General features: G+C 37.0%; 2 protein-coding genes and 1 long non-coding RNA gene across 5 annotated transcripts in view; 2 read left to right on the top strand and 1 right to left on the bottom strand.

The window, feature by feature from the left end:
- The first annotated feature begins 1,991 nt into the window (after positions 1 to 1,991).
- Positions 1,992 to 44,459, top strand: LOC127441582 (matrix metalloproteinase-16-like). Of its 2 annotated transcripts, none has more exons than XM_051699163.1 (10): positions 1,992 to 2,366; positions 22,970 to 23,118; positions 25,294 to 25,413; positions 29,572 to 29,876; positions 35,103 to 35,264; positions 35,643 to 35,860; positions 37,853 to 37,991; positions 40,903 to 41,053; positions 41,172 to 41,287; positions 42,016 to 44,459. In XM_051699163.1, the coding sequence occupies exons 1-10, from the start codon at positions 2,247 to 2,249 to the stop codon at positions 42,378 to 42,380; spliced, it is 1,845 nt and encodes a 614-aa protein (XP_051555123.1). In that variant the 5' UTR covers positions 1,992 to 2,246; the 3' UTR covers positions 42,381 to 44,459. The 2 variants fall into 2 exon arrangements, with proteins under 2 accessions (XP_051555123.1, XP_051555122.1); XM_051699162.1 differs by having other exon boundaries at positions 29,572 to 29,891.
- Positions 8,116 to 26,629, bottom strand: LOC127441583 (uncharacterized). The gene is made up of 3 exons (XR_007897336.1): positions 26,574 to 26,629; positions 25,276 to 25,376; positions 8,116 to 9,012 (listed from the first exon to the last, which is right to left on the bottom strand). It is a non-coding gene; the product is annotated as an uncharacterized LOC127441583 (long non-coding RNA).
- A 12,242-nt stretch (positions 44,460 to 56,701) lies between the features above and the next one.
- Positions 56,702 to 60,948, top strand: part of pter (phosphotriesterase related) — a 7,869-nt gene continuing 3,622 nt past the window's right edge. The window contains exons 1-3 of one of the 2 annotated variants that reach the window (XM_051698351.1): positions 56,702 to 56,743; positions 58,327 to 58,762; positions 59,059 to 59,324. In XM_051698351.1, coding sequence (XP_051554311.1) covers positions 58,331 to 58,762; positions 59,059 to 59,324 — 698 coding nt within the window. In that variant the 5' untranslated portion in view covers positions 56,702 to 56,743; positions 58,327 to 58,330. Of the gene's footprint in view, positions 56,744 to 57,068; positions 57,960 to 58,326; positions 58,763 to 59,058; positions 59,325 to 60,948 lie in introns of those variants that run through there. The other variant, XM_051698350.1, reaches the window with a different exon arrangement.

Raw genomic sequence — 60,948 nt, 5'->3', positions numbered from 1 at the left:
GTTGCATTATGATGTGTATCTGGTCTAATACTTCATTGTGTGTGCGCACATATTTGCATTGCTTTAACCCCTCTTTGTAAGTCCCGCTTTCTCGCACACCAATTGGTCGATTATAAGAGGCTTGCAGCAACTATTGGCCAAATTCTTGCCTGTCAATCTCTCCACGAACGCGCAAAGCGCTGTTGTGTTCGGCATCAAACAGCTGCTTGACAGTAGCAGCAAATGACAGCTGAGTGGAAACTATGCCCAAACGAAAGTGCAAATTTACAGAAGATTTGCGCAATAAATTCCCATGCTTTCGTCCAGGTCGAGATCCGTGGGAAGCAGAATGTATGAAATGTAAAGCTCGCACTTATGTGTCAGTTGCTAATAAAGGTGCAAGTGATTTAAAAGCACACATTAGCTAGGGTCAGCAAAAGGTGAAATTTCATCAGGTAAATTAACGGACTACTTTTTGCGACCAGGTAACATTTTTATCACATCGCTTCATTTTCCATGGCCATTCAAATTAATAATAAATGAAGGTACACTCATGGCATCAAATATTTTATTTTAGTACATGGACATTCAAAAGAATGTTGGAAATTTTGGTGGGGTGGAATAATAGGGTTCAAAACAGTGTTACTATGAATGCAAACTATAATACAGTGAAAAAGACACTCTATTAGCATAACATAAATATATATATAAATAAATAAATAATTTCCAACATTCTTTTGAATGTCCATGTACTAAAATAAAATATTTGATGCCATGAGTGTACCTTCATTTATTATTACTATTATTTTGAATGGCCATGGAAAATGAAGCAATGTGATAACAAATTTACCTGGTCGCAAAAAGTAGTCCGTTAATTTACCTGATGAACTTTCACCTTTTGTTGACCCTTTAAGTCCTTTTTTACTATAAATTCTCCTCCCTGCCTAGTAGGTGGCAATATGCACGAATAATGCAAATTGCCAGAAACAATTACAGTAAATTTATTTATAGATTTATAGTAAAAAAAAGAAGAAAAAAAAAGACTTAAATATTGATCTGTTTCTCACCCACACCTATCATATCTTCTGAAGATATGGATTAAACCACTGGAGTCATATGGATTACTTTTATGCTGCCTTTATGTGCTTTTTGGACCTTTAAAGTTCTGGTCACCATTCACTTGCATTGTATGGAGATATACTTCTAAATATCTTCATTTGTGTTCTGCAGATGAAAGAAAGTCATCCACATCTGGGATGGCATGAGGGTGAATAAATGATGAGAGAATTTTCATTTTTGGGTGAACTATCAAAAGAATATTTTTCTCTTATATATACTGTGTGTTCTCTCATCTCTTTCTCTCTCTCTCTCTCTCTCTCTCTCTCTCTCTCTCTGTCTCTGTCTCTCTTCACAATATGATTGTCTTTCTTAAAGACTGAATAGAACTGTTTAAATTCCTCATTTTGAACTTTCCTCATTTTGAACATTTCCTTATAGTGAACTACCCCCATCTTGTGGTTGGCATGAAAATATGGGCTATCCAACCCCGGAGATGATCGTTTAATTCACACAGATCTATGAGTACTATTGTTTTCATACTGTTTAACATAATATTGGTGATTCAAAGACAAATACAAAGGAATTGATCTAATACAACACCATGCTACGAAGATCAAAACTATTTACTATTTTACATCTTCATGCAGCTGTCCACAAAAGCCTTAAATACATGTTGTTATTGTGGTGTTATCAAACATAAGGATGCTTGAGTCTAACTGACAGCTGGAAATATTGATGCTGACGCCTGTTTGCCAAAGGTTACTCTCCGTGTGAGCCGTATTTTGTGTCCCGCCTCCCGAAGACCCATTTTTACACCTTCATTGATCTCAGATTGACATGTGCAGAATGAAGAATGAAGACAGAATGAATGGTGCCACTGCCCACTAGTCAACAAGCATCATTGCTTAGAGTCAGCGCGCATGCGCTGTGCGTACGCTCTGGATGCTGCTCAATATAGAAAAGCAAGCTGCACGTTCGCCAAGGTAACGCTTCAAAGCATGTCTCGAAAAATGTCTCGAAATAGTACATCGGATGTGCGAGATGAAATGTGGAATGCCAGACAACCTCTAACAAATTGTGCGGACGCCGATGCTTCTCCGCGCTCCGAGCGTTTCATCTTCGGTCCAGAATGGCACTTGCTTAACTGACATACGAGGATTGAGAAATAAACAGTCCCGACGAAGGGAATATAAACCGAATCGACAAATATGAACGCTACTTTACTTAAAAAACGAAAGCTGGACTGTATGTATGCGCTGTTGTTATGGCTCCATACGGCGGTGTGGATGTGGTGTTCAGCGGCCGAAGAGCATCATTTCAGCGTTGAGGTAAGACTGGCCCAGCAGCAGCATCAGCATCTTCTGCATCAACACAATAACGCACGCAGGCATTGACATGTCGAGTATAAACATCCTGCTTTTAACTGAGACCTATGATAACATCATAAATCATAAATAAAACTGGACAGCACTTGCGCACTTGCATATTGAAACGCTTGTTGGATCTCCACCATGTGCTGTCCCAGTGTGTGCTGTGGTATGTGCAGCTATTCTATTCTATTCCAAATACTGTGTATTAGATAGATAGATAGATAGATAGATGTCTCTCTGTCTGTTTTTCTGTGTATCTGTATATCTATACATACATCATAGATATAGTAAATACATACATACATACATACATTCTGTACTTACTAACTTACATACACACTGTATTGATCCATTGTGGAGAAATTGGGGTGCATTAGCAACCAGACAATAACACTGTACAGTCCCCAGTATGTACCACACATATTATAATAAATAAAAGACATTAAAAATTAACACTTTTTTAAAAAAAATTACACAATTTACACAACATGCACAGTATAATACAATAAATACACTGAAAAAACTGAGCAAGTAAACATTAAAGACAAGAGTAACCATTATATGACAATTAATTTACACTATATGCAGAGTGAACACAAAATTTTCTATTGCACATGTATCTATTGCCTAGCTAATTCTGTTCTATTCTATTCTATTCTATTCTACACTGAAAAAATGTCAACCTAAAAATGTGCTTAATGTACAGCTTAATTAACTGGTTTGATTCAAATAAACAATATTATTTAACATGTCTCAATCAACTTGACTACATTAGGTTACACCGTCAAATTTAATTTTAAGGGTCAGTTCAAGCAGAAATAGCTCCAATTACATAACAATTGCAGGTGGCCACTTTTAACAGTCCTTTTTTATAATCCTGTGAACTGAGGAGACAGGAATTCTATTCTATTTTATTCTTCAATCCAATGTGTGGACAGAGATAGCATCTGTAGTGATATATATATATATACTTCATACCTAATAGCACACTGTTACACATTTTAACAGTGTATTCAAATGTGCAGATCTTAAGACCTATGCAGATCCTAACCGTGCGCATTCACAGACCTCAGGCGTGAGTGGGAAAGAGATAAACAATCGGAGCGATTGCTACTTCCTCCGGTCCAAACCCAATCGCTCGTCTCTGCTCTCAGAGATGACAATCACATGCCTCTTCCTGGCCATGCCACAATCAGTGGGGAGATAAGGGAAGCAAGACCTTGATTCCAACCGGGGTGCTTGTCAACAGACCCTTGTGATAATGTGAAGCACATAAAGGGTTTTGTCTGTTATGTAAGTTGCTCAGCAACTCTTTCTCCCAAACTCCTTGAGGCCAGAATGGGCTCGAATGTGATGTTCGGTGTTGTTGGCAGCGCTGGTTGACACTGAGAGAATGTGTCACCAGCACAGTTCTGTTTGGCTGGGAGGTGAGAGTTATAGAGGACATTGAGGCAGTGGATCAACCCATGGTGGACATAGCATTGTCGTTGGCATTGTATAGATGCTTGGATGAAGCGTATTGATGGAGCTGTATTCTAACCCTAGTTGTCAAAAAAATAATAACAATTTCAGTGGGATGTAGTCTCAGAATGGACCATCAACAGTCCATTCAGCGACCGCCTGATGTACACAAAACTGGACAATACTTTCTCAATCTGGCAAGCTCTAATCTTATTTGTGGCTTTGCGCAATTTCTGGGGGTTAAGGCACACAGGTTTATTTTTAGTCCATCTGGATACAAATTTGTGTGGTAACAGATTGATACAATGAGAAATTCCAATCACTGGATTTGGCAAAATTAGTGAGTTCAGTGGCACCAAATTTTTTGTCTTTTTAGTAGTAGGTCAACTAGATATCCACGAGCAGAATTTTACATTCTGCTTTGTTTTATGTTTTATGTCTGTGAAATAATTTTTATCACTTGTGGATGGACAGAAATTCTGATCACAATGTCGATGATTTTTTTTTCTTACCAATTTATTACGTGTTTTCTATTCCAAACTGATCTCACTGTGATTTCTGCAACAGTTGGTTGAAATTTCTGCTGCTGAAATGGGTCTGTGCTTACAAAAAATTAGAACCACTGCTCCCTAGTGGCCAAAGCTGGAAATGTTATTAAACAAATAGGCTCATGTGAACTCCAGTTTCTGGGTGAAGTGTCCACAGAGTGGCACCAAAAGTGAGCTGTATTTATAGTTGTAAATGATGTTATACAGTCAACAGGAAAGCATATTTTATTAACTGTACCCTCTACCCCAATCCCCAACCCTAGCCGTCAGTGGAGTAAACATGTTAGAGCGAAAATGCAACCTCTGAATCACACTCAGCATTGTTTATGTGAATGCTGTTACTTCCTGGTTCCCACGGGACCAGAGCCCTTGTCTCTGAGGTTGCTCGGAGTAGCACAAGATGGAAAGGTGGCAACTTTGGAATTGATGCAAAAATGTCCACCTGAGATGCCGCTTGTCATGTAATTCAACAGAATGTGGTTGATTTTAGGATACATGAACTTCGGAAGCGATACTTCAATTTCTTGTGTGATCATGTTGTCTATACATCTGTTCACGGAGACTGCCACACTATTTAAGTTCATTATTTTCGTGCTAGTCTACTACTGTTGTTGATCTATTTGTTCGCTTTACATGTCAGTCAGATGGGTCTGTGTGAGTAAGCAGTTCTTGGTTAAAATAAGCTGCATTGTGGACCAAACCTTTTGCCATTCAGTCAAGGCTCTGGCTAAGCGAAACTAAGTGGGATGTAACCATCAGAATGCTAACTGTGCGGTCTTCACAATAGATTTTCTTGATGATTAGCCTCTCTCTTTCTCTCTCTTCTCCTCAGTTCACTGCCACCCATGTAGCTCCTGTGTGGTTTTTGCTTGCTGGCAGGGCTGCAGTTGTTGGCAGCAGTTCTGAGTTGAGTGCACAGGTCAGTGGTCTTTAGGGAATGAAGAGATTGTGTGTGAATATATGTGTATGTGTGTGTGTATGTGTGAGATGAGTAATGACTGCTCTGAGGGTGGACCTCTGATCCTGCACTAGGAATAGACCAGAGAGCACATGGTTCAAGGATTCAGCGGTGAAAGCAAGATTGGGCCCCCAGGGCTTTCATTATGCATGTCTTTCTCATGCAGGTGCAAATGTGCTAAGGCGGTAATGACATTTCATGTAGCTCTGGCTCTATATGGGATTAATGGAGAGTCAGGGTTTGTTGCTATGTGCTATTGACTGCTGTGCTACTGTAAACAGTCATATATCTTATTAATGTTTCAGTAAAGAGGATGTGACTATATACAGTAGCTTTAGCTAACTGTAAATGATAGACACGGCACATTAGCGCAGACCGTAGATCATAATTTAAATGGTGCTTTAAATGCATCTGAATCTGTCATGATATCATAAAGGGTGGAGGGCTGTGCTAGAATTATTAGTGGTACTTGCTAACCATTTGCACTAAGGACATTAGCGAAATCTCAAATTGTCCAGGTTGTTGAGTTGTGCTATTACTTTTCTATATCATCAGACTTGTGATTAGGGATGTTAATGATTAATAAAAAATCGATTAATTGTCATTAATTATTTGATTGATAAAGCTTATTGATCATTGATTAATTAATTTCAGGACAAATGCATTCAATAATCATGACAGCAGACATTGAAAAGGCTGTCTATACAGTCACTTGCCACTAGACGGCGCTTGCGGGCTGCATGTCATTATCTGCTTTACAGAAGAAGAAACCCACAGATTCACAGATCAGAGATGAAGTGGGCTCAATGTAAACAATGTTGGAGCGTTTCTTTATAAATGAACATTAATGTTTTCTGCACACACAGTGATAGAAGTTAAGTCAAGTCACTTTTATTTGTATAGTGCTTTTCACAACACACATCGTTTCAAAGCAGCTGTACAGAAAATCATGCTTTAACAGAAAATGAAACTGTAATATCTATAAAGACTTAGACTGTAAATTGTGTATATAAATAATTAAATAATAATTGTATTTCGAACCCCAGTGAGCAAGCCGAAGGCAACTGTGGCAAGGAACACAAAACTCCATAAGATTTTGGTGTGATAAGTCTCTAGCTCTTTTAGGAAGGAAGAAGCGGGAGCCAGATACACAATACAACGTAAGTCCTTTATTTTCGATACTTTTCAGTATAAATACACAGGTTCGTGTGTCACTCTCTCTCTCCCCTTCAGCTGTTTGGACTGCCCTTTTATCACCCTCCAGCTCTCACTGCAACACAAAACAGCTGTTAGAGGTGATTTCCCACAGGTGTCAATTCTTACCTTTCTTCCTCTCCCAACCTCCCAACCAGTGCAGCTTTCACCTGCGTGAACGCCTGCTGAAACGGCTCTGTACACTGGACCAGATCTGGTGCCCCCTTTTTAGTAAGATCAGTCAGCGGGCTGGTGATGGTTGAATAATTAGACACAAACATACGATAATAGCCAGCCAGCCAACCCCAGGAACTGTCTCACCTCCTTTTTGGTCTTAGGTCTAGGGCAGGCTGCAATCACTGCGGTTTTATCAATTTGGGGCCGCACCTACCTGTGACCCAAGTGGAAGCCCAGATACTGTACTTCCACCTGTCAAATTGCGCACTTCTTTGGGTTTTCCCCACCTCTCTCAACAACCTCAGGACTGCCCTCAGAAACTGCAGGTGCCGCTGCCAGTCATTACTGTAAATAATGATGTTGTTGAGATAGGCAGCGGTGTAAGCAGCGTGCGGTCTGAGGATTCGGTCCATGAGCCACTGAAACGTAGCCGGGGCCCAGAAAAAACTGAACTGAAGCATCACGAATTGGTGTATTCCAAACTGTGTGGAAAATGCCATCTTTTCACGGGACATGGGAGTTAAGGGGATCTGCCTATATCCCTTCGCACTGTCGCTCTTCAGGACCAAAACTACCGGGCTGGCCCAGTCACTGTGGGATTCTTCCATTACCCCCATATCCAGCATGGCCTTTAATTCTTCCCGAACCACTTTTTTTTTGTGCTTGGGTAATCTTTAGGGATGACTACATACCACTACCCCTGGGCTCGTCTCGACATGGTGCTCAATAAATTCGTACAACCGGGAAGAGGCGAGAACACGTCGGAGAATTCTCCTTGCAACCTTGCAACCTCCTTGATTTGGGATAGTGAGAGATGGTCTCCACAAGTGACCGCGGTGACTCGATCGGTGACTTCTAAGTTCACCTCCGGTCCGAGCTCCTCCCTCTCCGGAACTGCCATCGCCAAAGTCATGGGGACCACCTCTCTCCACAGTTTTAGGAGGTTGAGGTGGTAAATCTGATGTGCTCTGCCTCTATCCATTCGTTTCACCTCATAATCGATTTCCCCAACTCGCCATGTGACCTCAAAGGGTCCTTGCCTTATTTAGAGCCCGATGTGGGGAGCAATACAAGGACTTTATCTCCCGGTGTAAATTCCGTTGTCGAGTACCCCTATTATACAGTCGGCTTTGACGTTCTTGAGCCTGGAGCAAATTCTCCTGTGTTAATTACCCCAGTGTGTGGAGTTTTGCTCTCAAGTCAAGAGCGTATTGAATTTTGGTTTTGCTATCCCTCCCCACCAGCGGTTTGGACTGCCCTTTTCTTCCTCCCCCAGCCTCGCTCTCCACAGAGGTCGCTTGGCCACATCACCACAGTTGGTTAATGGAGAAAAATAACCTTGAGAGAAACCAGGCTCACTGTTGGGGCCAGTTCCCCTCTGGCTAGTATTAAAGTACAACATGACAACAAGCACTGATGATCTCCTTGTTTCATTCCAACCTACAATTATTTCAGCGATCGCCGGGAAAGCACGAAGACCCATTCAGATGATATCTCACAGTCGCCAGAGAAGCTGTAGCCTATGTTATGTACTGTGTTAATGCAGCGTGTTATGATTTGACTTCATTTCTAATAAAGAAATAAGTCCAAAGGTCCAGAATATACCAGGAACCACAAAGTGAAGTTTTAATGAACTCAAGTAGGTATAAAAGTTATATATCTTAATTATCTTAAGATAGAAGTTATTTTAACAGTAATTCATTAACAGTAATTAAATCATTCACAAATTCATACTAATCATAGCCTAAATGTATTAAAATACACTGAACGAAGAATATTTTAAGAGGAAAATGCCAGTGCTTGCATTTCTTAAGTGTATTAATCTAAATTATATTTAAACAGTAGGCTATATACACATATTATTTGTAGTCCTCCACGTACGTTTTACGATATTAACATTAATGATTAATCAATTAATTGATCATTCATTTCCATGACGATTGATTATGAAAATGTCTGAAAATTGATTGTCTATGTATTAAATTCTAAGAGTGTAATCCATCATTTGACCAAGGTGATGCAGGCAGAGATCAGTGAGGTGCATCGCAGTTCAACTGGCAGGTCATTTTGGTGAGGTCCATCCTAAATCCAAGGTTCAGGCAGTATCCCATGTCTTACGGTTGGAGTTGGCATTAGATCATCCTCTGTGAAGTCCATCGTCGTAGACTGTAGTGTATCTGGCTGGCACAGGCTGCAGTTAGTCGTCATCACTGTCGGACACCAAGCAGGAATGGAGCTTGATCTGGCAGGCTCTGTGATATGAATCCTGAAGTTGAGACAGAGAAACAAATATAGTAATATTAGCGTAGATGGAATTCAATTTATTGCTAGTTTAGTTATAAAATAGTGTTTCCGTTCCGACAGACCTAACTAATGCAGCATAACTATGAGTTGATGGATAAATTAGGTGTATGCCTGGCTGAATAGATGCGTCTTTAATCTAGACTTAAACTGAGAGAGTGTGTCTGACTCCCAAACAGTGCTAGGGAGACTATTCCATAGTTTAGGAGCCAAACAGGAAAATTAATCTACCTCCTTTTCTGGATTTTGAAATTCTAGGTACTATTAACAGGCCACAATTTTGCGATTGTAATGAACGTGATGGAATGTAGTGTAATAGAAGGTCACTTAAGTACTGTCGAGCTAGACCATTCAAAGCTTTGTACGTAGTTATCATAATTTTAAAATCAATATGAAATTTAACAGGTAGCCAATGTAGCGATGATAAAATGGGGCTAATGTGATCATTTTTCTTGGTTCTAGTCAGCACTCTAGCTGCTGCATTTTGAACCAATTGAAGTTTATTTATTGAACTTGCAGGACATCCTCCCAGTAATGCGTTACAGTAATCTAGTCTTGAGGTCATGAATGCATGAATTAGTACATCAGCAACAGAGAGCATGTGTCGTAACTTAGCAATATTTCTGAGATGAAAGAATGATGTTCTACAAACATTGGAAATTTGATTTTCAAAGGACAGATTTGTTTAAAATATAACACCTAAATTCTTTGCTGTAGAAGACAATGTTACAGTACATCCATCAAGAGTCAAATTATAGCGGCTTATTTTTTGAGGTTTTTGGTCCAATAACTAGTACCTCTGTTTTGTCGGAATTGAGTAGAAGGACATTTCTGGCCATCCAATCTTTGATTTCAATTATACACTTTGCTAATTTGGAGATTTGTGAAATTTCGTTGAGTTTCGAAGAAATATAAAGTTGGGTATCGTTGGCATAACAGTGAAAACTTATTTCATGATTCCTGATAATGTTTCCTAGGGCAAGCATATATAAGTAGAAAAGCAGAGGCCCTAAATCTGATCCCTGTGGCACTCCATACTTTAGTTTGATCTGAAAATTCCACGTTTACACAGACAAAGTGGTAGCGGTCTAATAAATAGGACCTAAACCAAGCTAATGCCTTTCCACAAATGCCAACATAATTCTCAAGCCTGTCCATGAGAATGTTGTGATCTATTTTGTCGAAGGCAGCACTAAGATCTAAAAGCACTAGAAGACAAATGCAGCTGTGATCAGATGATAAGAGCAATTCAGTTGTAACTCTGATAAGTGCAGTCTTTGTACTGTGGTCTAAATCCTGACTGAAATTCTTCATATGTACTGTACCATTTCTCTGTAGAAATGAACATAGTTTTACATTTATGCATTTGGCAGACACTTTTATCCAAAGCAACTTACAGTGCCCTTATTACAGGGACAATCCCCCTGGAGCAACCTGGAGTTAAGTGTCTTGCTCAAGGACACAATGGTGGTGGCTGTGGGGATTGAACCAACAACCTTCTGCTTACCAGTTCAGCACTTTAGTCCACTACACCACCACCACATCAAGCCGTGGCTTCTTAATAAGCAGTTTGATAACTGCCAGCTTAAAGTTTCTTGAGACATGCCCTAAGGAGAGCAAGGAGTTAATCATATTAAGAAGAGGTTCTGAGATCAACAACAATTACTTTTATTCCTTTCCACACAAATCAAGAGTAAAACACAGTTTCATTCTCAGTTCATAAACACATTTGACCCTGTTCTTCACATAATGCTAACTTAAAATGTCAAAACACTATTACCATAGCACATGACTAGCAAGGGGATACATTTTAACGTTACATTACACAACCAACTACATTTATTAGCTTGTTTGAGCAATCATATTGCATGGTAGCTCAAATGGTATAGTGCTGAACTTGCGATGGACAGGACCGGATGTACAAATCCAGAAGAACATACGAGTCCACACGTGAGACAAATGTGTCATAGAAGCACGTAAAGTAAAAATTAATAATGTTGTAACATTAAGAGATTAAAGTCGTAATAGTTTGAGAATAAAGTCGTAGCATTATGATATTAGATTTTGTATGAGAATAAAGTCAAAATTATTAGAATAAAGTCATAGCCTTTTGAGATTATATTCATATTGTTTTGAGAATAAAGTAAAAATTATTAGAATAAAGTCATAGCATTGTGAGAATAAAGTCAAAATATTAGATAAATAAAATCTCAATATTAGGCTAAACATAGCATCATCATCACAATGATAGAATGGACGCCGAGCCAGTAGCTTCGTCAATGCAAGAGATGGATGTGGAGGATGTAGTTAAATCATACTGTAGGATAGGATTTAGCAATAAAGAAATCCTTGGTCTTTTGGCACATCAGCACAGAGTTATTAGTATCCGGACACTGTAGTGGTTATGTAGGAAATGTAATTTATTCAGGAGAAAGAACCAGACAGATTCGAGCAGTCCCGATATCTTGATATGGACTTATATAATTCACAGCAGTTCCAATTATTTTTCGATTCACTTGAGTGCGAGCCTGTATCTCGTGCCTCCCTTGACAGGCGCCCACATGTTGAAAACTCCTGTACTAATGCACACCTCATTCATGAACAGAGAGCTCACAAAAACTTCCCACAAATTCAGCTTGGTTGTATAGCCAAGTTATCTCCCTGGTTAGTGGTGTTGTATGTAAAGACCCAGATGCTCCACTTTGCTGTTGTCCACCACATCACTTTGATGTTACTAACCTTTTGATTTATTCTCAAAATATTACAACTTTAATCTCATAATGCTTCGACTTTCTTCTCGTAAGTTTTGCTTTATTCTCAAAATATTATGATAAATCACAATTGCAAATTTAAATAGTTAAATTACTTTGATTTTATTGTTAGTTTCTGCACAATGAACAATGAGCTGACAAGTTGTAATTCTTGCTTTGATCCTCCGCAATTTAAATTAAAACATGTTTGATTTGTTTATTGTGCGCCTGACGTTTGCTCATATAAAGTTCTGAACCGGTGTCAGTGTTGCGCTTAATATAATTATTATTTGACAGACAGGGTGGTCATTTTTTAAGTCATGGAAGGAAGGACTCTTCTTAGTTTTATTTTATAATATGGCCTGTGGGCTAAGCACCAGATGACACTGAAGCCTAGTGATGCCCCTTGTTTAATATCGGTTTGCTAAGTATTTTTTGGTGCGTTGGTGCCACCAACACACTGGATTTTGTAGCTGCAGTGGCTCAGGACACGTGAATAAAAGCACTTTTCTCATTGGTCAGTCAGTTTTCTTCACAGTCCAAAGGAAAAAAAAAAAATAGGACTACTTTCCATAAAAAATAAATAAAATAAAAAATAAAAAACTTTTGGTGAGAATAGTGCCATATAGGAATCCGTTGTTCCTATTCAAAGACTCATTCGCAACAGTCGTTTGCATCGAAAATTCAGGCTTGGTGTGAATAGGCCTTTAGACGACACGTAATGTCATTTTGGAAAAATGTTGCCACGGTCACATAATTTTCATGAGATCAGGCTGGATTTTTTTCATGCAGGATGATAAAATGGGCAAAAATTCCACACTTACACTGAAGAAGGACCTGAGCCATATCTATGGAACAGAATTTCATAGAAACTTGGGGGTGGGCTCCATAAGCTACAATCACCCAGAACACCCTAGCAACACTAGTGCTAAAAACACCCAAAACCGCTTAGCAATTACATTGCAGCACTCTGCAACCACCTACAACCACACCCTAGCATCACAGGGGCAAGTTTTACACAAGAAAGCACCAAAAATCTAGTTGTTTGTTGTAAGTAAAGATGGCAAATAAATCAATTTTCTTATTGGCCTGAAACCTGTTTATGCAAAGCTCGCAGTGCAAACCACACACACACACATATGCTCACAGCTGATTAAAGGAATAAAAAGTGGATAATGAGGGTTGTTTTGCTCAGCATTGAGTGACAGACAGAAAAAAGGAGTAGCCTATACTTGAGAGAGAAGTACACTGAAAAAAATAATTTCCTTCAGCATTTTTGTATCTGTATTTTTGTCTTGTTTTCCAGTTAAAAAACTAAACATCCTTAAAACAATGAGATGCACATTTAGGATTAGTTTGCAGGGAAATAAGTGTTAAACTCATTACCCTTTTGGCAGTTTATTCTTGTTTTAACCATAAACTTCGCTAAATTTTGTTAGACTTATGCTTAATGCCAAGTGGGTAAGAAAAAAATAATGTAATTATATATTCTCTGAAAAATAAGTCTTCAAAAAAATCTTCTGAAGTTTTGCTTCTCAAGTAAATGTATCTTATTTTAAGGATGTTTAGATATTTTTACTGGAAAACAAGACAAATATACTGACTGAGAAAATGTTTGCAGTTTGGAGGGATTAGCTGGTATGTTTCTGGACTTATAGCTGGCTGGGTTGGTGTGCTGGCAGCTGGTTAGTGGGTAGTACCAGTAGAACTACTCTGAGGCTTTGTGATTGGTTAGTTTTGGCACTGACCCTTAGCCAACATCATGATCTCTTTACTCCTCTCAGAATGGATGGGTTGCTCTCAGAGCACAATATGGCAGCTTATTTACACAAAGAATTGTTTGCCTGGAAACAGCAGCACATTTTTTGGATACAATTGCATTTCAACAAAATGACTCCTGTAATTGACTTCATTGATTGGCTTTTGCTGCAAGATGCAAATGAGAGAGAGAAAGAGGGAGAGAAAGTGTGAATGACCAAGAGAGATGCTTTAGCAGAAAGAGAAGAGAGATGTTCCCTAAAGCAAGAATCTGAAGTTGTACAGTACCTTGAGCATCGCATATCATAGGGGTGGGCGTTATGAACAAGAACTTGTATCATAATATCTGGAATTTTATATCACGTAACGGTTTATGTCATGATGATATAGCTAGAATTGCAACAAAAACATCTATTAAAAGGTTTATATTTTAAACAACCATGCGGCAATGACATAATGACAAAAATGAAATACTTTTTTCAAATGAACAGAACTATCTGTCCACATTTTCTCTTTTTATTTGAAACTTGATTGACCAAGAACCAGAATTTTTATTTTTAGTCATAATAAATGAAGTATGGCATCAGTGCGAAAACAGCTTCACATTATGTAACACTTGTAAGACTCAAAACAGTAAAACTAATATTATAAAACAAATAGTTCAGACTCTATATTCTGGTTGGATGAGCTACATTCAAAACTGTTGAAAAATAGTATACACACACTTGTGACTGCACAGAAGTTGAATTCTATAATTCGGCTAGTTGCTCTGCAATTGCCAAAAAACTAAACTCTGCTTAAAACGACAGTTCACCCAAAAAGGAAAATTCTCTCATCATTTACTCACCCTCATGCCATACCAGATGTGTATGACTTTCTTTCTTCAGCAGAACACAAATGAAAATTTTTAGAAAAATATCTCAGCTCTGTAGGTCCATACAATGCAAGTGAATGGTGATCAGACCTTTGTAGCTCCAAAAATTACATAAAGGAAACATAAAAGTAATCCAAATTACTCCAGTGTTTAAACATATATCTTCCGAAGCAATATAATAGGTGTGGGTGAGAAACAGAACAATATTTAAGTCCTATTTTACCCTTGATCTCCACTTTAACTTTCACTTTCAGATGTGAAAGTGAAACTAAACAGGCACCACATGTGACTTTCAGATGTAAAAGTGAAAGTGAAAATTTGGAGTAAAAAAGGACATACATTTTGATTTATTTCTGATCCACACCAATTATATCGCTTTTTAAGATATGGCTTTAACCACTGGAGTCTTTATAGATTATTTCTATGTTTCCTTGATGTGATTTTTGCAGCTACAAAGGTCTGATCTCCATTCACTTGCATTGTTTGGACCTACAGAGCAGAGATATTCTTCTAAAAATCTTCGTTTGTGTTCTGCAGATGAAAGAAAGTCCTACACATCTGGGATGGCATGAGGGTGAGTAAATGATGAGAGAATTTTCGTCTTGGGGTGAACTATTCCTTTAATCTAATCTAACACCCTTATAGTAACAAGTTATTGCTAATCTTGATTTGTTTGGGACATGCCCTGCTCTGTATTTTCACATGTAGAAAATTCACATACTGTGCACAGTATACTGTACTGTACAAAGCATTTACACTTGGTCTTTTCATGATCAGCTAGCTAGATCAGTAAAAACGCAGGAAGAGACAAAGTGTAAATACCCCCTTTAAATACGTCCATTTACTTTTAGAATATGTCTCTCTAAGTACCCAGTCTCATCTCTCTTTGAAACTGCAGCCTCTTGTCCGATGTAAGACTCTATTTCAAGACATCATGTATTTATGATGGATTTTTCAGTGGGTGCACTCATGGGTCTCCAGAAGATACAGTGTTGTGCCTCCATCATCCTGAAGGATGTTTTTCATCATCATCTCATCATGCCCTTTTTCTGTCTGTCGCTGCCTTCTGCTATAAATGTGGTAGCAGTTTCTGTATAATAATATTCATATTGTCATATGGCAGAGCGAGATTGTGACAGGATGCACACCACCACCTAATGACTAAGCATTTTGAACATCAAGAAATCTGAAAACAAAAAGCCTGTTTTGTGCAGATCCTGATGAAACCCCTTGTTTTAAAGTTCTGCTTGGACATTTATTATAGAGCTGTGTGTTATCAGTTCATTCCCAGTGTTTTGCCTCTTGTCTCTCAGCTGGTATTATTCACTTCTGTCAAATTCTGACAAACATAAATAATTCAAATCCTTGGCTTTCAAACTGTATTTATTTAGAAAGCTGTATTAATAACCATTGACATACCTTGGAGATATCAGTCGGGCTCATTTGGATGAAATTTGGACAGTTTAAAGGAGAAAGGTATTAATGGACCCTCGAGTAGCACTGTTGGGTGATTTAGCCAAATTTAGCCCATTAGGTGAGGTTGATTTTGAAAGTACGAAAACTGCTATATTATGTACAAATGCAGGCTAGATATATTTATTTACAATTGGAGAATGAACCACAATGGTGGATAAGCTTTTATCTGTCACCCAGAAAGAATGTATAATGTAAGATGACAACCAGAGAAATACAGCGTGATATGAATGCCAATCTAAAAGGTGAAGTGTGTAATTTCTACGGCATTTGCATCACCAGATGGAATGGCAAAAAAAAAAAAAACGATTGTTTTCAAGCAGGTTTCATACACACTTCTCACTTCTTTCATTGGTCAAGAAAATACATAGCCTGCCCCAAACTCATGGTCATTGGTTACTTTGTCAGGCTGGTCAGGGTGCTCAAACAAACAGAAATATTTCAAAGCCCCAGTGTTTACACTTTTCGGGTAAATCTACCTACAAATGGGTTTTGCTAGTTGTCTCTGCAAACTAAGCTGGGATAGGAATATTTTTAACATTGAAAAATGTTACTTTTAAATTATCTTTTATTCTGTGTGCATGCCATGTTTAGAATAATACATTAGGTTTATTGTACATTTCTCAAAGGCCTATTTTTTTTTTCTATCCTATAACTATTTTTTTTACACCATAACTGTAATTGGTTAACATTTTTAACCAAACAGCTGTCATGTTAGATCATAGGCTAATTCACGTCATGAAATACGTGCAACTTTTCAGTGCATTTTTTTCTCTCGTATATTTAGCTTACCTAAATTATTTTCAACAATGTCCTGACTGTTTTAATATGTTAAGTAACTTTTACTTGGTGATTTCCGTTTCAAACAGGCCATTAGGGTTGCTATTGGTCCTGCACTATTCATTAAATTATTTTCAAAAAATATGCCTGTACTGGCTAATGTTGATTCATTAAATGCATTTCATGTTCTATATTTAATGTAGCCTACAATGGTGATAATGCAAGGCAAGTACGTCACAGATAAACACCCCCTTTTTTAGTGGAATTTAGCGTCGGATTTGGCTGTTTGAAGTATTTTAAATGGGTCACATAAACACACAATGTTTTTTGACTGTTTTCTGAGGGTTTCTTACTTTTTAGACTAGTTGACTCCAAAATTTCAGTTTAAACAACAGTGAAATTAGTCATTCTGCACATCCCAATTTATTCAACAATCACTTGCTTGATCTGCACGAAATAGGTGTCTTTTTAAAGCTTAGACTCTTATCTTTACAATGAATATAGCTGATCTGACCAATTTCAAATTGCTGATAAATTAGAACTGCTCCATTTTCAGAATTTGCTAATTTTGTGATCACAACAATCATATTTAGAACTGGTAAAAAGATCAAAAAGATCACATAGCCATGTGTTATATATCTTTGGAAAGGTCTTGATTATAGAATACAAGGAGCAAATTTGTTTAACTCCAAGATCAGACTGCAGTGAGTGTTAGCAGAGATTATTTAGCGAGATGCGCCACTTCTATTAAAAAGGTCAAAGGATAAAGAAAGTAAGTCCTGCCTTACAGTTACAAGAGCCAATCACCTTTTAGATACAGACATCACCTGTCAATCAACTCTAGAACACGCATAAATCAAGTTTTTTAGCGTAATATGAGGTAAAGAATCACAATTTATGATACCAGTATTGTCAGAATATATTGCTGATTTGAAATATGTTCTTTGATCGTTATCTTGACCAACCGTATTTGAGATTTTGGTCTTTCTCCATTCAAGTAGATAGGCACTGCACTGGCATGACTGGAAATAACCTCCCGAGAGCGTTCCAAAGATGGCCGACAGTGGACTGACTTGCTAGCAAGACTTTTGTATTAGTGTGTGAAATTCACATGTATAATAAACAGATAAAACAGATAAAAATGTCATCACATTTTGGTTTATTACTTCATGAAAAATGAACACGATATAGACAATGACATAGCACAACTTACAGCAGACGTGTCTGAATCAGACAAGCCCACACTCAATGTAAAATGATGTGTAGCTGCTGAGATATTCCTAAAAGAGTGCCATGACAAGCTATGGTGGCTAATCGCTAATGGCATCTCTATATCAACAGTTTCTGTGGTATCCATGCTTGCATTCATATTTTTTTAGTTATTATAATATAATATAAAAATCTACTTTTGCCAGCTCAGAATTGTTCCCAATCAATATTTTCATATTTCAAAGGGTTTTATATAAAATGAATACATGCAATTAACCCAACTTATTTATTTTTTTCTTAAAGGTATGAGCATTTATTTTCTGTTTGCCCTTTAGAAGGTAAATCTTTCAAAACTGCCTTCTCTCTTCTGTTGTTTTTTTTCTCTCTCTTTTTGTTCTTTTTTGCTGTGTATATCTTTATGGGTAAAGGTTAGAGCTTTCTTGTATGATACATAAATAAACTTGGGGGGAAAATATTAACAATTGAAATCATTGGCTTTCAAACTAAATTATATTACATATTATAGACATATCTTGGAAAGATCAGTTGTCTCATTTGGATGAAATTCCATTGGTTTGAAATATTGGAACACTTTTGGACCACAGAGAACAATCATGTTTGCTAGATGCATAATTTTTCACCTAGTTAAGCCTGGTTTTCATTACATGGCTGTATTTACACATAAACGTGTGTGTGAGAGCATCTGTGTGTTTACCATCAAAGCAATCCTGGTTTTATTTAACACACGTTGAGTATATTTATGTGGCAGGATTTGTTCTTTCATTCACATCTTCAGTGTGCATCAATTTGGCTCAGCTCTGCATTTATAGCTTCACAAGGTAGTGATTACGACACCCGGAGGATGACAAAGTTGCTTCTATCTATGACTTATCACCATGGTTACACCCTGCCATACCAAACCCCTGCGGCTCTATAGCACATCTGTGTTTTCTCAATATAAATTAGTAATCAGCCCTTGTGTTTGTTAGAGATGCAGGATCTGATTAGTGCTGGAGAATCAATTTGGCACTCGACTGTTGTTGCGTTCTTACAAGAAAAACATGGACATACAATATAACTCACAGCCCTTTTACACTAGGAATGTATTAAATGTTTTCATATGAGATTTTAAAAATTTACATACAGTATAATTTATGTATTGATATACAGGGTTCCCATGCCACGGTCATGAAGAACCTGGAAATATCAGGGAATTTTAGAATTGTTTTCCAGAAAAGTCATATAAATTTCCTTAAGGAATATGTATTTTTCTACCTAAACTCTCCTCCAAAATATGAATCTGCTGACAGTGTTGGGGAGTAACGGAATACATGTAACGGGACTATGTATTTAAAATACAACATATAAATAACTGTATTCCACTACAGTTACAATTTAAATCATTGGTAATTAGAATACAGTTACATTCAAAAAGTATTTTGATTACTGAAGAGATTGCTTTGCATTTTATTGTCATTTGTTTCATTTAATATTTAGTCCTTTCAGATGGAAAACATTTATACATATAAATGATGCGATCCAAAGTGCATTTGAACAGTGGTGAAACACTTTCTTATGATGTGTTACATTCATACGAGCAGACAGAGAAGTAAGTTTGAAGTAAGTTTGGAGCAGAAGAAATAGAAATAAACCTTGTGTAAATTGACAGCTTTATGCTAAACTAAAATGCTATTTCTAGCTATTTTACATGCACATGTTTCCAGGCACGATCATATTTTTTTTTAGCAAGAAAATTCACGTTGGGGGCCTGGGTAGCTCAGCGAGCATTGACGCTGACTACCACCCCTGGAGTCACGAGCTCGAATCCAGAGCGTGCTGAGTGACTTCAGCCAGGACTCCTAAGCAACTAAATTGGCCCAGTTGCTAGGGAGGGTAGAGTCACATGGGATAATCACCTCGTGGTCGCGATTAGTGGTTCTCGCTCTCAATGGGGTGCGTGGTAAGTTGTGCGTGGATCGCGGAGAGTAGCATGAGCCTCCACATGCTGTGAGTCTCCGCGGTGTCATGCACAACGAGCCACGTGATAAGATGCATGGATTGAGAAGCAGAGGTAACTGAGACTTGTCCTCTGCCACCTGGATTGAGGTTAGTAACCGCGCCACCACGAGGACCTACTAAGTAGTGGAAATTGGCCATTCCATATTGGGAGAAAAGGGGATAAAAAAAATAAATTCATGTTGGATCATAATTTCTTCTTTTCTAGTAAGACCTTTAATATTAGGGCAAAAATCGTATTCTTGATAATAATTTTTGAATTGTTTTCCTGTAAAAATATATAAAAATCCTTAAAACAAGATCAATTTAATTTCTTGTTTTAGAAACAACACTGCATAAGATATTTAGGTTTTTCAGAAAATGTATTTTTAACATGTGTATTTTGTCTTACTGTACTGGCAGAGTTTTTATAGTCAAAACAAGTGAAAAAATCTACCAGTGCTGAAGAAGTAATCCAAAGTATTTGGAATATGTTACTGACCTTGAGTAATCTAACGGAATACATTACAAGTGACATTTTACAGCATGTATTCTGTAATCTGTAGTGGAATACATTTCAATAGTTACCCTCCCAACCCTGTCTGCTGAATATTACTCTTTAGAGTCACAATGATATCCGATTTGTGAGCAAATTGATCTTTTGAGTTTTTTCTTTTCAGTGAGTCAAACTTGTTCACAAACAGACTGATCTAACAGTGAAATCTGAAACATTAGGTCAGGGGTCAGCAACCTTTTTGACATGGAGTGCCATTTTTTATTTTCCTGGTCAATGGCTGTGTCACAGAGCATCTTAAGTGCTTTAATGAAAGAAAACCTGTCCTTTTGTACAAAATGTGTTAACACAGTTAATGTCACAAATTTGCTTATTTGATTACTGATAATGAAATAGTGTGGAATCTTAAATATTTATTATATTATGTCATTGCAATCATGTAATCACTAGCATGCAAGCAACAGCAAGAGAGAAGCAGGCTATTTTATTTATATGCAGTTTTTCACACCTGACCTGCATTCCAACCTACATCATGATATAATCCTTCCTCATGATCACGCAGCGTGTTTTCATCAGCTGAATGGGAGACTAAACACCTTTAAAGTGTGACGAGACTCGAGCTGCATGTGCAAGCCATTCACACATCACAAGCCAATCAACTATTTAGCCCTTTTCAGTTAATTGCACCTGCAAAATCCTAAAACTTTATTTCTTTTAAAGGTTTAATTTATATTTTGAATAGACTTGAACGATGTTGGTTTATGTTTTCTCTTTTAATCATTTAATGTCATTTTGAGTGTGACCATGGTTTAAGGAGGGTGTACCTGTATGCTGGGTTCGAAATCTCAAGGATTAATAGTGGTGTTTTCCTTATTTCCTTATTATTAATTAAAAGAACAGTTAATCAAACCTATTTATTTAAATAGATGTTTAATATCAAGCTTTAGTAGTGTACTGTACACCTTACCCTGACATAAGTTCAAATGAGACTATGAATCCGACGAACCAGTAATTGTTAATATTATTTATTTACGTAGGCTATTGAAAAATAGAATTTTCTATTCTGGGGGGGTCCTTGATAAAAACACAGTATGCCCACCTCTTCAGTCACTACTACACCTCTGAGTCTCCCATTCAGCTCATGAAAACACACTGCATGATCATGAGGAAGGATTACATCAAGATGTAGATTTAAATGCAGGTGTGGAATTTATATAAATAAAATAGTCTACTCCTCTTTCGCTGTTGCTGGCCATAGTTTGCCGACCCCTGCACTAGGTTGACTTTTCTTTAGCTAAAATCAGTCTGTGTTTACCAAAATCAAAACACTGCCCCCAGTGGCCAAAGTGGTAAATGTCGGGCATATTGGCACGTGTGAGCTCCATTTACTGGGTGAAATTACCATGGAGGGGCACCAAAAGTGAGTTGTGAAGCGAGATGTTTTCAGCTGTACAGACTGTAGTACAGTGAAGAGGAATGTATATTTTATAAACCAACCCCAAACTTACTTGTACTTCTCACTGATTATGCAAACGCCATTACTTCCTGGTTTCAATGTGGTATCTGAACCCTGGTCTCCCACATTGCTGACGCAACACACTTCCAGTCACACCACAGGGAAAGGTAAACATGTTGGAGCCGATGCAAAAATGTCTGATAGGACATGCCGCTTGTCTGTGAGTCAGCATAGTGTGGCCGATCCTAGGGTAGGAGAACTGTCAGAAACAACATGCTGACTTTCCGTGTGATCGTGACACAGACGAATGATTAATTAACGAATCAGTCGGAATCAAAATGATTTTTAATCCAAAACAAAATCTTTATCCAGTAATCACAAACAACTGGAAAGATCATGGAAAATCTTGAACATTCGTAATTTAAAAAGAGTGGGAACCCTGAATATATCATATATGTATTCATATTTATACACATGTATGTTGATTTATTAATTTAAGTTGAGTTAAAGCACTAAAACGTTTAGTTTGCCTTTTGTTTATGGTATGTTCCAAAGCGTATTTGACCTCAAGTACATTATCTTAAAAGCTCTTTCCAGTGTAAAGTTGTTTGGAACTAAATGGTCTTGACATACACCATCCCTTTAGACTACCACTCTTGAAATCACCTACATACACAAGTATTGCCTCAACAAAGAGAGCTCATAAAATGCTCCTTTGCTCCCACTGTTGTGTTAGCACTCTCTTGCTGTGCTTCTCTGTATTTTCTATCTATATCCTGAGGCTAGCTGTGCTGCTGTAACATCTCCTGAGAACAGAAGGTCAGAGCAATACATGTTAAAATTGCTGATCAAATCTGGCTACTATTTGACTTAAGTTGCTGTATAAACAGTATATATATGTATGTGTGTGTGTGTAAATATTTAAAGGGCAGATTTCACAGAGAGTTGAAACCTTGGTCATAAATTGAACACTTTCTTTCTAGCCTTTAACTCTGAGGGCACATTTAGTTTCTTATTGCTTGTTTTGCCATTCAGACTACACTCAAATGACTTTTGGCGTTTAGAAAAGGACATTTTGGTAGTTGATATTTGTTCTGTTGTTCTCTTTTGCAGGCGTGGTTACAGAGGTATGGCTACCTCCACCATACACAACCTAACATGGCTGTCCTGAGATCAGCCCATACCATGCACTCTGCTATTGCGACCATGCAGCACAAGTATGGACTCAATGTCACAGGGACTCTAAACAAGGAGACTATAGAGTGAGTACTCCAAAACACAGAACACTACATAAAGACATACATCACCATAACCTGATGGTGCTACATTATTATAACAGTAAGTTTGGTAGTCAAAAAGACTTTGATCACTACCTCAGATATGTTGTCAAACAATCAAGCTGTTATTTTTAAAGGGGGCACAGCGAAACAGAAGTGAGGGACCAAGACACATTCTGCATTCTCTCACAATATGAATGAAGCATTTCATAAAATGATAATTGGAGACATGCAAAAATTCATGCAAAAAGTTGCTTTATTTAAAAAAATGTATTTTGCATTAATCATGAAAGTTCAGTATCTGTGATTTTCATTGGTAATTACTGTATATCAGTAGTAAGTCATGTGGACACTGTAAGAGTTGCATGGTTTACTCAAATTAATCATGGTTTCTTTGGACTGCACATTTCTTGTTTAGCTTGGACACCACATGTCACATTTTACTCTAAAATAATTTTAAGGATATTTTACTACTCCTTGGATAAGTTTGTTTGAGCCATACTGCACTGTTACAGAAAACAAGAACTTTCTGTTCAACCTTGCAGTCAATGTTCTTATTCTACCGTTGTTTTATTCACTTGTATCTTTGTGTTATGGTTCAGAAAGGACAAGTTAAAAAAGAGTTCTGGTTTTTTACATTCATAATCTATTATTTGTGTCTGGAGACTGTATGATCAGTAATATAAATATATTATTATATTTTCATCCAAACACCCTGGGTTAGTAGGTTTATAAATGCTAAATAATGAAAGCCATAACACTGAAACTTCATTCTAGAATGTAACTTGCAGTGCATGTTGAAACACACAATATAGCTCTTATTAAACTAGATTTGGATTTCCTCAAAGAAATATCATGTTAAAGTTTTAGGCGAGCGTGTGTTTTTGGCTGTGGTTCTATGTAAATGAAATGCTGCCTCATAGCCTCTTTGTCATTGTGTTAAGGCGAGTATAAAATTTGGTTAAAGGGATAGTTCAACCAAAAATTACTCACCCTCGTACCATCCTAGATGTGTATGAATTTTTTTCTTCAGCAGGACACAAATAAGGATTTTTAGAATAATGTCTCAGCTCTGTAGGTCCATACGATGCAAGTGAATGGTGACCAGAAGCTCAAAAAAGCATATAAAGCAGCATAAAAGTAATCCATACGACTCCAGTGGTTAAATCCACGTCTTCTGAAGTGATATGTTTGGTTGAGAAACAGACCAAATAAGTCCTTTTTTAGTATAAATCTGCACTTTAACTTCCACATTTGGCTGAATATAAATCTGCACTTTTGTTTTTTGCGATTTGTATTCTTCTTGCATATCGCCACCTACTGGTTGGGGCTGGTCAAAGGTGGAGATTTATAGTAAAAAAGGACTTAAATATTGATCTGCTTTCTCACCCACACCTATTATATCACTTCTGAAGATATGGATTTAACCTCTGGAGTCTTATGGATTACTTTTATGCTGCCTTTAAATGCTTTTTAGAGCTCCAACATTTTGGTTACCATTTACTTGCATTGTAAGGAACTACAGAGCTGAACTATACTTAAAAAAAAAAAAAACTTAATTGGTGTTCTGCCTAAGAAAGACAGCCATACACATTTGGGATGGCATGAGGGTGAGTAAATGATGAGAGAATTTTCTTTTTTGGTTGAACTATACTTTTAAATATATTCAAGAAAGTCAAGACCAATCACAATTCAGTATAAAAATATTGTAATGATGTCATCACTATTACATTATATCAATATAAGTAAAATGGAGATTTTCAAACCTTAAATTTCTTAATTATAAAGTTAGCAAAAGGCTCTTTACTATCTTAAAAATAAAGTTTGAAAGGAGTCCACACTCTATACATTAAGCAGTTCAGGCTGAATTAGGCTAATTGCAGAAGTTTAATACTTAGTGTTTATTTAAAACAAACCCCTAATCAGCATGTTTGAGGAATATCAATATACACTTTTGCCATGCAAGCACTGTAATAAACCAAAAGCAGTTTCCAAGAGCAGTTCTTTTAATGACACCATTACATTGTGATTTTGATTACAGTGATTTGGTGCTGATTGTCGTTCATTTTTAATTCCAGTTATGCTTAAAAAGCTGCAACTCTGGCTAACCTAAAATAACATTTTAGGACTAAATGACCTTACCGTTCTTCTCTTCTCTAGTTGGATGAAGAAGCCTAGATGTGGGGTACCTGACCATCTTAAAGGTGTGTCTGGATCCCGCAGGCAGAAGCGCTATGCACTAACTGGACAGAAGTGGCAACGCACACACATCACATACAGGTAGGAGAAAGACATAATGTCTCTGTCAGTGTTAATGATACAGACCAAGAGCACAATACAAGGACTTTTATAGCTCAACTGGTGTAGCATGGGACCAGCAACTCCAAGGCCATGGGTTCGATGCCCAGGGAAGGCTCGCACTGATAAAATGCTGGAATGCACTCTTAAGTCACTTTGGATAAAAAGCCTCTGCCAAGTGCTTAAATGTAAATTTGGTCTATTAAAATTTTACAGACATTCACAGAAAGAGCTATAAAAGGAAATGCTAACTCTAAATATTTAATGTCAGTTATCAATAACGTTCAGGAATCAATATTTTTTTCTATACTTTATAATAAAGAGTAAAATTTTCATATCAATTTTATTCAATTTAATAAAATAAATGGTTTTATATATAAGTCACAATGAATAAAAGTCTGTACATATATTGAACGTTAAATACGTTATGGAAATTTTCTATTTCATTTTTTTTTATCTTTCATTAATGCATATTTTTAAATATTAGAATAGATTTTTAGATTTTTGTTTACTTTTTATCTCGGAGTAAAAATAATAATTATTTTTTTTCCAATATTAACATATGAATTACATTAGGAAAATGGTAAAGTGTTTTTAAAGCATTAAAATACAGTCATTTGAAATAGACTGATAGATTTGATGCTCACAAGCTCTTAAAGAACATTCATACAAACATAAATGAATACATTGCTAAATAGTTTTCCCCAGAACAACTCTTAAAAATGGTGGACTGTAACTTAGAAAAGAAAGAAAACGTACACAAAACCAATTGGTAACTAATGCTTTGATGTAACTGTTCTCAAATCTAATCTCACGGTGCAATAAGGTCACTTCCTATTTATATGGTACTGAACGCTGATCATTTACGTAAATAGATCTAATATCTTCTTTTAGGCTATTGAGGTCTGATGTTTAGTTGTTAAAATGAGGAGACTGACTCCAGAACAGCTGAAACAAGCAGACATTTAAAAAGCATCTTTCAAACCATCCTGTCTCTGCCATCCTATATCCTGCACTGCAGTGAAGGCACTGCCAAGCATATAATAACCCCCAGCATTCACTCTTTAACCTTCAAGAAACATATTTGAATTCCCAGGAGATTACCTTCTAAAGGGCTCGGAGGAAATAAAGTGTTCTCTCACCTCAATTTAGACTTTCCTGGTTACAGCGAGCGATAACGGAAATGATTTATTCAAATCCTACTTTTTTAATTGATGGGCCGCCTATGCAAATGGAATGTAAATGAAGACAGGCTTGGCAGTGAGTGACTGGCTTCTATAGAGAAAAGTCAGCTGAGATTTTCTGGTCCTCACAGTCTGTTAGAGGAAGATAAAGACTTCAATGTGGAGAGTTCAGCAGAGATGCCAGTCTGAAGGCAGTTAGTAGAGTTCACTTCACAGCTTTTTTAGATGAAAATGGCCTTGTTTTATTTCGTTTTTTTTTTTTTAACCTGTGTAGTTTCTCTGTCTTTCTTATGGGCTAGTTCACTCAGAAATTAAAGTTACTGTATGTCATCATTTATTAACCCTCATGTCGTTCCAAACCTGTATGACTTTCTTTCTTCCTTGGAGATGTTGAGCAGAATGTTCCTGCTGCTCTTTTACATAAAATATGTGTACAGCAACCAGGGGCTGTCAAACTCCAAACGGGACAAAAAAGCACCATAAAAGTAGTCCATTTAACTTGGGCACTATATTTCAAGTCTTCTGTAGCCATGCAAGAAAGTGCAAGGACACGACTGTTAAAAGGTGTTATTCGCTGAAAATCTTTGCCTCCATCGCCTTTCTCAAATCTCCTTCGCATTTGCGTATATTCTAATTTGCCACGTTAAGACACGTCATGCCAGGTCACACACCAGTGATACTGAACGCCTTTGGTTCCCTCGTGTCACATGACCGATTGCGATAAGCCAAGTTTGAATAATGAGATATGACAGCAACAGTGGATGGGAAGGTTTCAGCAAGTAACAACCTAAATAACAGTCTTTTACTAACAAAAAACCATTGTATGGCTTCAGAGGACTTGGTATATAGCACCCAAGTTCTAAAGAGTGCAACAATCTGGTTTCGGAAATAAAAATCAGAAGTGCAAATACATTTTTTCCTAAGGGGAATAGATTTTTAATGATAATTTATAAACTTATAGAAACTAGTGTTGGGTGTAATCTGATTACGATGTAACTAGTTAGTGTAATCTAATTACTTTTAAAGTAAAAAAGGTAGTGTAACCCATTAAATTTTTTACTCTTGTAATCAGAGTTAAAGTTAATGACTTTTAAATACATTACTTTGGTTACACATATTTCTAATATTCATGTAGAGTACATTTAAAACAGAAATTATGTTCATACATATGCCTGTTTGCATTTCTGTGACAGCTAAAAGGTGTCAAAATATAGACATTATTTTGAATTGGTTGAGTGAAAAAACTAACTTTTCAGTAAAATGTGTTTAAGAAAGTAACTTTGAAGTAAAGTAATGAGTGATTTGATTACTTTTTGATGAAGTATTCAGTAAAGTAATCTTATCACAATTTTAGAAAAGTAATTAGTAATCTGTAATGAATTACTTTCTATGAATAACTTACACAACACTTAAAGACAGCGCACTCTGAGTTTGTTAATCGATGATGCTGAAGCCAATTTCAGTTTTTTTTATTATTATTGCATTTAGTAGTGGAATTTGTGGTGAACAACTACACTACCCATCATCCCAACGTGAAATATCGACCAATCAGAAACTCACGGCAAGCAAAGCATGCCAAAAGAGCTATGCAGTCTCCCTACACTCTCAAGCTACTTCATATTATAATATTATTTCTATACTTATCAGCTTTAAATCAATAGTTTTATATTTTCCATTGTTTTTTATTTTGATTACGTCACTGGGATTGTAGTTAATGCCCTCATGAAAAACGTTAAAGGAATATTCCGGGTTATTCTGTGCAATTGTACAATTGTAAGTGCTTTGATAAAATTATAAGCTTCACATTTTTGCCTTTAAACCCTCCAAAAATTGGCCCCATTGACTTCCATTGTAAGTGCCTCACTCACTGTGACATCGATTTTTGCTTTTTTACAGAAAGGTTTTTTAAAGAAAAGGAAGGACGGACGATTTTTGTGATCAACATTATGCCACAAATGCTGTCGACTGAGCTTAACTTTTATTGAACCTGGAATTCCTTTAAGTATAGCATAGCACACAGTCTTAACCTTTGTCTTTTTGTCAAATTTTCAAATGCTTTTTTGCTTCAGATCAAAGTTCATAATATTGTGATTCACCTCGGATCTGGTTGGTTCATGGCTTAGAACTCTTTAATGAAGTACTTTATGAAATCTCAATGAAAAAAAGTAAGGGAAAAATATATTTCCAGAACCAAGATGCCTGAAAAAGTGGGCAGGCACTGTTGTGCTCTATAGACTACTTTCATGGTGTGTAAATGATGTTTTTTCCCTTTCAGGATACTGACAGCCTGTTATCACAATTGTGCTGTGTGATATAAGAATGAGAATCTAGTACTAGCACTGTGCTATGGGGCCTCTGTCCTTTTTTTACAGACTTCTGCTTTAATGTACATATACTTGCAAGGGGTGGTTGCACCTCCAAACGCAGTGGTAAATTATCCGACAGAGCCTGTCTGCAGCAGCCTAGATATTGATCATTTCTCTTATCCAGTCGAGAGAATAAAATTACAGCACAGGTTATTCATCTGCATTCAGTGCTTGTCCAATTACAGTGCCACAATGCTGTGATGTATTTATAAATGAAAAGCCCTAAAGTACAAAGCCCTTAGGAATCAAAAAGCAATACGAACCAAAGGCAAGCAGCTAGTCATTCATTGCAATTACTGCATGCTTCAAATTCAGATGAAGAGGACTGCATTAAGGTTTTAATTATGTCTTTAAGTGTCTTTACGTATAGCTGACATCGTTGTTTGTGTGCTCTTTATTTAAGCAGACCGCAATGCAGTGATAAGCAGTATTTTTTTTCATGTGCATCCATATACTCATTTTCCTGTAACTGTAAGTCTAGCATGGCTTGATCTTAGGCTGTGGAATGGTCATAGTCTTTAATTATGCTAGAAAGATCAACACTGTTATCATGTTAATCTTTAGAGTTTTGTGTTTGTTTTGTTTTTCAGCATTAAAAACGTCACCCCTAAAGTGGGCGCACGAGAAACGCATGAGGCCATTCGCCGGGCATTCGACGTATGGCAAGGCGTTACACCGCTACGCTTTGAAGCCGTCCCCTACAGCGCTCTGGAGAGTGGCAAACGCGATGTGGACATTACCATCATCTTTGCCTCTGGTTTCCATGGTGACAGCTCTCCGTTCGATGGAGAAGGAGGCTTTCTGGCACATGCTTATTTCCCAGGGCCAGGCATAGGGGGCGACACACACTTCGACTCTGATGAACCTTGGACGCTGGGCAACCCAAACCATGATGGTGAGAGAACAGCAGGTTAGGTCACATTTTCAAATTCAACAATTAACAACCACATGAAGTAGCTATTTCACCAGGAATGCATGTTTTGTTCCAAACCAGTACAGTATAACTTTCTTCCATGGAATACAAAAGCTGATTTTTTTAGGCAGAATGTAATGAAAAAGATACAATGAAAGTGAATGGTGACTGAAGCTAAGATGAGTAAATAATAACAGAATTTTTTATTTGAGAATGAACTATCCCTTTAATGAAGAGCAGAAACAGTTGAATATGAATATTCATTATGAATAAAAAGAGACCTACACAGGCACCACTGACAATAGATAACTTCAGGAAACATATTTAAGCTAAAACCAAGAAATAATTTCTATTATAAGACTTAATTAAACTGATTAGTGCTATAATTTGCATGTTTATAATGAGCGTTTGAAACAGACTGTACTGTGTGTATCTTTATAAATACGCAATATGTCTATGTGCGTGCATGTTTCTGTGTATGTCAGGTGTCAGCTTTGTTTGATATGTAGTATTTGCGGTACGGTTGCACCCATTAAATGAGAGGTAATCAGATCCGTCTCTTGACTGCGATCCGCACTTAGAGCCACTCAGCTTTAATTACCTGGGCCCGGCTGGATTTGAAGAGCTTTTAAGATGCTCATCTCCTTCACGAAACGTCTCGGCCGAGACAGTGATGAATGGCTGTGACTACATTCTTCTCCGCTGGCATTTTTACTGCCGCCTGCACTCAGGACCCACGGTTGTTTGTTTTGCCGCTGTCTTTGGAGCTGCGCGTGCCTAGCATAATAGCTTCCCGTGGTTATGGGCTTCATTAGAGTCAACGCAGTGCGTATGGATAACATGCCGTGTGGTTTTCTTTACATTACGGTTTAATGTACAGACTGTCATTAGCCTGTGATTGAATAAGTAGCAGCAATTGGGGTATAATTTTGGAGGAGTCCCCCAGATGCAAATGTTTTCCACAGCATTCACATCATTATTGTGTTGTGAGGGGTCAGTGAAAAGATGACAGATAGCTTTCACAATAGTACCTCGCTCTGTAAATACTGTAGACCCTAATCTGCATGTGATTTTTGAATAGTACTCTACAATATAACCTGGTCCCATTGAATCTTGTTACTAAACCTACATTTTTGCTAAATGATTTACACCTGGCTCCTTGTATGTTTTGCAGCAACTCAGAGCAATGTGATTTGATGTGAGTCAAAAGTGTCATAGACGCACCACAAAATGACGTGGTTGCTTTAGCAATTGCATTTTTCATCTCACATTTGCTTTTTATGACACTTTCGGTTAGGTTTAAGTTTAAGGTTTAGGGTAGGGTGGTAGGTTTTATTCATTTAAAACTCAATAGAGCAGTAACCTTAAAAACCTCATCTGTTCGGGAGAACGTTTAACTCACTTTTAGCACCACACAGTGGACATTCCACATTGGAACTGCTGTAATAAACTAAGTAATGCAATTTTGCAAAAATGTCACCACAGTCATGCAATTTTGATGGGATCAGACTGGTACTATTTTAGATAGGTTTAAAAATCTAGCCTTATCATGCAAGATATCATGTGAGGCCACATGTCATGTGGATTATAATGCATATTTATAAGCTTTGGATGCAAATATGACCCTTCACTGCAACAAAATCACCTTAAAGTAAAAGTTCCCCCAAAAATGAAAAGTCTGTCATCATTTAATCAACCTCAGTGCATATAAAACACATACGACTTTCTTTCCTCCACAGACTACAAAAGAAGAGGTTTAGTAGAATGTAGACACTGCTCTTTTCCATACAAAGAAAGTGAATAGGTACGGGGCAAATGAGAAAATTACATAAAGTAACATAGAAATAGTCCACTCTTCTGAGTCCAAACGAAGCTTTATGTGAAGAAAAGACAGAAATTTTATGTTGATATTCACTGATAATATGGCCCTTCACCAGAAGATTTGCAGTTAAATTTCGATCTTTTTCTAATACAAAGCTATCATATGGCTTCAGAGAACTTGGAATATAATGCCAAAGTCATGTGGAATACTTTTGTGGTACTTTAATGGTGCTTTTTTTTTTGTCCTTGAGGCTTTTGGAGCCGCATCTGTTCACTGTATACTCACATTGTATGGCAGAGAGCAGCATGAACAGTCTTCAGTATTTCTTCTTATGGAAGACTTTTCATTTTTGGGTGAACAATTCTTTTAATCTATTACAGCATAGACTGTACGAATGACAAAGCACAACAATTATGTAAAGTAACTAATTATCTGATAATTAAACACAGTGCTACAATCACAATTGTTATGAGTGCTATGGTCTTTGCTTATAAGAATATGTTACGTAACATTTCAATCATAAAATGGATGAAATTTATAGGCATGGACTAAAAACGGTTCAAGGAATGAAAACCGAAAACGAACTAAATTTTAAGCAGAACATAACCGAGAACTGGAACAAAGTGATTTTCAATTGGAAGTGAAAACGTTATTTGTAAATGCTGGTAACCAGTTAAAACCAGTTAATTTCGTTCAGAGAATTTTTTCATGAAACTAAAGGCCAAAGAGTTTATCATAGTACATTTTTGAAACTACGCCAATTCATGTTGCTCGAAAAAATGAAGAATGTGCTTTGATCCTGAAGGAAACCTCTTCATCACACATTTCTTTGCATAATTGCCCATTGTAGATGTAGTATTCTGTGAATGAAGACCTTTTTAACAACTATGTATAAATACTTAATGTACTGTACAGCTAATCCAGATACAAGGAAAATATTATTAGATGTAAAAAGTACATTTCTCAGATGTTTCCAAGTCTTCACTGAATTATTGTTAGATATGATGCATTAATACAGATTTGATGCTGTCGGGTTTTGACTCCGAAGCAGATCTGTAAATAAAATTATACTTAAATTTTAATGAACTGCTTGTTATGATTTCTATGCTGATAAATCCACCACACAAGAAAAAAATTTTTTGCTAATATTTGCTTATTTTGGTGAGGCAAGTGGATTATTTTGGGCTTGATTTTCCAGACCAAGTTGCTTGTTAACACTGCAATTGGTATTTCACCCACCCCTTAGTGCAGAGTACTGTCATTTTACGTTATTAAGAACGTTACTAACCATACAAACATACATATGCCCATATATACGGTATATATATATATATATATATATATATATATATATATATATATATATACAGTGGTGTGAAAAAGTGTTTGCCCCTTCCTGATTTCTTATTTTTTTGCATGTTTGTCACACTTAAATGTTTCAGATCATCAAACAAGTTTAAATATTAGTCAAAGATAACACAAGTAAACACAAAATGCAGTTTTTAAATGATGGTTGTTATTATTAAGAGAAAACAAAATCCAAACCTACATGGCCCTGTGTGAAAAAGTGATTGCCCCCTAAACCTAATAACTGGTTGGGCCACCCTTAGCAGCAACAACTGCAATCAAGCGTTTGCGAGTCTTTTACAGCGCTGTGGAGGAATTTTGGCCCACTCATCTTTGCAGAATTGTTGTAATTCAGCCACATTGGAGGGTTTTCGAGCATGAACTGCCTTTTTAAGGTCATGCCACAGCATCTCAATAGGATTCAGGTCAGGACTTTGACTAGGCCACTCCAAAGTCTTCATTTTGTTTTTCTTCAGCCATTCAGAGGTGGACTTGCTGGTGTGTTTTGGATCATTGTCCTGCTGCAGAACCCAAGTTCGCTTCAGCTTGAGGTCACGAACAGATGGCCGGACATTCTCCTTCAGGATTTTTTGGTAGACAGCAGAATTCATGGTTTCATTTATCACAGCAAGTCTTCCAGGTCCTGAAGCAGCAAAACAGCCCCAGACCATCACACTACCACCACCATATTTTACTGTTGGTATGATGTTCTTTTTCTGAAATGCGGTGTTACTTTTACGCCAGATGTAATGGGACACACACCTTCCAAAAAGTTCAACTTTTGTCTCGTCAGTCCACAGAGTATTTTCCCAAAAGTCTTGGGGATCATCAAGATGTTTTCTGGCAAAAATGAGACGAGCCTTAATGTTCTTTTTGCTCAGCAGTGGTTTTCGTCTTGGAACTCTGCCATGCAGGCCATTTTTGCCCAGTCTCTTTCTTATGGTGGAGTCATGAACACTGACCTTAACTGAGGCAAGTGAGGCCTGCAGTTCTTTGGATGTTGTTGTGGGGTCTTTTGTGACCTCTTGGATGAGTCGTCGCTGCGCTCTTGGGGTAATTTTGGTCGGCCGGCCACTCCTGGGAAGGTTCACCACTGTTCCATGTTTTCGCCATTTGTGGATAATGGCTCTCACTGTGGTTCTCTGGAGTCCCAAAGCTTTAGAAATGGCTTTATAACCTTTTCCAGACTGATAGATCTCAATTACTTTTTCTCATTTGTTCCTGAATTTCTTTGGATCTCGGCATGATGTCTAGCTTTTGAAGATCTTTTGTTCTACTTCACTTTGTCAGGCAGGTCCTATTTAAGTGATTTCTTGATTGAGAACAGGTGTGGCAGTAATCAAGCCTGGGTGTGGCTGGAGAAATTGAACTCAGGTGTGATAAACCACAGTTAAGTTATGTTTTAACAGGTGGGGCAAACACTTTTTCACACAGGGCCATGTAGGTTTGGATTTTGTTTTCCCTTAATAATAACAACCTTCATTTAAAAACTGCAAAGGGTTATCTTTGACTAATATTTAAACTTGTTTGATGATCTGAAACATTTAAGTGTGACAAACATGGAAAAAAATAAGAAATCAGGAAGGGGGCAAACACTTTTTCACACCACTGTATATATATATATATATATATATGGACATATGTATGTTTATATAGTCTCATGCTCAGCAGCCTCCCTTGGGCATGGATGTAAATATCTATAATCTCTGTTTAGGTTAGACAGTCAGAGGCATATACACATATCTTGATGGCCCACTGTGCCCTTAGCCTTTCACTGCCGATTAATATCTCTGGCCATGTGATGCACTGAAATGCCATGACCTTAGATTACTGACAGGAAAAATACCTCACTGCGCACACAAACACACACACACACACACAGATGTGCAGTATATAGATGTAGACACACTACTGGATGAGTCATATTGCCTGATGCTTTTCTTTAATATAGCGCATCACAAAACAAGTATATAAACAAAACTAAAAGAACGGCACATCCTGTATGTTTATTTTCATGACTGTTGTTTTATACACTGTAGGCAATGACCTGTTCCTTGTGGCGGTCCATGAGCTTGGTCATGCCTTGGGACTGGAACATTCAAATGATCCTACCGCTATAATGGCTCCATTCTATCAGTACATGGACACTGACACCTTCAAACTGCCCCATGATGATCTGCAGGGCATCCAGAAAATATATGGTGGGTTTAAACCTCCAGTACCGTAATCTACTCATTTCTATGTGACATATTACAAAAAATGGCATTTTTTTGTTTACAGAACAATTATTTTAGTGGTCCTTGCTAAGTCTAGCATCACTATTACTATTGCTCATACTTGATTTGAACAAATTTTAATTCTGATATTTAAGTATTAAACTTTGGCACATTATTTTTGTGCTCTAGATATATCAAATAGAGCGGCTAATTGAAAAGGGATGTGTTATAACTTTTCTAAGCTTTCTATGCGAAAAAAATCCCATAGATTTACGTTCAAGGACTGACCCGATCCATATATAGGGACTAGAATATAACTGAGACTCATTGATGTTATTGAGATTTTCTTAATAACTTCTGCAGGGCCTCCAGACAAAAACCCTCAGCCAACTAGATTGCTCACGACTGCTACACCACCACGCCTGCTCCCTCCATCTGACCCTCGAAAACATGACCGCCAGGGTCGCCCTCATCGACCCCCACAGAAGTCAAAACCGGCCCACCCCAACTCCAAACCCAATATCTGTGACGGAGGCTTCAACACTTTGGCAATCCTGCGACAGGAGCTGTTTGTCTTCAAGGTATGAATAACAAATACGGCTGTCAATTGCTTAAAATGTTGAATCTAGTTAATTACATGATTTGCTAAAGAAAAGCCCCCAAATGTGGAAGACAAGTAAAGCATTGAACAGTCATCACAAAAAAACAAATGGCTTTTTTTGTGAAGTCCATAATTTACGAAAATTGTTTGTCTATGTATGTATATAAGCAACGGACATACTTTGCTGTTGTGTCGCTTCTTGTGTCATAGGTGCCCCATGTTAAAGATGTTGTGTCAGGTTATAATGGTTATAACATAAAGGTTGTACCTTACGCTTGAATTGCTCCGATGGCAGGAATATTACTTATTAAGGGACGATCACACTAGACTTTTAGCATCCAAAATTTTTCAGGCACCACAATGAACAGGATATGATATCACACACGAGGGCTTCTGGTTTAATAAATAATAAATCACAAATAGCAAATAATATTATATTCAAATTTTTTTACTAACTTTACTGCAACAATAAATGCATGCAGCTTTGAAATATGTATTCTTTGTAATGAGCCGATAGGTCAGTGTGTGACGTTGTGATATTCTATCAGTCACACGTCCCATCATTTGAATTCACAGGTTAGAACATGAACTTTTGTCTGCTGCAAAATATGAAATATCTTCACATAAGCTTGCATTTCCGGCCTCGTTCATATGTGTTAAATTGGAGTGAATGGAGTGCGAAGTGTAATGTGTTATTTTTGTTATTATTTGCCACACGAAATTAACACGTCATTTAATTGACAGACCTAATAATTAACCTTAGAGAAGTAAATTTTTTATTGTTAACATTTAATTTACACTACCCTTTAAAGGGGTCATGACATGAGGAATCAAATTTTCCTTGATCTTTTGGCATGTAAGAGTTCGTTGTACTATAAAAACATACTGTAAGTTTCAGAACTCAAAACTTTCTCCTCACTGCAAAAGGAGCATGTGTTGAAACCAAGCAGCCAAAACGACTCGTTCTCTACTTCCTCCACATTGTGATGTCACACTGTGGTAGACATTCACATCTGACCGCCTCCATAACAACACATCAATATTTAGTTTACCTTATCACTTCTGTAGCCCCGCCCAGAAGCTGTGAGCAATGAGATAGCAAGGAGAGAGCAGGCCAGTCAAGAGCAGAGAGCCAGTCATAACAGTGGGCATTTACTGTCAAATCTTAAAGGAGAAGCAGCACCAAAACTGAGCATTTCTGACAGAGGTTCAGAATGAGGGTGGGAAATGATCATATTTAAAAAAAAACAAAAAAAAAAAAACTTTACTAATATTATAAGTAAACCTCAAGTAACATATTTAAATAATAAAAAAAAAATGCTTTGTGTAAGAAAATTATTATTTTATTCACAGAGGAAGCTTTAAATTGATCAATAATTACAGTAAAGACATTTATAATATTAGAAGTGATTTAAATCTATTTAAATAAATGCTGTATTCTTCAAACTTTCTGTTCATCCAAAAACTTTCTAGATTTTCTAGAGAATTGGTTTCTTTTTGGTCATTTTTTAAACCAAAACTTGACTTTATACTTCAGTAGCTGAAAAAAGACACTGAATTGTGATGTCCATACTTCATTAAGTAGCACAGCCATTTTTAACTGTTCTACCAAAAAAGAAAAAAAAAAAAAAAAAAACAAATCTGAAAACTATATTAGCACATTAGAATCATTTCTAAAGTAATTCCTGGCACATAGTTTTCTAAGTAATGACTGTTGAACATGCAGCTTTGAAATCACGGCTAAAAATTTTGTTTAAAAATAAACAATAAAAAAAATATTAAACACATTTCAAAGAGTAATAATAATTTGCAGCATTTCTAATATTTAATGTAGTGTTTTGATCAATTGAATGCATCTTAGGTATCCGAAAAGCATCAATTTCTTAAAAAACAAAAAAAAACAATAATGTCTTGGTGTTTCCAAACTTTTGAAGGGTTGTGTTTAAGAGAAAGTTGTGTGCGTTTTCATTAGGATCAGTGGTTCTGGAGGGTGCGTGATAATTCTGTGGTGCCTGGATACCCAATGCAAATCAGTTACTTCTGGAGAGGTCTGCCACCTAAGATTGATGCTGTCTATGAAAACAGTGAGGGGAAGTTCGTCTTTTTCAAAGGTAAGGACTTTTCCTCCTAACTTTCGTCTTTCCAAATTTAAAATCTTATACAATCTAAATATAGACATGAAGGATTGAAGGAATCACCTCGGTCTTCAAAGTCTACTAAAAAGACCATGGGCCCTATTTTAAGAGCACTAGTGCCAAGCACAGCGCTATGCCATTAGTCATAAGTGCAAAATCAGTGGGCCTGGCCATGAAGTTTTGGTATTTTCGTGCAAGCATGCCCTAAGTCTTGGCGCAAGTAGGTTTGGCGAAAACGTATACACAACATGCAAATGGACTGGATTAAGTGCAATTTAATTCTGAGGTTTTCTCCAGTTATTATTCCACCGTCTGCATCCCCTTATATATTTCATTCCCTCAAGCACCAGCGATATAAACCAAGACAGCACATTCATAAGAAGTTGGTAGTGTAAATGGACTGTATGCAATGAATTAGAAGAATTGAAAATTACATTCTTTTGTGCATGTAATGTGCTTGATTGTCGGGTATATTTCTATGACAGTGACACTCCTTTTATACGCATGGAAAATGTGATTTGGATGCAGACTCCGTTAAATTACAGAGAATCTAAGTATTATTATTTTCATCTACTGACATACAAATCATGGCAAGTATTAACAGTGATAGTAACAGTCGATTTTGATTTTGAAAAATTAAATACATTTATTGAAACACGAAAAAATTAAACCAAACATATTTCTAAAATTAAAATTACACTTCAAACAAAACAAAGATATAATCAAAATAACGAGGTGGTTAAAAAATCATAGCCTACCAATTCCAAACATTTAACCTCCAACTTCTTCCACCGGCCTGTTTTGCAGTGACTTAAAAATCACTCTATGACAACAGGTGGAAAAATACCTTTACACTTACAAATTAGACCATAAATACAATTGTAAATTTAGACATAATAAATAATCATTGAAAAATAAACCAAGACCTATAGATAATTTAACACAAATCTCATCCATTTTTGTTTCATATAAGACTTATATAAACTCTGTTTGTCAGGGACCTAATTTGATGTTCCACAATATTTTCAGAGTTTGGACATTAACTTTATTAGCACCTGCTGGTGAAATCTCCAAACTGCAAATGCAGGAACTGAGTTTAAACTTTGTGCTAAGTTAAGACATGGTTTTCAAACACCTTAGCGCAACAACCTATTTCTCAGGAAAATAGCAAATTGCGCTTTGCTCCACTTCATTAACATACAGTACACCCACAGTTTGCACGCATACACCCACAATAGCACAAACACTCCCACCCACGCCCACTTGTGCTGGCACGAAAATTTCGATTAGAATTAGTGCTCTCACGAAAATTGGATAAAGCCCGGTGCACACTGTACGATTTTGGTCACGAGTCTGCCGTCTGAGACAAATTTCGGGAATCCTAAAAGATTTCTGTCGTCGCAGGCAAAATCAACAATCTTATAACGTTCAGTGTGACATGTTCACAGACGGCCGATTAATAGCCTTTGCAATGATCTTCAGCCTCCGACGAAGTTCTGGCAGTGTCAGAAATTTAGTATTGCAGCCGTACAGTGTGACTGCTATTACGAAGGCCAGAGGAGAAAGTCCACTCCTCTCTCGCACCCTGATTCACTTGGAAATAAACCTGCTCCGCGTTTGCACCACCATAGCAACATTTGTGCCCAGTTATCACTCTACTCAAGCTCTTTCAATGTTTTTTCATCTTTTCATTTTATATAAAAAAGTTGTAATAAATAAATAAGCAGAAAAGACTTGGAGAAAAGTGTAACACGTCAGCAATATGAAGCATTATTCCCTGAATTAAATCAATACAGAGCTTAGGCTACAAAACTAAAATAAATAAATGATTGCATTTTCTCATTTTTTTTCTTTACATTTATCGTGCATTTTCTTTACAACGTTATTTTAATTACATTTGACTTTTAATACATTTACTTTAAACATCTAGTTAAGATTCACACAACTGCAATTTTATTTAAAAATAAATAAATAAATAAAATAGAAAGATTGAACAATTTATATTGGTAAGTATTTATGGGATGTTTCAATCCAAATCAGCAAATACAGTTGGATACAATTATAGAAATCTATGTCTTGTTTGTGCATTATCTATAGGGAATTTGCAAGCGTGATATATTGTCAGCCTATATGAATTTTCGAAATTTTGTGTGGCCTATAGGTTACTAATCTAAAAGAGGAGACAGACGTACTATAACCCACCTTTTTTGTTTTCTCCAGTGTGAATGGAGAAGTTCATCATTTTTCGGGCCACAAGTCTTTTTATTTCCACAATGAATATTTTCTTGTGGTAACTCATTACTACTGTAGGCTGCCTCCTGCACTCACGTTCATTCTCAACATCTGTAATTTTGTGTATTTGTGATCAGGCTGTCTTATTATAGGTCTGTTTGACAAAATCCATCTTTCTTGTAAATGTTAGTTAGCCTATGCTCGTGATGGAGTAATATTGGAGCAATGCTGATGTCCTGACTTTCAGAGAGAGAAAACAAATGCTCCTCAGTGGTGGGCAAATTTTGCCGTTTCGCTTCTATTCCGCAACACTCCCGTAACGTGAGTCACGTTCACTGATCAGGATGATTGGAAACCACAGTTTCGTGCAGTCTGACATATATCATACAGTGTGCCATGGCGATATCAATGCGTTCATATCGAACAGTCTTACAAGCAACTCTCTTTCCAAACTTGTACAGTGTGCACCGGGCTTAAGACGTTGTGCCCGGTTGTTGAGCGTAGCGCTGTGTTGCACTTTGCGCACTCATGAAAAGAGAGCCCAATATTTTTCATCAGTTTTAGATTTTGGACCTTAACCTTTTTATTCATTATGAAGATTCTCTCATTTTTTTGTCCTAAGAGACCACTAATGGCAGTATTTTCCTCTCTGAAGGGAACCGGTTCTGGGTGTTTAAGGATACGACTCTACAGCCCACATATCCACAGGACATTTCTCTTTTTGGCAGTGGAATGCCCACACAGAGCATCGAGACAGCTGTTTGGTGGGAAGATGTGGCCAAAACCTACTTCTTCAAAGGGGATAGGTCAGTTTTACAGCTTCCTGGAATTGTGATAATACCTCAGTGGGACCAAGTGGGAACTGCCTTCACTTGATTGTTCCTGAAATGACTGAGAATGTCTGTTTCTGTCCATTATCCACAGGTACTGGAGATACAATGAGGACATGAGGACCATGGACCCTGGATACCCAAAACCTATTACTGTCTGGAAGGGCATCCCAGACTCTCCACAGGGAGCCTTTGTGGACAAAGCGAATGGTAAGTCATTGAGTTTGACTGTGACTGTGCAGACGGACTGTGCACTTATAAAAGAAATACTCGATTCTGATTGGCTGGAATATGTGTGTTTAAACCGTTTAATGCACAGGTAGTTCAGGTCAGATTTAATCACCGTTCTACAGTTTATTATTGCGCCTACTCTGCTGTCTTCCTTACTGAGACATTGCGAGAGTTTTATGCCTCTTTTCGAACTACCTCTAGACGTATATAGTGTAGCAAGTCTGATGAGTATTAGAGTCCAGATTAACCATCACACCACAAAACACATCATCAAGTTATGCAATGCTGTCTTTAACTGATTACTGAGTACGTTGTGTATTAAAATCTTTTATCGCACACCTAGCCTTCAATTATCCCTTACATTACAGTTGTAAGACATTTACACAACACTCACTAAAACACAAATCCAGCGATGAAATTTATTCTGAAACTTTTTAAAAATATATTTTAATGTACCATTTTTTTAAAATATTATTTTTGTAGCCATGGCCTGGCGGTTATCCCACATGCATAGACACATTGAGCTTTGGTTATTCACATGGGCAATGGGAGTTCAAATCTGGCTTTCAACATCCACCACCTACTGTATGGTTCAAGATGTGGACATTGCAATATTTTGAAACTGGGTGGGATTTCATATTCTTCAGCTAAGAAGAATTTAGCTCACTATATGAGTCAAATCTCATGTTTTCTTTCTCCCTTATAAGGCTTCACATACTTCTACAAGGGCAAAGAGTACTGGAAGTTCAACAATCAGCGGCTGAGGGTGGAGCCAGGCTACCCCAGGTCCATCCTGAGGGATTTCATGGGCTGTGACGGCTTGCCGACGGACCCCGACTGGGACTGGAGTCCTCCACAGGAAGAGGAACCACCGCAGTATGACCATGATGATGTTGACATTGTGCTGAAGCTGGAGAGCAGCGGTGGTGCTGAGAAAGCAGTGGCCATCTCTATCCCCTGCGTCCTTGCCCTCTGCATGATGGTGCTGCTGTACACCGTGTTCCGCTTCAAGAGGAAGGACACCCAGCGCCACATACTGTACTGCAAGCGATCCATGCAGGAGTGGGTCTGAGAAACAAGGGTCCGACTGCCACTGCAAAAACTCTTTACATCTTAAAAATCCCCTTAAAGGTACAGGGTTCAAGTAATTGGCTCCCTCTTGAGGCGTCGAGTCTGGAGTTTGTGTTTGTCGGTATTTGTTGGCAAATGACAAGGACGACATGAACAAACAACACGCCAACTTTCTCTTCCCTGTGTCAGATTTTGTAGGTGGCAGTGTGTCTTTTTTTTATGGTTCTGGACCTCTGTGTGGCTTTGGGCGACCATTTTTTGTCCTCTGCAGGGGTGAACTGTTACTCTACAAATCATAATTATTGACTTTTCAACTGACTAGAGAATTATTTATCTCTGAACTACTGATCTCGATACTCACTTGTGTCTCTCTCCGAAATACTTGCTTGTGTTGAAAAACTGATACCCAAACCAAATATGCCCTTAGTGTCCAAAGAGGATTTCTTCATTCACATCACTGGATATTCTGAGATGACCAACTTACCGATTATTATTTGAGTTCCATTCAGCTGCAATCATCTTCAGGATATATGGGACCTATCTGCTTTGAAACCAGAAAAAACATGACATATAACATTGGGGCTACCTGCAATATTTTGTCGAATGCCTTAATCATATACAGTACTGAGTTTATTTTTGTGTATTTGTGTACATGTGCCTGTGTGAATGTGACCTTTTCCATGACTCTAGGTGGATTTTTTCACCGCTCTTTAGATGCACTGCTGACTGACAGAAATGTGCAGTAAGAAGTGCCACTGACTGTTCAAAAGTTGAATTGAAACCAAGTGTATAGCTGCCATCCGCATTCTTTATGTCTGCATTTTCCCATTCTTCAAGCTGCAGCATTGAAAATGTAACTTTTGGTTAAGTGCTTCCAATCAAATTCTAAAGAATTTATTAAACAGAAGAATGCTTTTTAGCATAAATTCTTAATGAACCTTCCTGTTGAGCTCAAGAAACAATAAAATATCAACACAATACCATAGAATGTTATACTACTGTATATAAGAACCAGTGACATTAGCATAGTTTGCAATGCAGTTATTTTTTATTTTTTTATTTTTTTTTGGCAAAATTAGCATTTCCTGATGGAATTATCAGTGCTTACAAGGCAGCAAAATACTAGTGTTTAAGTTTTAGGCAAGGTTAAGTTTTAGGCTTTGGTTCTGTATAAAGAAAATGCTGCTTCAGAGCTGCATGTCTCATTTTTTGTCAGCTGTGCACAAAAACACAGAATGCAACACTTGGTTAAATTGACCTTTGTAAGGTTAGACGCCATATGCTGTATAATTGGACACAAATGAATACAAGGATTTATATATATATATATATATATATATATATATATATATATATATATATATATGTATATAAATCTTTTTTTATTTATTTTTTTCAAATGACAACACTGATTGGCTGATGGGACCACAAGAACATGCACAGTCCCAAGCCCTTCACTAGGGTTACCAACTGTACCGTATTAGCTAGGATGATTTTGAATGGTGATTTTGAAAAAAATGCATATCAGTCACTGAACTCACCAAATGTTACTGTTTAATATTCCTTTTGAGTGTATTTTGGAAGTGGAGTAATGTGTTATTGTCACATGCCTTGTTTTGCTCTCTCTTTTTTTTATTAATCTCATTCTAAAGGCTTATAAAGGACTGTGGTGTTTTTCGCCATATCATCAGCATCTTCCAGTTGCACATGAATCTCCATCTGTAAGCTGGTATTTTCATCATTAACAGAAGAATATGCCCCGTTCTACCTTTGAGGTGTCTGTGTATTGGATGTGTATCTGAACATGCTGTATATATATATCATGTATAGTGTCTTTACTATGGATACGAAAGGTAAATTATGCAGTACATCAATAATAAGATATTATCTATTATCAGATGTGCCATGCAAATCATTCTTGTGAACTCTAAGGAGGAAATGTTAACAAAATGTTCCAGGCAACCATAAGACAAAAACATGTAATTTATCACTGAGATCCATTAAAGGTTGTTTGGATGATATAATTAAACAATTATATATTAAATAACATATTGTGTTTCTAATATCACAACTTTATTTTGTTTGGGAGTAACTTGATTGATCAATTCTGGAATTAGATTGTTTTGTAGAGTTATTTTATTTTAAAGAGAGTTTCTGTATAGGCACATACCATTAAGGGGATCGTTCACCCAAAAATGAAAATTCTCTCATCTTTTACTCACCCTCATGCCATCCCAGATGTGTATGACTTTCTTTCTTCTGCAGAACACAAAGATTTTTAGAAGAATATTTCAGCTCTGTAAGTCCACACAATGCAAGTGAAAGGTGACCAGAACTTTAAAGCTCCAAAAAGCACATAAAGTCAGCATTAACATAATTCATCAGACTCCAGTGGTTTAATCCATGTCCTCTGAAGTGATCCAGTTGGTTTACGGTGAGAACAGACCAAAATAAAATTCCCTTTTCACTATAAATCTTGACAGCAGTTTCCTTGGTGATCATGATTTCAAGCTCGATTAAACTTCCTATCGCGCCATCTAGTGTTCTGTGCATGCATCAAGAACTAGGAAGTGTAATCGAGCTTGAAATCTTGATTGTGCTGAGAGACTGCATTGGCAAGATGTACAGTGAAAAAGGAGTTACATCTGGGTCTGTTTCTCACCCAAAATCAACTGGATCGCTTCAGAAGAGATTGATTAAACCTCTGGAGTCATATGGATTACCTTTATGCTGACTTTATCTCCATTTTAGAGCTTCACATTTCTGGCTACCATTCACTTGCACTGAATGGACCTGCTGAGCTGAAATAATTTTCTAAAAATCTGCGTTTGTGTTCTGCAGAAGAAAGAAAGTCTTACACATCTGGGATGGCATGAGAGCCCCCCACCCCCCCAGACTTTACTTATTTAGATAAATAATGAATCTAGAGAATATGTGGAGATGGGGTGGAGGTGGGATGTCAGGAGAGTTGTCTCAGGAAGCAGGTAAGCAGTGGCTTATATACTCCTGCTTGTGGGCTGTGATTTGTCAGATTAAAATTAACATGCTCCTCCCGAACCTAAGTTAATTAACTTAAATTAAAGGGATAGTTCACCTAAAAACTAAAATTCTCTCATTATTTACTCACCCTCATGCCATCCCAGATATGTATGACTTTCCTTCTTCTGCTGAACACAAATGAAGATTTTCAGAAGAATATCTCAGCTCTTTTGGTCCATTCAGTGCAAGTGAATAGCCAAAACTTTGAAGAACTTTGAAGCTCCAAAAAGCACATAAAGGCAGCATAAACGTAATCCATAAGACTCCAGTGTTTTAAACCATATCTTCAGAAGCGATATGATAAGGTGAGAAACAAATCAATATTTAAGTCCTTTTTTTCTATAAATCCGCACTTTCACATTCTTTTTCTATTGTTTTTGGCAATTCTCATTTTTCGTGCATATCGCCACCTACTGGGCAGGGAGGAGAATTTATAGTAAAAAAAGAACTTAAATATTGATCTGTGTTTTGAGTGTTTTAACTACTGTAGGTGTTTGAAAAATAAGCCAAAGAAAACATGTTTGTGTAATTGAATCAAGATTTTGTGAAATAGCCCTTGTGACATATACAGTATACCTGTATACTGAGTATATCTGTACCAGAATTACATTAGTGTCGGTGAAACATGCTCACTAGCCAAAAATGGCAAGACTTCTTTTTTTAAAAAAATTAAATAGCTACACTAATGGTTTATATCCCTTCACCTCTTTGCTCGCTTCACTCCAAAATGCAATCAGTGTAAAATAGGCCACAGTCACACCTTCTATTTAGTGTAGAGTTCAGTGCAATGATGAACAAAGTGTGTGATTTAAATGAGTGTGAGCAGATTGTACAGGGATGGGTCACTGCATCTCCAAAGAAATGAACACATTCATACCACACAAGTTTACTCACGTACTGGATCTGCAACCCTGAACTGGACCCCTCATTAACCAAACATAAACTTTAAAGAGTCTGGGTCCTGTCGTAAGTGTTTAGAAGTCAATTTGAGCTATACAGGTGCATCTCAATAAATTAGAATGTCATGGAAAAGTTCATTTATTTCAGTAATTCAACTCAAATTGTGAAACTCGTGTATTAAATAAATTCAATGCACACAGACTGAAGTAGTTTAAGTCTTTGGTTCTTTTAATTGTGATGATTTTGCTCACATTTAACAAAAACCCACCAATTCACTATCTCAAAAAATTAGAATACATCATAAGACCAATAAAAAAAAAAAAAAAATTTTAGTGAATTGTTGGCCTTCTGGAAAGTATGTTAATTTACTGTATATGTACTCAATACTTGGTAGGGGCTCCTTTTGCTTTAATTACTGCCTCAATTCGGCGTGGCATGGAGGTGATCAGTTTGTGGCACTGCTGAGGTGGTATGGAAGCCCAGGTTTCTTTGACAGTGGCCTTCAGCTCATCTGCATTTTTTGGTCTCTTGTTTCTCATTTTCCTCTTGACAATACCCCATAGATTCTCTATGGGGTTCAGGTCTGGCGAGTTTGCTGGCCAGTCAAGCACACCAACACCATGGTCATTTAACCAACTTTTGGTGCTTTTGGCAGTGTGGGCAGGTGCCAAATCCTGCTGGAAAATGAAATCAGCACCTTTAAAAAGCTGGTCAGCAGAAGGAAGCATGAAGTGCTCCAAAATGTCTTGGTAAACGGGTGCAGTGACTTTGGTTTTCAAAAAACACAATGGACCAACACCAGCAGATGACATTGCACCCCAAATCATCACAGACTGTGGAAACTTAACACTGGACTTCAAGCAACTTGGGCTATGAGCTTCTCCACCCTTCCTCCAGACTCTAGGACCTTGGTTTCCAAATGAAATACAAAACTTGCTCTCATCTGAAAAGAGGACTTTGGACCACTGGGCAACAGTCCAGTTCTTCTTCTCCTTAGCCCAGGTAAGACGCCTCTGACGTTGTCTGTGGTTCAGGAGTGGCTTAACAAGAGGAATACGACAACTGTAGCCAAATTCCTTGACACGTCTGTGTGTGGTGGCTCTTGATGCCTTGACCCCAGCCTCAGTCCATTCCTTGTGAAGTTCACCCAAATTCTTGAATCGATTTTGCTTGACAATCATAAGGCTGCGGTTCTCTCGGCTGGTTGTGCATCTTTTTCTTCCACACTTTTTCCTTCCACTCAACTTTCTGTTAACATGCTTGGATACAGCACTCTGTGAACAGCCAGCTTCTTTGGCAATGAATGTTTGTGGCTTACCCTCCTTGTGAAGGGTGTCAATGATTGTCTTCTGGACAACTGTCAGATCAGCAGTCTTCCCCATGATTGTGTAGCCTAGTGAACCAAACTGAGAGACCATTTTGAAGGCTCAGGAAACCTTTGCAGGTGTTTTGAGTTGATTAGCTGATTGGCATGTCACCATATTCTAATTTTTTGAGATAGTGAATTGGTGGGTTTTTGTTAAATGTGAGCCAAAATCATCACAATTAAAAGAACCAAAGACTTAAACTACTTCAGTCTGTGTGCATTGAATTTATTTAATACACGAGTTTCACAATTTGAGTTGAATTACTGAAATAAATGAACTTTTCCACGACATTCTAATTTATTGAGATGCACCTGTATATCCTCCACTGACACCACTAGTGGAAGTTTTTTTTTATTTTTTATTACTTTCTTCAAACAATGCTAGCCATAGAATTAAAGTTTTTCGTAAAGTTTACAAGCTGAGCAGCAGTGAGAACGGAATTATTTTATTTAGAAAATCTGAGTGTGTGCAATCATTACACACAACTTACATTTAAAAATCTGCATTCTAAACATATAATAAAATGTGTTTCAATTTATAGTATATAAATTATAGTCTATATATATATAGTATAGTCTCTTCATGGTGTAAATTAAAGGGAACGTAACAACCTGTAAATATTTGAAAGTAGACATTTATAGGTAGTTTAATATCTGTTATACATACATGGCCTTTAATGATATGCAAAAATAAGCTACAACTGATTGTCTTTTTCAGACAAACCAGAATGAGTCTTAGTCTGATGGTCATTTTGACTGGACATTCTTAAAACAAACAAAAACATATGCTGGCATGAGACACTCAGTGTCATAAGGGTTACAGGGCTCTGGAGGAGAACTGAATTTAAATAGAACTGAATTCAGATGCCTGTTTTATATTTTAAATTATGTCAATATACAGTAATGGTCCACACTTAGGACAAGAAATTAGATGACATATTAAAATCATCATTTATTTGACAGATGACCATGGTAAAGTAACACAACTTTTATACTTACTGTGTGTAGAAATAAAATATCTGTAAAAATATAATTAATAAGGATCTATTTTGTTGTTGTTGTTAATTCAATAAATGTTATATATCATTATGCATTTTTGTGTAATTACAAATATTAACCATTATACAGGAGGAAATGCATAATATTAATTCTAAAAAATAAATAAATAAAAAAGGAAAAGTGCTAAAGGAAGGTAAAAATATGTAAAGCAAAATAAAGGTTATAAAATACATATAAATAATATTAGGATCTAATCTATGAATATGTTTGCTGAGGTAGTGAGATTTGTCAAATATATAGTATTAGTAAAGGAGTTATAAATGTTAGTTGAGCTTAAAAATATTAACAGCAGATGGTGCCATTCCACCACTAAAAGGAACAACAAGTAACTGAAGCGGGTTGAGTTTGCCAAATTGCCTAAAACAATTATTTACCCACCTTTTCACATTTGTTGTTGTTACTGCATGAATCATGGAAGTTTTAAAGAGTATAGATCACCTGAAAATGACAATTCAGTAATCATTTATTCACCCTCATGTCATTCCAATGAGTTTCTTTCTTCTGTAGAGCACCTTAGGAGAAGTTTAGCACCATGTCTGAGCTGCTTTCTTCCATACAATAAAAGTGGGCATGGACCAGGGGCTGTTGAGCTCTAAACATGATAATAAGCATAATTAAAGACTCTTTATGACTTAGACACTGCATTTCGCAACAATTAACGTTACTATAACAAAATGTTTACAAACTGACTTTTTCGTGCCCCTTTGTACGTTTCGTCACAGTTTTCTGGTGAAATTAACACTAGAGGCGCTACGACAACAGTGCGTTTTTTTTTTTTTTCACTTTCACACAAATTGACTACAATGGTTGATTATGACTTCATAAACACTTATTTTTTGCACCATTACTCACACACTGCTATATTCTGATATCAAACACTTTTCCTCGAATGCATAATTTCAAAAACGATACATTTTAATGCTTGTTTTACAGACCCACCTACATTTACACACCTATTCCAATGTGACTGGTGTGACTGGGGTAGCTCACTTTATAGAGTGTTGGACTTGGAACCTGAAAGACCGTGGTTTAAACCCAGCCAAACATGCAAGCTGACATGCGAAACAAAATTGTCATAGCAGTGACACAAAATGACATGGTTGCTTCAGAAAATATGCTTTCCATTGTTTTTGGACACTATCAATTAAGTTTAGGTGTTTGGTCAGAGTAAGGATGTCTGTTTTGTTTATCTCTCATTTGATTTTAGGACACTATTGGTTAGGGTTAAGTGGAAGTTTTAGGTTAGGGAGGTACATTTTACTCATTAAAACCTCCATCTAATATTCACATTAAAAACCTTGACTGAATACGTCACCATTTCACCCACTTTTAACGCCCCCCGCTGGACATTTCACTGGGAAACTATAGCCAAACATGTAATCAGGCACATAATTTTGTTTTTCCAAAAATGTTGCCACGGTCACGTAATGTTCATGAGATCAGGCTGGCATATCAAGTCTTCTAAAGCTATATGTACAGTATATCACTACATTCAAAATTGAAGTATCTTACGTAAAGTCACTGATCAGAAGTAGTTCTCTGAACAGTATTTGTCCTCTATTTTTCTTGTAAATGACACTTGAAAAAGTTAGAATCACTTCGCTCAACCAGTTCCGGGTGCGAAGATCCATGGGCCTTAACAATTTCAAGAGAAAAATGATCCGTATATGACACTTCAACATGAAAATATGGAACAATTATGAATCTGCCCAGAGACTTTCTTCAAACTGAATGTTTGAGCAGCCTACATCAAATTCTAAAGGAGGTAAATCCTCCATGACAGAGATAGGATAAACTGCAAGTCAGAGATTACAAATGCACATGAACCTCATATATCTGTGTGGCAAGATTAAATTCTTTGTTGAAGAAAAGTCATATCACATCTATGCTGGAGTTTGCCCAAAGCATCTGAGAGATTCAGCCATTTGGAGGAAGATTCTATGGTTTGATGGGACCAAAATGGATCAAATTTGGGAAACTGTGCTGGGAACTACAACTTGGAACTTGATTCCAAAAGGATGTCAATGACCTAAAACACAGATGTCACATGAGAGTCAGAAAAAAGTACACTTTAATTTAACCATTTACTCATCCTTGTGTCATCCCAGATGTGTATGACTTTCTTTCTTCTGCAGAACACAAATGAAGATATTTAGAAGAATATCTCAGCTTTGTAGGTTCATACAATGCAAGTGAATGGTGGACAGAACTGTGAAGCTCCATAAAGCACATAAAGGCAGCATAAAATTAATCCATAAGACTCCAGTGGTTAAATCCATATCTTCAGAAGTGATATAATAGGTGTAGGTGAGAAACAGATCAATATTTAAGTCCTTTTTACTATAAATCTCCACCTTTGACCAGCCCTAACCAGTAGGTGGTGATATGCACGAAGAATGCGAATCGGCAAAAACAAAAGAAGAGGAATGTGGAAGTGAAAGTGAAAGTGGAGATTTATAGTAAAAAGGGAATTAAATATTGATCTGTTTCTCACCCACACCTACCATATCACTTCTGAAGACATAGATTTAACCACTGCAGTCTTATGGATTACTTTTATGCTGACTGTATGTGCTTTTTGGAGCTTTCAATTTCTGGCCAACATTCACTTGCATTGAATGGACCGAAAGAGCTGAGATATTCTTCTAAAAACCTTCATTTGTGTTCTGCAGAAGAAAGAAAGTCATACACATCTGATGATGGCATGAGGGTGAGTAAATGGTGAGAGAATTAAAATTTTTGGGTGAACTATCCATTTAACATACTTCTGTATACATCTGTTTTGGTATTATATTTGCTCAGATGAATAAAACAAGTCATTGACATTTATCTCTCAGAAACCTTGAGATGTTAACATCTGTCATCAACACAGTGGGTGTTTTATTCTTGTGAGGTTTGAAATTGAGACACAGAGCACCATTTCTCACCCCTTTCTTTAAAAGGCATGAGCCCACACTGAGAGAGCAGGGCTCTCCATAAATTAGTCAGAGGTCTTGCTGGGAGAGTTCAGTGGTGAATGAGGTGATTTCAGTTATTTTTCATACTCCTCTGCTGTCGCTCAGTTTTGCCTTCATAACACAGACAGAGTGAGTTATCAAATCACCAACACTACTGAGACCTCTAATGCAGATGAGTTGCAGTCAGTCAGTCAGAGATTTATTGCATGAAGTCCTCTGGAATTGACTAACAACAGTCAGGTGATCAGGTTACAGCATCGTTCTTATATTTATGCATCTACATTATCTACTCATTTCTTTTTTTGTTCATTCTTGTGTGAAAGTTAATTAAAACATGTATTCTGAAGTCTAGATTGATCAACCACTAAATATTCACTTAAACTGGGTGATGCTGAATAAAATGAAATGTACATTTGTTACACATAAAACACACAAGAATGTTAGGGCCTGACAGCCTCAGTGACCATTCACTTTCATTGCACCCCTTCCAGTGAATGGTGACTGAGGCTGCCAGTCAGTCTGCCCCCATAGGATTTGAAAAAACATGAGGGTGAGTAAATGATGACAGAAATGTCTTTTTTGAGGAAACTAACCTGTTCAGTGCTTCTTTATACAATGATTTTGATCATACCAGACTGTTCTGTAGGCTATCTGTGAATTTAGTAACATAAGGGTCAATTTCCTGCAGAGACTACTATAATAATTACTATAATTTTGTTGCTTGCCAGTTTAAAGCTTGCCCTCATGATGTTATGGTGTTCATGGTGGTTGCCAGTGTGTTGCTAAGCGGTTGCTTAGGTGTTCAGAGTGGTTTTTAGCATTTTGTTATGCAATTTCTAAGGTGTGTTTAATGGTTTGTAGCATATTGCTATGAGATGCTAAAGGTGTCCTGAGTCGTTTTAGCATGCTGCTATGCGATTGTGATTACTAAGAGTTTGTGGCAAATTTGCCACTGATTATTTTCACATGTAAATGAGCTTTGCAGCAAACTTGCAGCAAAATGTCCATTGTTGCCAAAGGTTTGCTGCATGTTTACGACTACCGATAAAGAGCTGCAAACATCTGGCAAACATTTGTGGCGAATCAAAATCTCATTTGCATGTGAAAATAACGAGTGGGAAGTTCGCAGCTAGTTTGCCAGAATGCTAGATCTTTTGTAAGGGACATGCTTTGAGGGAATTTAGCATGTTATTACTATATGTGATTGCAATGGTGTTTTAAATAGGTTTAGCATGTATGCGATTGCTAAGGTATTCTGAGTGTTTTTAACATGTTGTTACTGTATGAAATTGCTAAGGTGTTCTGAGCAGTTTCTAGCACTTTGCTATGCAACTGATAAGGTGTTTTGAGTGGTTTTAGCATATTGCTCTACGATTGCTAAGGTATTCTGAGTGTATTTTTTAGCATGCTATTACTGTTTGTGATTGCTAGTTTTTAACACTTTACCATGCAATTGCTTCAGGCATTTGAATGGTTTTTAGCACTTTGCTATGCGACTGATAAGGTGTTTTGTGTGGTTTTAGCATGTTGCTATGTTATTGTTAAGGTGCTTTGAGTGGTATTTAGCATATTGTTTCTGTATGCAATTACTAAGGTGTTCTGAGAGGTTTTAGCACTTTTATGCGATTACTAAGGTGTTTTTGTGACTTTTTTTTTTAACCCTATTGATAGTGTTTTTAGCATGTTGCTATGCAATTGCTAATGTTTTGAGTGGTTGTAGCATGTTGCTATGCGGTTGCTAGGGTGTTCTGGGTGGTTTTTGGTGGTTACTTACTGGCCCATTCCTAAGAATCCATTCCTAAGGCCACATTTGAGGCAAGTTTGCAGCAAGTTTGCCAGAACTCTTGATTTTTGTAAGGGTTAAATTGGCAATCATTAAAGTCCATAGGACAAACAGTTCATGATGAGTTATGCATAAAAGTTTAATGCTGGTTAAGGTTATGTGTTTGCTGAAATTCCTAACCCCAAGTAAGAGTAATAGTAATACTGCTTCCCTTAGCACCACTTAAAGGCTTAATCTCTCATTAATGTACAAGAGAGCATCTGCCTCACTGTACAGCAATGATTTAACCATTTCTGGCACGGCACAGATGTAACTCTTAACACTTCAAATGTGTTATGGGATAACCACACTTTGTTAAAAATCTCCCAGTGTTGCGCCAAAGTCTCTGATTTACATAAACTGTGATAGGTCACATGTCTATCAGGCAGGATAGAGATTATGCTGAACTAATTCACACCCAAGGCTGCAGAACTGTGCTAGCTTTGAATAATCATCTGCCTGATGCTTCCACAGATGTGTCAAAATAAACATTATTCCCCAATCAAATGAATTACTTGTTCCGGTGAGATACAGAGGTTGGTCAGAAAATATAATGATGTATCAAAGATGAAAGAGATGAATTATCTCTATTGAAGTGTAGGTTTTAGGAGATGCACAAGAAGATGCACAAGTTTTTGGGTACCTGTATTCCATATAGGTAGTCTGCCTGTTAGTCTGTGATGGCCCCTTATCATTAATTGATGTGGCTGTGCAACACTGAAGAAGACAATATTGGGAACAAGGTCTGTGGACATAATCTCATTATCTACTCTGTGCTGAAACTTGTATTGTAGTAAATAACCCCTTAAAAACTCAAAGGGGTTATAAACGGCATGAAGCAAAGGAACTAAGAAGACTCTAAAGAAGACGAATAACAAGCCAAATCAAAATGAAGGAAAATCAGATACTGACCACTTCCAATAAATGTCTTACTAATAGTATGTGGAGTCTTTTTTTTTAATTTTTTTTTTTATACAAAGGGGATAGATTAGATCTGACAATAGAGGCCCGCAGCTGTTTGGCACAATTTGCAGTGGGTTGATGCTTAATAGTGTTTCTTGCTCTATATCTTATGACTAATTTTGTACACCAATCCCTGGTCAGATAACTCCCCAGGACCTGTCACTATTAGTTAGATCAGACTCGCACAGGAAAAATGTATCACAGCTCAGCATGACACTTTCAAATCATGGATCAATGCTCAAATATGGCTTTTGCATTTACTGTGTATATATACACGGGCAGCCAAAAGTTTGGAATAATGTACAGATTTTGCTCTTATGGAAAGAAATTGGTACTTTTATTCACCAAAGTGGCATTCAACTGATCACAATGTATAGTCAGGAAATTAATAACTTAATTATTTAATAAAATATTAAATAAATTAATAAAAAATTACTGCTTCAAAGAGTTCTCATCAAAAAATCCTCCACGTGCAGCAATGACAGCTTTACAGATCCTTGGCATTCTAGCTGTCAGTTTGTCCAGATACTCAGGTGACATTTCACCCCACACTTCCTGTAGCACTTGCCATAGATGTGGCTGTCTTGTCGGGCACTTCTCACGCACCTTACGGTCTAGCTGATCCCACAAAAGCTCAATGTGGTTAAGATCCATAACACTCTTTTCCAATTATCTGTTGTCCAATGTCTGTGTTTCTTTGCCCACTCTAACCTTTTCTTTTTGTTTTTCTGTTTCAAAAGTGGCTTTTCCTTTGTAATTCTTCCCATAAGGCCTGCACCCCTGAGTCTTCTCTTTACTGTTGTACATGAAACTGGTGTTGAGCGGGTAGAATTCAATGAAGCTGTCAGCTGAGGACATGTGAGGCGTCTATTTCTCAAACTAGAGACTCTGATGTACTTATCCTCTTGTTTAGTTGTACTTCTGGCCTTCCACATCTCTTTCTGTCCTTGTTAGAGCCAGTTGTCCTTTGTCTTTGAAGACTGTAGTGTACACATTTATATGAAATCTTCAGTTTTTTGGCAATTTCAACTATTGTATAGCCTTCATTCCTCAAAACAATGATTGACTGACGAGTTTCTAGAGAAAGCTGTTTCTTTTTTTTGTGCCATTTTTGACCTGATATTGACCTTAAGACATGCCAGTCTATTGCATACTGTGGCAACTCAAAAACAAACACAAAGACAATGTTAAGCTTCATTTAATGAGCCAAATAGCTTTCAGCAGTGTTTGATATAATGGTGATTTTTTTAGTACCAAATTAGCAGTTAAGCTTGATCACTCAAGGATTTGGAGTGATGGCTGCTGGAAATGGGGCCTGTCTAGATCTGATTACTTTTTTCAAATAGTGATGGTGCTGTTTTTTACATCAGTATTGTCCTGACTATACTTTGTGATCAGCTGAATGCCACTTTGGTGAATTAAAGTACCAATTTCCTTCTGAAACAGCAAAATCTGTACGTTATTCCAAACTTTTGGCCGCCAGTGTGTGTGTGTGTGTGTGCGCACACGCGTGCAATTGTTTTGCATAAAAATTGCAGTTCCAGTAAATTGGGCCAGTCAGTTGATATGATTAGTAATGTACAGTAAAGCAAAGATCCAGAAGAAAACTTACCAAGATCTAACGTAACCCTTAACCCAAATCAAATATGATAGCTGTTTTCATTAGGCTATGAACATAGCATGGAAATGGAAAAATTAAAAGAACAATAATTTATTGTTATGATTATTAATTTATTAAATTATTAAAATATTAGCCTAATTAATGTGCCAATTAATTTTTGTAATATTCCACAGACACGCAACAATTATTACACAACAAATAAGAGCCTTGACTTTCAAAAAACTAGTACTGCATTTAAATATTTGTTCTTTTCATAATGAAAATTAGTCATTTCCAAATGTTGGTTTTCATAATAACATGCATAATCTTCTTTATGAAACTCATCCGAATATATTTTTGAAAATGGATTTCTCTCAAATGTCAGTCAACAGAAAGGGGCGTGGCCTAACGGCTCCTTTCTTGCTTCTTTGGCAAACCGATCCGTATCAAATCAAGAGTACAGCACTATTTCTTATTTTATTTATTTATTTACAGACTTAATTATTTCATTTTGAATACTTTGGCTTTCCATAGAATAAGCTTCAGTTCATTGTGAATCCCAGTGACGGTCATCTGATATCTCGCGAGACAGTCATCTAAAATCGCGAGACGTTGCTCTGTTGTCACACTGCAAATTGGAAGTTGTACTCTCCTGCAGGTCTATTCTCTCACTTTACATCATTCTTTTATTATGAATTACTAATAGCAGCTCATCGTGTGATTTAAATATATCAACAAGCCTCAACTAAATTGTATACTCGTCATGTCTATTGTGGTGTACTTTTAATCTACTATTATTGTTATTGAGAAAGTAATGCAGTTATGTGTACAGTTCATACTGAATCCTATGCGCATGTTGCTTGCTGTGAATACGGTTGCAATGCATATAGTCGTATAGATGATTTATTTATGCCATATATCAACAATGGTTATTTAAAATATAATTACGTAATTGAGTAATCGACAAATTATGACTAAATCTGATTGTCAAGATGTTAATCTGCTCGTGCATAGATACAGTATGTTGTGCGTGCAGGCGTTGCGATTGAATTTATTTATGCAACCCATAATTTTAAGTATAGTGAACTGAATGAAATGCAGTCACTAGTCTTCAGTCAGCACAAAGTCCAAACAACCAAGGCGTGTCTAACCCATTAAATTCCCTTGTTAGACAGATTTGAAAGATGAGTCATTTCTAGAGGAAGCCAGTTTTAAATCAGCCAAGTATGCACTATGAGGTGTTATTCGTTCTTATTTCTCGGTAGAAATTGAATTGAAGTGCTTCATGGGTAGTTTATTCCTCTGCATGTAACCTTAATGGAACTTTCTTAAAGAGATAGTTCACCCAAAAAACAAAACAAAAAAAATGCTCTTCGTATTCACTCATCCAAAAGAAGTCCCTACGGTGGCCGTGAAGTGCAAAACAAAACAACAAATCTTTGAACACAACGGCAAATCAAAAGACAAAATAAAAATTCAGAAACACATCAGCAAATCATAAAACACAAGGGCAAATACGAAAACAAAAGAGCAAATCAGAAAACACAACAGCAATTCAGTCGAAACGGAAAGGGTAGGGACCAAAGCATCTCACCTGATTGGCTGTGTGGAGAATATCTAGTCCTTTCTTCAGGATTGGTTCTCTTAATTCTAAATGCTCAATTAATGTAAATTGTGAGTGGTTTGTCACTCAGTGAAACAGTAATGGGACACTTTATAACACAGAGAGCAAAAACAGTGAGGTGTGTAAGGAACTGTCTACATATTCTGCAGAACACAAACAAAGATTTTTAGAAGAATATCTAATCTCTGTAGTGCCATACAATGCAAGTGAATGGTGACTAGAACTTTGAAGCTCCAAAAAGCACATAAAGGTAGGATAAAAGTAATCCATACAACTTTAATGGTTTAATCCATGTCAACAAAAGTGATATAATAGGTGTGGATGAGAAACATCAATATTTAAGTCATTTTTTACTATAAATCTCCACTTTCACTTTCACTTCCACATTCTTTTGTTTATGATGATTCACACTCTTCATGCATATCACCACATACTGGGCAGGGAGGAGTAAAAAGTGTTTACTTATTGATCTCTTTCTCACCCACACTTACCATATCGCTCATAGTCATACACATCTGGGATGGCATGAGGGTTAGTAAATGATGAGAGACTTCATTTTTGGGTGAACTGTTCCTTTAAGTCTGTTGCTCATCCACTTCAACAACTGTCTTCCACAGAACCATGTCTCAGCTGAGCGGTAAAGTCCAGACGGTGCTGGGTCTGATAGAGCCTGATCAACTGGGCCGCACCATGACCCATGAACATCTTACAATGACGTTTGAGTGCTGCCATGTTCCCCCAGCACCGGGAGACGAAGGTGTTGCTGCAGCTCCCATTGAGATGAAGAACCTTCACTGGCTGCAGCAGAATCCATACAGCCACCGAGAGAACCTGCTGTTGAGTCAGGAGACCGAGGCAGTGAAGGAGGAGTTGCTGTGTTATCGTAAAGCAGGGGGAGGAACCATCGTGGAGAATACCACCATGGGCATTTCTCGAAACCTACCCGTTCTGCGCCAGTTGGCCAAGGACACTGGAGTGCATGTTATAGCTGGAGCTGGCTACTATGTGGATGAGACACACTCTGATGAAACGAGAAAGATGACCATTGAGAAGGTTTGTGTATGTTTGGTATTGTGACTACATTGTAAAATTGAGGAAATCGATGATGCTTTCCTGTGTTTTTTATTACCAAAACAGTGTTTCTATGAAATAAAAATAAGGATTTGTTCCCCCTGCTTAGGGTGCTCAGACGAATGAGCCACAGTCTTTAAACTTTTCAAGGAAATAATCCTATGTGTAGTTTCCTTATAGTTGTCTCTGCATATGAAGATAGGATATGAGGTTATCTATTAACATACTGTAGATAAAAATTACACTCTCCAGCTTTGTTTTTTTTCTTTTCTTTCTAGCTTACAGACATCATTGTCAGTGAGGTGCTTCATGGAGCAGATGGTACTGATATTCGCTGTGGCGTGATTGGAGAGATTGGTACTAGCTGGCCAATCACAGAGAGCGAGAAGAAGGTGCTGCGAGCCACTGCTCATGCTCAGACTGAACTCGGCTGTCCGGTCATCATCCACCCCGGTAGGAACAATGCGGCTCCTGCAGAGGTCATCCGTATTCTACAAGAAGCTGGTGGAGATATCTCCAAAACAGTCATGTCTCACCTTGACAGGTGAGGAGTGCATCTGCATGCTGAAAAATGTTGGGGTTTATTATATAACAGAATTTGTAATTTTTACTATTTTTATATATATATATATATATATAAGGGGAAAAAATATTTTAAAACAAAGCTTAAAGTGACAGATAAAGGTTATACAAATATGTTTATATTATAAACATATTTGTATAACCTTTATCTGTCGCTTTAAGCTTTGTTTTAAAAGATATTTTTCTCTTTAGGTTTATATATCTAACATTAATAGTGAAAATAAGAAAAGAAAAAATATACATTGTAAACTTAATAATACATGAAAATGTAATACTTTTTGAGGTAATATTTTATAGATAATATTTTAATCAGTTCTTTTGGCTTTGGTAAGACAATATACTGTAAAAGCCAATTATTTGTTAACATGTTTTCTTTATAATATAATTTACTGTTTTTCTCACACAGTAAAATTGGGTCTTTATACGGGACATGAAAATATGAAGCTGTATTTATGTTTCAGGTAGGGGGGGTCCCTCGTGAGGGGATCATCATATATGGGGTACTTGGCATCAAAACGTTTAAAGCAATAGTTCACCCAAAAACGAAAATTCTCTCATCATTTACTCACCCTCATGCCATCCCAGATTTGTATAACTTTCTATAAGTTTTTTTGGAAGAATATCTCAGCTCTGTTGGTCCAAACAAAGCAAAAAGTGAATGGTGACCAGAACTTTTGAATCTCCAAAAATCACATAAAGGCAGCATAAAAGTAATCCATATGACTCCAGTGGTTTAATCAATGGTCTTTTAAAGCGATATGACAGATGTGGGTGAGAAACTGATCTATATTAAGTACTCTTTTACTGTAAATATTTAACTTCCACATTCTAGTGTGGTAGTTACTTTCACATTCAGCCACCTACTGGTTGGGGTTGGTCAAAGGTGGAGATTTTTATTAATAAAAGGACATAAATATTGATCTGTTTCTCACCCACACCTATCGTATCGCTTCTGAAGAAATAGATTCAACCACTGGAGTCTTATGAATTACTTTTATGCTGCCTTTATGTGCTTTTTGGAGCTTCAGAGATTTGGTCACCATTCACTTGCATTGTATGGACCTACAGAGCTGAAATATTCTTCTAAAAATTTTCATTTGTGTTCTGCTGAAGAAAGAAAGTCATACACATCTGGGATGGCATGAGGGGGGAGTAAATGATGAGAGAATTTTCATTTTTGGGTGAACCATCCCTTCAAAAACCTTTGAATTAGGTTATTTACATAATTTAATGAGTTAGATCAAGTAGAAATATGTAGATCCCTGAAGTAACAATTGCTGGTAGGTTACTACTTTTTTCAGTGTACAGTATCCGATAAAAAACACATAATAATAATAAACATATTAAGGCTAACTTTGCCAGGATGATAGTTACTTGATACAAAGTTATCTATTTTTCTGTAGACAACAAAGGAAAACATATACAGAACTTTAAACGAAAGATAACTGTTGTTATGCCAAGATCATGACTCTCAAAGACAGAAAAATAATAATGCATGGCCCCTGTGGGCCTTCGTATGTTTGAAAATGTATTTTGTGAACTCTCTGTGCTGTTGTTGGATATGGTCCTGCAAATTAATCAGCACT

The sequence above is a fragment of the Myxocyprinus asiaticus genome, chromosome 5, assembly GCF_019703515.2.
Source record: "Myxocyprinus asiaticus isolate MX2 ecotype Aquarium Trade chromosome 5, UBuf_Myxa_2, whole genome shotgun sequence".
NCBI lineage: Eukaryota > Metazoa > Chordata > Actinopteri > Cypriniformes > Catostomidae > Myxocyprinus > Myxocyprinus asiaticus.
Note: the sequence above shows the minus strand (reverse complement) of the source record. Positions and strands in the feature narration are given on the sequence as shown.

What these genes read in the sequence shown, in the direction of transcription:
- LOC127441582 (XM_051699162.1), top strand. Translation starts at nt 2,247, where the DNA reads ATGAACGCTACTTTACTTAAAAAACGAAAGCTGGACTGTATGTATGCG. An exon ending in GGGCATCCAGAAAATATATG is followed by an intron (nt 35,265 to 35,642) that starts GTGGGTTTAAAC and finishes TAACTTCTGCAG; the next exon opens with GGCCTCCAGACAAAAACCCT. An exon ending in GAAGTTCGTCTTTTTCAAAG is followed by an intron (nt 37,992 to 40,902) that starts GTAAGGACTTTT and finishes TCCTCTCTGAAG; the next exon opens with GGAACCGGTTCTGGGTGTTT.